The 72,089-nt window shown below is 46.0% G+C and overlaps 1 protein-coding gene across 1 annotated transcript; it reads right to left on the bottom strand.

Moving 5' to 3' along the window:
* Positions 1–11,557: 11,557 nt before the first annotated feature.
* Positions 11,558–69,356, bottom strand: LOC140409296 (5-hydroxytryptamine receptor 7-like). The gene is made up of 2 exons (XM_072497676.1): positions 68,638–69,356; positions 11,558–18,701 (listed from the first exon to the last, which is right to left on the bottom strand). The coding sequence occupies exons 1-2, from the start codon at positions 69,135–69,137 to the stop codon at positions 17,930–17,932; spliced, it is 1,272 nt and encodes a 423-aa protein (XP_072353777.1). The 5' UTR covers positions 69,138–69,356; the 3' UTR covers positions 11,558–17,929.
* Between the last annotated feature and the right edge of the window lie 2,733 nt (positions 69,357–72,089).

The following is a 72,089-nucleotide window of genomic DNA, read 5'->3' as shown; positions in this document are numbered from 1 at the left end:
TATTATCTCCAAGCCTTTTATTGATTGATTTGAACTGAATTTCAAAGACGATTGTTTAAGTGGACCACGATTGGCAAATTGGCTCATGCTGGTCGATCTGCTCTCTGATTTAGTTGCCTGGTTACAGTGATTATGGTATTCTATGATTCCTCTGATTGTTTGATGAAGACAGGCTTGTTATGTTGGATCCAAGCAGCCACCCCTTCCCCAACCGCACCACCCCTCCCCCCCGATTTCCCCCACCAACCCCCACCGCCGCTACGTTGTTCAAGATAGATCCTTCCAAAGGAAATCTAACATTGATTATTAAAGGAATATTCGACTACTCCAATTCTGGACTCTTGAACCCTGCTGGTTTTAATTGCTCCTTCATTGTTGGCTGTGCCTTCGGCCTACTGGAACGTAAGTTTGAGAATTCCTTCCCTAAATCCCTTCATCTCTCCACCTCTCTCTCTCTCCCTTTAAAACATACTTCTTTGAATCGGTTTTTAGTCATTCTCCTCAGAGAAAGTCTCCTGGAGCAGGTGATCTGCACCCTAGTGCCTTAAAGGAAGTGGCTGCAGAGATAGTGAATGCATTGATTGGAAACTTGCAAAATTCCCTAGATTCCAGACAGGTCTGGGCAGCACGGTAGCACAAGTGGATAGCACTGTGGCTTCACAGCGCCAGGGTCCCAGGTTCGATTCCCCGCTGGGTCACTGTCTGTGAGGAGTCTATACCTTCTCCCCGTGTCTGCGTGGGTTTCTCCGGGTGCTCCGGTTTCCTCCCACAGTCCAAAGATATGCAGGTTAGGTGGGTTGGCCATGCTAAATTGCCCTTAGTGTCCAAATCGGTTAGGAGGGGTTATTGGGTTACGGGGATTGGGTGGAAGTGAGGGCTTAAGTGGGTCGATGCAGATTCAATGGGCTGAATGGCGTCCTTCTGCACTGTATGTTCTATGTTCTATGTCTCAATGGATTGGAATGCCACAAGTGTATGTATGTTCAAGAAAGGAGAGAGAGAGAGACAGAAAGCAGGAAACTATAGGCCAGTTAGCCTACCATTCGTCATTGCGAAAACAGTAGAATCCAAGTAGTAGCAGGACATTTCAAATATCACAATAAAATCAGACAGTTTCATTATGGTTTTGTAAAAGGGAAATTACATTTGACAAATTTCTTAAGAGTTCTTTGAGGATGTACAAGCAGGGTGGATAAAGGGGAACCAGAAAATGGACAGTGTAAGTGCCCTTCCTGATGTATCTCTTATTTACCCTTTCTTTATGTTTGCCATTATAATTTTTGCTTCACGCATGCTTAACGGACATATATCTTTAAGTCAAGTAGCTGAGAGAATGAGGCATTCAAGAAGTTGCAAAATCGGATATGATGCTGCGAGCTTTGGACAACAAAACTCAGACTCTGAGACAATGAATTGGCCAAAAGGCCATATTTTGCCTGGTAACAGTTAGTGATTGGACCTTGCCTGAGTGGGATCATTCCAGGACCTAAGGAAAGCAGAGTTGAGACCTGGACACACATGGACAAGGACCTGCTTCTTCTTCTGTCTCCCTCTCTCTCTCTCTCTCTGTCTCTCTCTCTCTTTCACACACTCACTCTCACTTTCTCTTTCCAAAAAGGCTTTGAATTGCTGTATTTCTGAACCTACAGAGAACCTGAATGAATCTCCAGTGAAACCATTATAGGCCTCTGACACCTCGGCCGGGATTCTCCTTTCCGGGGATTCAGTCCCCACGCCGGTGGGAAAACCGGCGCCAATGGCTCCGGCGTCAATGGGCCCCCAAGGTGAGGAATCCTCACCTGTCTTGGGGGCTAGGTAGATGCCAGAGGGATTGGTGCCGCTCCAGCCGGTGCCGAAGGAACTGCGCAAGTTCACGCATGCGCCAAAGGGCTGGCGTGATCTCGCGCATGCGCAGAACCGCCGGCATGTTTTGGCGTATGCGCGGGGGGGTTCTCTTCTCCGCGGCAGCCATGCGGAGCCCTACAGGGGCCAGCGTGGAAGGAAGGAGTGCTCCCACGGCACAGGCCAGACCGCAGATCGGTGGGCCCCGATCACAGGCCAGGCCACCGTGGGGGGCGCCCGCGGTTGGATCCCCCCACACCCCGCCCCCGAGGGCCGCCCCAGCCGACTTACCTGCCAGGTCCCGCCGGTCATTCGCCCTTGTCTGCCCGATAATTACAGTAACCAGGTTTGTAAGTTTAAACACAATTACTTTTAATTCAGAACAAAACTACAATGAAAATGCAGCAAATACAACTGGTAAAATATTATCTAATTCCTGATTGCCCATTTAACTTGCTCCCATCATCTACACACACACAAGGCAGACAAAGACAGAGGGGAGTAGAGGAGTGAAAATAATAAGTAACCCACACCGGTGGGACTGGCCAAAAATGGACAGCCGCTCGGCCCATTGGGGCCCAGAAAATTGCCGGGCAGCCGCTGCCAACGGTCCCCGACCGACATGGCGTGAACCCCACCCCGCCCGAAAAACGGCGCCGGAGAATACGGCAGCCGGGGTTGGGGCGGCGAGGTGGGATTCGCGCTGCCCCCCAGGGATTCTTTGACCCGGCGGGGGGGTTGGTTAGAGAATCCCGCCAATTGATCTGAAAGCTTACTTTGAAAGAAGGTCTACTGAAGGACTCCATAAGACCATAAGACATAGGAGCGGAAGTAAGGCCATTCGGCCCATCGAGTCCACTCCACCATTCAATCATGGCTGATTTCAATTCCATTTACCCGCGCTCTCTCCATAGCCCTTAATTCCTCGACAAATCAAGAATTTATCAACTTCTGTCTTAAAGACACTCAACGTCCCGGCCTCCACCGCCCTCTGTGGCAATGAATTCCACAGACCCACCACTCTCTGGCTGAAGAAATTTCTCCTCATCTCTGTTCTAAAGTGACTCCCTTTTATTCTAAGGCTGTGCCCCCGGGTCCTAGTCTCCCCTGCCAATGGAAACAACTTCCCTACATCCACCCTATCTAAGCCATTCATTATCTTGTAAGTTTCTATTAGATCTCCCCTCAACCTCCTAAACTCCAATGAATATGATCCCAGGATCCTCAGACGTTCATCGTATGTTAGGCCTATCATTCCTGGGATCATCCGTGTGAATCTCCGCTGGACCCGCTCCAGTGCCATTATGTCCTTCCTGAGGTGTGGGGCCCAAAATTGCTCACAGTATTCTAAATGGGGCCTAACTAATGCTTTATAAAGCTCCAGAAGTACATCCATGCTTTTATATTCCAAGCCTCTTGAGATAAATGACAACATTGCATTTGCTTTCTTAATTATGGACTCAACCTGCAAGTTTATCGTTAGAGAATCCTGGACTAGGACTCCCAAGTCCCTTTGCACTTCAGCATTATGAATTTTGTCACCGTTTAGAAAATAGTCCATGCCTCTATTCCTTTTTCCAAAGTGCAAGACCTCGCACTTGCCCACGTTGAATTTCATCAGCCATTTCTTGGACCACTCTCCTAAACTGTCTAAATCTTTCTGCAGCCTCCCCACCTCCTCCATACTACCTGCCCCTCCACCTATCTTTGTATCATCGGCAAACTTAGCCAGAATGCCCCCAGTCCCGTCATCTAGATCGTTAATATATAAGGAGAACAGCTGTGGCCCCAACACTGAACCCTGCGGGACACCACTCGTCACCGGTTGCCATTCCGAAAAAGAACCTTTTATCCCAACTCTCTGCCTTCTGCCTGACAGCCAATTGTCAATCCATGTTAGTACCTTGCCTCGAATACCATGGGCCCTTATTTTACTCAGCAGTCTCCCGTGAGGCACCTTATCAAAGGCCTTTTGGTAGTCAAGATAGATAACATCCATTGGCTCTCCTTGGTCTAACCTATTTGTTATCTCTTCAAAGAACTCTAACAGGTTTGTCAGGCACTACCTCCCGTTACTAAATCCATGCTGACTTGTCCTAATCCGACCCTGTACTTCCAAGAATTTAGAAATCTCATCCTTAACAATGGGTTCTAGAATCTTGCCAACAACCAAGGTTAGGCTAATTGGCCTATAATTTTCCATCTTTTTCCTTGTTCCCTTCTTGAACAGGGGGGTTACAACAGCGATTTTCCAATCCTCTGGGACTTTCCCTGACTCCAGTGACTTTTGAAAGATCATAACTAACGCCTCCACTATTTCTTCAGCTATCTCCTTTAGAACTCTAGGATGTAGCCCATCTGGGCCCAGAGATTTATCAATTTTTAGACCTTTTAGTTTCTCTAGCATTTTCTCCTTTGTGATGGCTACCATATTCAACTCTGCCCTCTGACTCTCCGGAATTGTTGGGATATTACTCTTTTCCTTTTACTTATTATTTTCACTCCTCTCCTCCCCTCTGTCTTTGTCTGCCTTGTGTGTGTGTAAATGATGGGAGCAAGTTAAATGGGCAATTAGGAATTAGATAATATTTTACCAGTTGTATTTGCTGCATTTTCATTGTAGTTTTGTTCTGAATAAAAAGTAATTGTGTTTAAACTTACAAACCTGGTTACTGTAATTATCAAGGGCGAATGACGTCAGCCATTTCTTCGAAAAGTCAAGCTCGTTGAATTCTTAGGTGATTGAGAATAGAAGGACCAGCGAAAGTGAGGAAGGTAGAGATAATGGAATTGATTGCTCGCGGGTAAATTTGACAGAGGTGCTAGAAACACAGGAGAGCCCACAAAGTGGTCTAGGATTCTGGTGGGGAAATTGAGCTGGAGAGCATTTGGTTGCAGTTTGAGCACGTGAGGAAATGAAAAAGAAGAGGAAAAAAAATGGAGATGCAGCCAAAAGGGAAAGAAATGGAGATTGAAATGAGGAGGTTGGAATGCAAGAGAGAGGAAAAAGAAAGATCCCAAGAAAAAGAATTTGTGAAATTTTTAAGAGATGGTTTTTTGGAGTGGCTTGTGGTAGAGTCCACTAGGAAACAATCAATTCCGGATTTGGTGATGTGTACTGAGGCCGACTTGATTAAGAAACTTAAGATGAAGGAACCCTAAGGAGCAGTGACCACAACATGATAGAATTTACACTGCAGTTTGAGAGGGAGAAGCTGCAATCAGATGTAACGATTTTACAATTGAATAAAGGTAACTACAAAGACATGAGGGAGGAGCCGGCCAGAGTTCATTGGAAGGGGAGCCTAGTTGGGAAGACAGGGGAACAGCAATGGCAGGGTTTTTTTGGGGTTATTTGGGAGATACAACAGAAATTCACCTCAAGGAGGAGAAAACATGCTAAGGGGAGGACGAGGCGTCCATGTCTGATGAGGGACATCAAGGACAGCATAAACAGAAATAAGAAGCATACACGGTGGGGATGATCAGTGAGAAGCCAGAGGATTGGGAAGTCTTTAAAAGCGAGCAGAGGACAACTAAAAAAGCAATAGGGGGAGATGAAATATGAGTGCAAGCTAGCTAGTAATATAGAGAAGATAGGAAGAGGTTTTCAATATATAAAAGAGGCAAGAATAGACATTGGACCACTGGAAAATGAGGCTGGACAAATAAGAAGCAAAGAAATAGCAGAGGAACTGAATAGTTACTTTGCATCTGTCTTCACGGGGGCAGAGGTGAGTGTAGTGGCCATCAGAAAGTTCTGGGAAACTGAAAGGTCTGAAGGTGGATACGTCACCTGGACCGGATGGATGTCACCCCCGGTTTCTAATGGAGATAGCTGAGGAGATTGTGGAGGCATTGGTGGTGATATTACAGGAATCACTGGAGGCAAGGAGGGTCCCGGGGACTGGAAAATGGTTGATGTAACACCCTTGTATAAGAAGGGAGGGTGGCAGAAGACGTAAATTATAGGCCGGTTAGCCTGACTTTGGTCTTTGGTAAGATTTTAGAATCCATTATTAAAGATGAGATTGTGGACTACTTGGAAGTGCATGATAAAATAGGAATGAGTAAGCACGGCTTCGTCAAAGGGAGGTCATGCCTGACAAATCTGTTAGAGTTCTTTGAGGAGGTAACAAGGAAGTTAGACAAAGGAGAAGCAGTCGACGTGATTTATTTAGATTTTCAGAAGGCCTTTGACAAGGTGCTGCATGGGAGACTGTTAAATAAGTTAAGAGCCCATGGTGTTCAGGGTAAGATCCTGGCATGGATAGAGGATTGGCTGACTGGCAGAAGGCAGAGAGTGGGATAAAGGGGTCTTTTTCAGGATTGCAGCCAGTGATTAGTGGTGTGCCTCAGGTGTCTGTATTGGGACCACAACTTTTCACAATAGACATTAATGATCTGGAAGAAGGAACTGAAAGCACTGTTGTTAAGTTTGCAGATGATGCAAAGGTGTACAGAGGGACAGGTAGTATTGAGGAAGCAGCGGGGCTGCTGAAGGACTTAGACAGACTAGGAGAGTGGGAAAAGAAGTGGCAGTTGGAATACAATGTGGAAAGTGTGAGGTTATGCACTTTGGTAGGAAGAAGAGAGGCATAGACTATTTTCTAAATGGGAAAAGGCTTCGCAAATCAGAAGCACAAAGGGACTCAGGAGTCCTATTTTAAGGTTTTCTTAAAGTTGACCAGCAGTTCAGTTGTCAATTAAGAAGGCAAATGCAATGTGAGCATTCATGTCGAGAGGGCTAGAATACAAGAGCATGGATGTATTTCTGATGCTGTATAAGGCCCCATTTGGAGTATTGTGAGCAGTTTAGGGCCCCTTATCTAAGGAAGGATGTGCTGGCCTTGGAAAGGGTCCAGAGGAGGTTGACAAGAATGCTCCCTGGAATGAAGAGCTTGTTGTATGGGGAACGACTGAGGACTCTGGGTCTGTACTCGTTGGAGTTTAGAAGGATAAGGAGGGATCTTATTGAAACTTACAGGATACTGAGCGGGCCTGGATAGTGTGGACTTGGAGAGGATGTTTCTTCTCATAGGAAAAACTAAAACCCAAGGTCACAGCCTCAGTCTAAAGGGACGATCCTTTAAAACAGAGATGAGGAGGGATTTCTTCAGCCAGCGGGTGGTGAAACTGTGGAACTCTTTGCCGCAGAAGGTTGTGGAAGCCAAATCACTGAGTGTCTTTAAGACAGAGATAGATTGGTTCTTGATGAATAAGGGGATCAGGGGTTATGGGGAGACGGCAGGAAAATGGAGATGAGAAACATATCAGCCCTGTTTGAATGATGGAGCATTCATTGGAATCGATTGTGTTCCACATGGCGCCAGTGCTAGCCCCTCCAAGATCACTGAATTCGGCGCCAGTTTTTCTGTTGTGAAAGTCCACGAATTCGGCGCTGGCGTCAGCACCTAAGTCTCAGAAATGGCGAATCCCGCCCATTGTCTTTAAATTTACAAACCAGGTGACTGAAATTATTGGGCAGCCAGGGGCCAAAGACTTTGGGTATGTATCTCAGAATAATTGAATAATTGAATTAAATTGTGAATCTGTTAAAAGTGGGGGGGGGGGGGCGCTGGAATTGACCTTGCCCTAGCCCAGGGTGTCGTAACAAGTGCATTAGCATTTTCAGTAGGCGTTTGATAAGGTGCCACACAAAACATCACCGTACGAGACAAGAGCTCATGGTGTTGGGGTGACATATTAGCATGGATGGAGGATTGGATAACTACCAGGAAACAGAGTCAGGATAAATGGCTCATTTTCAGGTAGGCAAACTGTCCAAAGGACCCGTATCCCTCAATTCCCCTGGCATCCAGGCAAGTGGAAAGTAATCTATCCATCTCAGCATTCAATATGTTCACTGACCAACCACCACAATCATATAAACCTTTTCATTTCGGCACTGATTTTCTGACAGAAGACCAGAGACTTTTGCAGGTTTAAGCATGAGATGTAATTTATTTCAGCTACAGAAGATGCTGTCACAGGCAACCTTTAGTCAACAGTACATAGAGTGCAACATACCCGGGGCTGTTTAGCACAGGGGCTGTTTAGGGGCTGTTTAGCACAGGGCTAAATTGCTGGCTTTGAAAGCAGACCAAGGCAGGCCAGCAGCATGGTTCAATTCCCGTAACAGCCTCCCTGAACAGGCACCGGAATGTGGCGACTAGGGGCTTCTCACAATAACTTCATTTGAAGCCTACTTGTGACAATAAGCAATTTTCATTTCATTTCATTTTTCATTTCATTTCATTTCACATACCCTGTAGTCACAAGTGTTGACCAGCCACCTATTTTGACCAACCATTCAAACAATGTCTTTCTTTATTTTTTTGTTAGAAATAGAGGCCAGGAAACTAAGACTGGATGCCTGGCATATAAAACCTTAAACATATTTTGAAATTCCTCTCTCTCTGTTGTGTCAAAAGAAATGTTATGCCATTTAATATCCCCACTAAGACAGTATGGAGAGGAGTTTTCAAGTAAATATTTTCTCCTGTAGAATAAATTGTTGTTGTTCTGTCATGTGAGAGTACCTTTAAGAAATGGGTGTTTATTACTGCAGTGATGTCAGAGAGTGGATGGAGCTGCGCTTTCTGTCAGCTTTTTGCTTTCGCTTTAGGCTTTTTGCTGCAGGGTGGGTTTGGTTTCATTTTAGTTTTGGAGAAGCTGCAATCACAGCAGGATGTGTGTGAATCTCTGCAAGCTTATGAGTGTCCATTTGCTGATTTCAACGTGGTAACTGTTCTCAGTAGTGAAGTTAAGCCTGATGTCTTTCTGTAAAAAGGTGTTTTTAAGTCTTATGAATGTTAAAAGGAAAGTTTAAAGGATTACTTAGTGTTGTATTCTTTGGGGGTTGTATTTGAATTTATGGTTGCTAAGATGTTCACTGTATGTTTTAAAATGGTTAACTTGAGTTCATGGAATAAACATTGTTTTGCTTTTAAAAAACGTTTCCATTTCTGCTGCACCATGCCTGTAGAATGGGCCATGTGCTCCCCATACCACAATCTATTAAAAGTTGTGGGTCAGGTGAACTCCATGATGCACTTTGGGGTTCTCTAAACCCAGGCCCATAACAGTTTGAAATTTGGTATCCCCGTGTTTGCCTTGGTGAGTCGAAAAGCTTCAACCACATGTCTATTTCTCCAGCAATGTTCAAATAAATAGGCGAAGTATTCAGGAATTAATCTCCCAGGACGTAATCTCAAGGCCTATGGATTTCCAGGATGATTTGGAAAGCACGCTATCTATCCCACATTGTTACATAGATAGCACAGACTTACATCCAGCCTTCCCTACATGGTGAGTCCTCCAACGCAGTGTTATTGCCTTTGAGAATCATAGAATCATAGAATTTAGCCCATCAAGTCTGCACCGGCCCTTGGAAAGAGCACTATACTTAAAACACCGCTGGGTTACTGGGTTATGAGACTCCACCCTAGACTCATAACCCAGAAACCCCACCTAACCTTTTGGATATTAAGGGGCAATTTAGCGTGGCCAATCCGCCTAACCTACACATCTTTGGACTGTGGGAGGAAACCGGAGCACCCAGAGGAAACCCACGCAGACAGGTTAGAAAGCGCAAACTCCACACAGTCACCCAAGGTTGGAATTGAACTCGGGACCCTGTAGCTGTGAGGCAGCAGTGCTAACCACTGTGCCACCATGCCGCCCGAGAAGGTGGCAAGCCAAGACTAGGGAAACAGCAAGCACCTTCAACCCTTCCCCAACCCACTGGCTGCACAAAGAGTGCATACTTACATCTCCCAGTAGCTGTATGTACGGACATTATAGCAATCATAATAATCTTTATTGGCACAAGTAGGCTTACATTAACACTGCAATGAAGTTGTCAAACATGTAGTAGCAAAAATCACCATGACACTCTGACCAGAACTGAAAAGGCCTGAGGATTTCAGCAGAATGAAAAGGGAAATGCTTCGCTGGGGATTGTCTCTTTTTAAAACATTATTTCATGTGATGTTGGCATCGTTGGCTCGGCCAGCACTTACTTCCCATCTCTAATTGTCCTTGAGGAGGTGGTGGCAGCCGTTTTCTTGAACAGTTACAGTCTATCTGGTGTAGGTACACCCAGAGTGCTGTTAGGGAGGACGTTCCAGGATTTTGATTCAGCGACAGCGAAGGAACGGCAATACATTTCAGAATCAGGGTGGGCGACTGGCTTGGAGGGGAACTTGCCTGCTGCCCTTGTCCTTCTCAGTAGTAGAGGTCATGGGTTTGGAAGGTGCTGTCAAAGGAGCCTTGGTTAGTCGCTACAGTGCATCTTGTAAATGGCACACTCTGTGTGTCGGTGTTGGAAGGGGTGAATGTGGGTGGGGTGCCATGGCTGGTTTAGCACAGTGGGTGAAACAGCTGGCTTTTCATGCAGAACAAGGCAGCAGCGCGGGTTCAATTCCCGTACCGGCCTCCCCGAACAGGTGCCAAAATGTGGCAACTAGGGGCTTTTCACAGTAACTTAATTGAAGCCTACTTGTGACAATAAGCGATTATTATACTATTATATTATAATCAAGCATGCTGATTTGTCTGGGTGATGCCGAGCTTCTTGAGTGTTGTTGGAGCTACAATCATCCAGGCAAGTGGAGAGTAATCCAATACACTCTTGAATTGTGCCTTGTAGATTGCGGACAGGCTTTGGGTTTCAAGAGCTCAGTTAGCTCTCCGCAAAATTCCCAGCCTCTGACCTGTTGCAGCCACAGTATTTATATGGCTAGTCCAGTTCAGTTTCTGATCGATGGTGACCCCCAGAATGTTGAGAGTGGGGGATTCAGTGATGGCAATATTGTTGAATCTGGCTACATTATTGAAGCAAACTACCAACCAGTTAAAATTCCACCAGCAAGGATTTCAACCTTTAGCTCTTTCTGTCTCTCACCTGCCTGGTTTAGGTGAGGACCCTCAATAGTGGGCGTGGAGTTCAACGCCACATGTCACTGGCACATTTCATTCAAATGGAGCTGGGAGAAAGTTGGTGGTGATGGATGGTGCCTGGAGTTAAAAGTGATGTCCTTTGGTTCAGCTGATTGAACTACACCATCCTGCCAGCCAACCAGTTTTTAGTTGATGGTGGCAAAACTGAACAAAAATTCTAATGGGTAGATCATGTGTCAGGAGAAGAGTGCAGGTACATAATTTCCCCAGGAACTATTTCAAAGATTTCCAGAGCAAAGCCCGCTATGGAGCACCACTTGTTTCCCTGTGTGTTCAGCTCCTGCTTACATAAGCTTGGATGCAAGTTTTTTGAGAAAGGGGAGGTCATCTCGAGTCGTGTGGCCACCTCTGGACATCACACTTTGGGAAGGATGTCAAGAATTTGCAGAGGTGGGCAGCATGGGTTAGCAGTGCTGCCTCACGGCGCCAAGATCCCAGGTTCGATCCCGGCTCTGGGTCACTGTCCGTGTGGAGTTTGCACATTCTCTCCGTGTTTGCGTGGGTTTCGCCCCCACAACCCAACAGATGTGCAGGCTAGGTGGATTGGCCACTCTAAATTGCCCCTTAATTGGAAAACATTAATTGGGTACTCTAAAAAATTTTATTTTTTTTTAAAGAATTTGCTGAGGAGATTTATCAGAATGATGAGGAGTTTTGGTTATCTTAAGTGAGTAAAGAAGTTGGGATTTTCTAAAGATGAGTGGAAAAGGTTTCAGGGGACATTGAAGGGGGCATTCTAAATAATGGCGGGGCGGGGCGGGGGAGGAGGGCCGGGATGGGTGGGGTGGGGTGGCGGTGGTTTGATAGAGAAACTGTTTCCACTGGCAGGATGGTCAGTAACCCAAGGAGTCAGATTTAAGGTAATTGGTGAAAAATCCGAGGGGGAAAACGTTTTAACTCGATGAGTTGTCCTGGTCTCAAATGTGAAAGCTGGTGGAAGCAGATTCGATAATAACTTTAGGAAGGGAACTGGATTTCTACTTTCAAATGAAAAATTTGAAGGGCGATGAAGAAAGGACTGGGGCTAATTGGATAGATCTTTCAGAGAACCTGCACCGGTACAGATAGCCTCCTGCGTGGCTCCATAATATGGGAAATAAATTGAAAGGAACTGCAGCTGGGTTAAAGGAGAACAAGGGGCTATTTTTAAATGGTGTGTTACAGTGCTCTTTCAACTAGAAGTTAACTGGCCTTTATGTTATTGACAAAGCTAATTCTGTAATCAACCTAATGAGCTTGTGTAATTATGTTAGTAATTGTTCATTCGGTTTACCATCCGCTACACCACTGTGGTAAATCTGTTTAAAGCTGTGGTTTACATGGACGCAGCAGAATGCAAGTTAAATCCCCAGAGCGAAGAAGCGTTATTAGAAAGTTAGTCACCTATCTCTTGCCTTGATCAGGCTTCCAACAGCATCAAAGAGTGTCTAAAGGATGGTGAGCAGCAGCCGAGAGGAAGGGGCTCCGTCACTGCAGTTTCTGCTTCGCAGCAATACCAAATGACAGCTTAACTCCAGAGCAAGGGTCCATTCCAACCTCATAACAAAATAGTGTTACTTCCCTTACCTTGGCTCACACTGCTTTAGGTTGCTATAATGTCAGTGCTCTGAGGGGGTTGATTGGGGGGTGGAGGCTGGGGGGGGGGGATAGGATAGGCAATTTGATGTACCTGGCAAGGATAACAGGGTCATTTGAGACTCCTAGGGGTTGTCGTCCTTGCCCTTTCAAGAGTCGCCACAAGCCCAAGTCAGGATTCCATGTTTGGAGTTGTGAGCCATGGTCATGGCGGAACATGCAAATTTATATCGCCAATGCCAGAAGAGCTAAAACCTCAAGGGATAATAGGTTCTTGTAGGCAGTGGATTATTCATACATTCGAACATACAAATTTGGAAGAGAAGGCCCCTTCAGCTTGTTCCACCATTCAATAAATCATGGCTGATCTCATTTTTAACCTCAACTTCATATTCCTGCCCATCCCAATAACCTTTAACCTCCTTGCTTATACTTAAAAATATCCAAAGACTCTTAGCCACCTTTGGGGGATGAGAATTCCAAACTCTCAACCCTCTGAGAGAAACAATTCTCCTCACCTCCATCCTAAATAGGTCGACACCCAAACAATGGCCCCAGGTTCTAGATTCTCCCACAAGAGACAACATCCTTTGCACATCCACCCTGTTAATATCTCTCAGGATTTTATGTCTTTCAATCAAGTCACCTCTTACTCTTCTAAACTCCAGTAAATAGAGAAATAGAGCCTCGCCTGTCCAATCCTTCCTCGTAAGGCAATCCACCCATTCCTGATATTAATTTTTTTAATTATGTGAGTGAGGATATACATCCTGCCTGCAGCCAATCAACACTCATTTGAACGGAGAAAAGCAGTGGGCCTGTTAGAGTCGGCAGGAATGTGTTCCCTGGGCAGCACAGTGGGTTAGCCCTGCTGCCTCACGACGCTGAGGTCCCAGGTTTGATCCCGGCTCTGGGTCACTGTCCGTGTGGAGTTTGCACATTCTCCCCGTGTTTGCGTGGGTTTTGCCCGCACACATTCAAAAGATGTGCAGGATAGGTGGATTGGCCGTGCTAAATTGCCCCTTAATTGGAAAAAATGAATTGGGTACTCTAAATTTAAAAAAGAAAAAAAAGGAATGTGTTCCCTGCCGCCTCTCAGGATGGTTGGGGTCGAGTCGCTGTCATTCTACAAATTCACCCCCTGCAGCACTGACAGGAGGGAGTTGTGGGGCCTAGGCCTTAAGAAGGTTAGATTGGCTTTGGGAGCAGTACATTTACTGGAATGAAAGCTGGACTTTAAGGATTAAATTACAAGGGCAGATTTCACAAACAATGGTATCAGCCCTTAAAATTTAGTAAATGCTGGGGTGAATTGATTGAAGCTTCCATAGTTTTAAGGGAATTGACAGGGTACATAGACAGAAACTATTCCTGCAAGTTGGAGAATCTCTGACTAAATATTAGACCTTTCAGAGTCAAGTGAGAAAAGACTTCTACACTTAAGAGTGATTGAAGTTTACACCTCTCTTCCACAAATGGCAATAAATGCTCAATCCATTAATTTTAAACCTGTGTTTGATTTATTTCTGTTAAGCATAGATGATAAGGGATATGGGGTAAAGGTGGGCATTTCGAGTTCAGTCATAGATCAGTCATGATCTCAAGAGGCTAATTGACTTCTTCCTGTAACAAAGTTTCTAAATGCTGTGTATATGGAAGCGCTAACTATCCTTTCACTAAACCTAAAAGTTGCCAAAGATGTCAAGACCCTGAGAGTCCAATGTTGCCAATAGGTAGGCAGAATCTAAGGAGTACTGTTAACCGAAGATGATACTGGTGCTGAGGTTAGGAGCTGCAATATGATCACCACGTGAGGAGAGTGGAAGAGGAAAAATCCTACACGAGACTTACGGAGTGGGAATGATCATCTTCCCTGTGGTTCTCACGGAGTACAAACTCCCCCTCTGAGGGGCGGGGCAACTCCATGTAGCATTGTGTAAAAGGCCGGGCCAGTAAGGCACCGACCAGAAAGAGACCCGGTCCGAGCTACCGGGAAGTGTATATACCGTAATTGTAAATAACTCAAAGTTCTTCATTTTACCCGGTAAGGACTCCCCGTGTCCTCACTAAAGAACAGATTTTAAGTTGCCCAAAACAAAAAGAATTAACCCACAACGTCGGCCATCGAACCATTGCGGGTATTTTACTGAGAGCTCCTAACAAAACGGGTATTTTAGGTGGCAAACACACTATTTGTACAGGGAAAGCAAAGGCCTGTTGATTCTATAGTATCCTCACATAATCCTGCTTAGTGGAAGAACAGAATGCCTCTACAGGTATCCAAGTCGTTTGGTTACATCCTCATGCAAGATAATGGTTGTGGGTTTGAAAGGTGCTGCCTGAGGCGCCTTGGTGAGTTCCTGCAATGCATCTTGTAGATGGGACACATTGCTACCATTGTTTAATGGTGGAGGGTTTGAATTTTTGTGGAAGAGGTATTAATCAAACAGGCTGCTTTGCCTTGGATTGTGTTGAGCTTCTTGAGTGTTGTTAGAGCTGCACTCATCCAGGCAAGTGAAGAGTATTCCATTACACTCCTGAATTATGGACAGGCTTTGGGGAGTCAGGAGGGGAGTTATTTGCCATAGGATTCCTAGCCTTTGACCTTCCCTGTTAGTCACATTATTTATATGGTTAGTTCAGTTCAGTTTCTGATCAATGGTAACCCCCCAGAATGTTGATTGTGAGGGATTCAGCATTGGTAATGCTATTGAATGTCAAGGGGCGATGGTTAGACCCTCTCTTGTAGGAGATGGTCATTGCCTGACACTTGTGTGGCACTTGTGTCCTGCACTATTGTTTTTGGAAACCCCTTCACACAAAGGTTAAACTGACTGGCCTGTAGTTGCTGAGCTTGTCCTTCACACGTTTTTGAACAAATGAGTAACAGTTCAATGGTAATCCCCAGAATGTTGATAGTAGGGTATTGAGCGATGGTATTGTCTATGAATGTTAAGAAGAGATGGTCATTGTCTGGCACTTGAGTGGCGTAAAGGTTACTTGCTACTTGTCAGCCCAAGCCTGGATATTATCCAGGTTTTGCTGCATTTAGTCATGGACTGCTTCATTATATGAGCATTCGCGTATGATACTGAACATCATGCAGTCATCAGCAAACATCCCCACCTCTATGATGGAAGGAAGGTCATTGGTCATTGTTTTGCCAAGGACCCTTAGGTATGACTCCAACCAGTGGACGGTTTTCCCCTTGATTCTCACTGACTCCAGTTTTGCTAGGCCTCCTTGATACCATATTCGGTCAAATGCTGTCTTGATCTCAAAGGCAGCCACTCTCACTCTCACCTCTGGCATTCAGCTCTTTTGTCCATGTTTGAACCAAGGCTGTAATGGGGAGAGGAGCTGAGTGACCCTTGCATAACCCAAACTGAGCATCAGGTTATTGCTGAGTTAGTGCCACTTGGTAGCACTGTTGATGACTCCTTCCATCACTTTGCTGGTGATCGAGAGTAGACTTATGGGGCAGTAATTGGTTGGGTTGGAATTGTCCTGCTTCTTGTGTACAGGACATACCTAGGCAATTTTCCACATTGCTGGATAGATGCCAGTGTTGTAGCTGTCCTGGAACAGCTTGGCTAGGGGCGAGCAAGCTCTGGAGCACAACTGAGAGACAATCTTGGGGATATCAAAAACTCAGGTTAAACCCACTGAACAGTAAGGTATGCTATTCAACACTTTAATTTTGTTTTTAAATCGGGAATTAACAGTACGTCTTTGAAACAGTGGATTATAACACCTGGCCTGCCTTCAAGGGAGCTCCGACACCAAGACCAGCTGCTCACTATATGTTTCACAGTCCCCCAGCTCTGCTGTTTCCTTTTGAGATATGTCAAGCATATGGCAGCAGCTTCTGGGTGGGATTCTCCGCCCCGCCGCAGCGGTTTTCTGGTGCAGCGCGGCCCCGCCGGCATTCTCCGTCCCGCCAGCCGGCCAATGGAGTTTCCCATTGTGGGCAGCACGACGCTGTCGGGAAATCCCCGGACGTGGGTGCACTGCCGGCGTAACGGAGGATCCCGACAGCGGAAAATCCAGCCCCTTGCCCTTGCTTCAAGGTCTCAATTCAGAGGCTGCAGCACTTCCAGCGCAGGTGTGGGAGCGCCCCACTGTCAGAGCCATCTTTCAGCTGAGTCATTAAACCAAAGACCCACCTGCCCTCTCAGGTTGACCTAAAAGACTCCACAGCCTCTATTTCTAACAAAAAGAGAGGAATTATCCCAAGTGCCCTGTCCAATATTCTTCCTTCGTTAACATTACTATAATAAAAACAAATCCGATCTTTATCTTATTGCTGTTTGCACTGCAATTTGGCTGCCACATTTCCTACATTACAACAATAACTATGCTTCACAACGTACTTCATTATTTATAAAGCGCTTCGGGACATCCTGAGTTTGTGGAAGGTGCGATATAAATGCATACCTTCCCTTTCTGGTGCAGTATATATTAGTTTCTAAACCTGTGCTCATGCAGATGCAATGTTTGCTAATGCTTTATAATGTATTAACAGTGGGCCAAAGCTTTAGCTAGGATCTGCCAGCACAGTCATAGAATTTACAGTGCAGAAGGAGGCCATTCAGCCCATCGAGTCTGCACCGGCTCTTTGAAAGAGCACCCGACCCAAGGCCACACCTCCACCCTATCCCCATAGCCCAGTAACCCCACCCAACACTAAGGGCAATGTGTGTGCTCCTGTGTTATCCCATGTTTCTGTGTCCCAACAGTAAAAAAGCACAGCAAAATATCACTTGTCTTGACATACTGGGAATCATTTTTTTCTGACCGGGAATAGCAAAAACAAAGGTTGGTTTTAACTTCAGTTTGTTCAATAGTAAATATTCAACGACACCCTAGTCCAAGGCTCTATCACCTTTGAATTCAATGAATTTGTCCATAAGGCTACTCTCTGTCTTCTGTGGTTTTGATCGCTTTTCATAAATAAATTTACGTCTTTTTTAAATACAAGGCATCCTGGTTTAGTATTTTAGCACATTACAAAGTCCACCAAAAAAAAAACAACCAGCTTCATGATACAGTTGGCTATCCATATTCTTATCCTCATTTCAGTTGCCTTCCAACTCATTCTTCATGGTTCAGTCTCGCATTCTTTGACAAGTTAATTCACTCGATAATTTGTCAGCGCTTCAAAACCATCCCTTTTTTTGCATTGACGTTCTTCCTCCAAATCAATTGGCGGATCGCTGACTGTGAACTCAGCGTTTTCCTTCTGGATTGCTATCAATCCTTCTCCTTGGAGTTCTGTTTATCCTTCTCTGGATGCGATGGCATTTTCCCCGCCGACCAGCTCCATTCACTTGGCCAGCCTTTGAAGTAAAACTATTGCACCAGCTTTCACAATGCCTGGCAGTGTTTGCATCCCTGACGAAAAGATTGGCAGTTTCTTTTCACAAATGTTTGCGCCTTTACGGGATCAAGTATTCTGCAGTCTCCTGGTGGGCAAGTTGAAGGTATAGTTTTCAGATCGATCTCCCTCTGTCTCCTCAATTCACATGTACAATTTCTCTGTTTCAAGTTACAATATGCAGTCGTGCCGCTCGGTGGCCTTGAGTGCCTCGTGCATGCTGGCAGCTGAGAGCCTCCTGTTGATGTTTCTGTACTTGCATCGCAGCAGGTTCCAGAAAGTAGTCCTCAGATCCCGGTTGAAAAAGGCGTAGATGAGTGGGTTTATGAGAGAATTGGTGTAACCCAACCACAGCAACGTTCTCTCCAACCTCAGGGGCATGCAGCTGCATTCAATCCCGCAAATGAAGGGCCGGGCCGCAGACAGCAGGAAGAAGGGCAACCAGCAGAAGGTGAAGGCCCCAACAATGATCCCCAATGTCCGGGCTGCCTTCTGCTCCCTCTTGAAGATAGAAATGTTCTTGCGGTCGTGCTTGAGGAGCTTCGACAAGGTGGCGCATTCCTCTGCAGCCTTGGACCTCTTGGTGGCATGGTGAGCCCGAATGTCCTCCTCCATGTTGTAGACGCCATCCTGTTCGTATTGTCGGGGAATACTCAGGAACTTGTGTTTTTCCGCACTTATTTTTGCAGCTTTGTATATCCTGTGATACATTATCAGCATGACAGTCATGGGGATATAAAAAGCCACCCCAGTGGAGTAGACAGTGTAGCCAAAGTCTTGGCTGATGAGGCACATCCGATCCACCGTGACATTTTTGGCCCAACCGAATAATGGCGGGAGGGTTATGGATGCTGAAAGGAGCCAAACAGTGATCACCATTTTGGCCATTGATCTCCCATTTTGTCTCACTGGGTATGTCAAAGGACGTGTTATTCCCAAGTATCTGAAAGACACAATCAGAGAAATGTATTTATCAGCTTAAATTGCTCTTTTTAGATGATAATGTAAAACAGAAGCAGCTTCCCATTTCATATTCTCACTCTTAAGCTTTACGCTCATAGCTCTTGTATTGATGCCAATTTATTTTATTTATGAAATCTTGAAACAGTGTTATTAATAAAGCCGGCTCTGGGCCAGAAATCTCATTTAGCTGCTCGTCTACACATCATTCTATAATCAGTAATCTTTATTATTGACACAAGTAGGCTTGCATTACCATTGCAATGAAGTTGCTGTGAAAATCCCCCAGTCGCCACATTCCGGCACCTGTTCGGGTACACGGAGGGAGAATTCAGAATGTCCAAATTATCTAACAGCACGTTTTCCAGGACTAGTGGGAGGAAACCGGAGCACCCGGAGGAAACCCATGCAGACACTGGGAGAACGTGCAGACTCTGCACAGACAGTGACCCATCTGGGAATTGAACCTGGAACCGTGGCGCTGTGAGGCAACAGTGCTAACCACTGTGGTTCCCAAATTGTGGGTCACCACCCATGTTGGGGGTCACAGAAACAGCAAATGGGCTGGCGGCCAGCGGACGGAAGAGAAAATGAGCAGCAGAAATGTCCACACAAGGCACTTTGGGGGCAATCCCGGGCATGGGCAAGACCACAATTGGGAAGCTGGATGGACACTGGAAATCGGAGCTGGGGGAAGCTGAAGGTATTCTTGCTGAGCTGGGAGAGAGCATCACTGGTCCTCTTGGACCACAAGGAGTGCAAAAAAGAACCTCGAGAGCCAGCAGCTGCATCTCACCAGTTCGAGCCTACGCCTCGCTCACTGTTACATTTAAGTCGTCACACCAATAATGTGATCCAGCAATGGCTTTGGTACGTTAATTAGGCCCCCACCTGCCCTGTAGGGGAATTTCTGCATTTTAAAACTTAAAAGGGGGACAGAAATGGGGTCGGTTGCCCGGTATTCATTCTTTCTTCCCTCTCTCACCGTCGCCAATCCAACCCTCTCCCACCTGTCAATACGGGTGTAAATCGAGTTCCGAATGCCCATTGCTTTCATGAGCTACCAGAGGGATGGCTGCATCTTTGAAAGTATATGTTAGCAAGAATTAGTACCTTCATAATGGCAAGAATGGAGAGAGGTCAGAAATAAATCCACTGGAAAATAGGAAACATAACCACAAGCTTCCATTAAATTTTGCGTTAGAGTTCAGTTTTTATTGTTGCCGTCTGGGGTTGTGTTAATTTTCATGTCTTAAAATGCGTTTGTGTTGGAAAATACTTTGGGTAGGGTTGATATAACCACTTGATTTGCAACCCATCCATCAACTACATCAATCTTGGCCAAAGTTTGGATTGTCTGAATTGTTACCAACCAATTGGGATTGTCACCAACCTAGTCTGGTTGTCACCAACCTGGTCCGTATTGTTTTTAACCTGGTCCAATCATTAACCCAGTTTCAGCTGTCATTAAACTACGTAGATTATTACAATCCCCGTAGAGACTGATAACTTTCAAAAAGGCATTTGTCTTCCCAGCAAACAACTTAAAGGAAGCGCACAACGAGATTTCAAGTTTTAAGACTTTTACTGCAACAAACAATCCAAAAGAAACATTGTCAACTATTTAGCGGGCGACTTATACTCTAAAGTACAGGAAATATATCTCCAATTTAACCTTTTAACGTAATTGAAAACCCCATACTAAAATTATACTTCACTGTCTGATAGCCACAGAATTTTAGTTTTTGAAGGAAACCAGTCCAACGTCACCCTAACTTCCAACAGGTTACCTCTTCTTATTTCACTAAGTTGTAATGTTGTGTGACTGTCAAAAGATGCTTCTTTCAGTTTCTGAAGAAGTCTGTTATGACCCCCTGGGCCAGTGCGCAATCCCTCTCAGGCAGGATCCAATCACCACCTGTTACCGGGCAGAATATGGCCTTTTGGCCAATTCAGAGGCCACCAGCCAACCAATCGAACCGAGTCCCACCCCATATCTCTGGTACTGAGAAGTCTAAGTTCTGTTGTCCAAAGCTGGCAGAGTGTACTGTGTTGTAACTTTTAAATTTCTCATTCTCGCTGCTGCGTGACAGGAAAGACCCTTACAAGTCCCAAACTGACTAACAGCAATAAGGCCTATTCTGACAATCCTTTCCCCAGGAACCATCTCCCCGATTAGTTTGGCTGCCATATGATGTGTCTCTTTAATCAGAGCGCATGGAACATTCTGCGTTCTGCCCCTATATTGCGCAGAGAACATGCAACATGCTCTGTGCTGACCACACCCCACTCTCTTCCCTCTTTCTGTGAGACCCCTCTCTCTTTCTCTGTCTCTCTTTTTTCTGCCCAAAACCTGGAGACTGAAAGTCTGTCCCCAGTCAGTGCAGCTGCTGTTGCCATTGTTTGCAGATACAGAGATCTTTCCCCTTCTTCCCAGTAAGTCAACCTGGACCCCACTATTTCCCACATCAACCTTAAACCATCCAGGCTGGTTGTGGTGCAGAATTCAAAGCAGGTGACATGACTCCCCTTATTTCCTGCAGTATACCTGGAATTAAAGAAATAGTCGCAAAACATAACAATCTCATAATTTTTGCATCCAAAATAGGATTATCATTAAGCTTGCCAGGACTGTCCCTAACCTGATCTAGATTGTTACTAAAACAGTCTGAACTGTCACTTGTGTCCCATGGTTCTCACTTACCTTGTCTATATTGTCACTATTCGGGTCCAGATTGTAACTAACCTGGTTTAGATTGTCACTAACCTGGTTTAGATTGTCACCACCCTGGTCCAGACAATCACTAACTTGACTGTCAATAACCTTACAAAAGCAAAATAAATACATACTTGTCTTGTCCAGAATGCCCCTAACTGGTTTGGATGCACTAACCTGGACTGGTTGGTTGCCAAGTTGGTCTGACCTACATATATTAGGTGGATTTGCCATGCCAAATTGCCCTTTAGTGTCCAACGGTTAGGTGGGGTTACGAGAATAGGGCAAGGGAATGGGCCTAGGTAGGGTTCTCTTTCGGAGGGTCGGTGCAGACTCGATGGGCTGAATGGCCTCCTTCTGCTCTAGAGGGATTCTATGAAGAGGAGAAAAAAAGTCCCAGTTCCATATCTGTTGAAGTGCCTGGTATAAATAATTGTTTCTTTGGAGCAGGAGACCAGTTGCAGCCTTGTGAAATTTCAATGGCAGGGGGCTCGATTAATTTCCATTTAGATGCCCCAATCTTGGGTAAAGTTAACCGTCAACTGGATCCTTTGGGTCATCTGTACTGAGGTAACCGTTTCCAAACATAGGCACTGTCGATGTAAAAGCTCCAATGTCATTATATTGAAAGCGAGCAGAGGAATTAACGCCAGGATCCCGAACAACATTTATTCTTCAGTCAACATCACAAGAACATATTATCTGATCATTATCTCACTGCTGTTGGTGGGAAGTTGCACTGTGCAAAAGCGGCTGCTGTGTTTTCCACATTACAGCAGCGACTACACTTTAATAGGACTTCATTGGCCGTAAAGCAGTTGGAGACCCGTGGTGGTATTTGAAAATGTTATATAAATGCAAATCTTTATTTGTCACACAAACATACAAAACGATGAAGAGGAAAAGAGTAACTAAGCTTGATGCACTTTGCATTTCACACACCCATATGATAACTTAACACATTGTACTTAACTTCTTGTGCAACTAGATTCCTGCCTCAGAAACACATCCATTTTTTTCTCAGAGTGGATTAAAGTGTATCAAGTGATCAAGTCAGCAAACTGTTCTGGAGGTTCATTATTCTCTGGGAGAAGAAACATCATCTAATATCTAACCTAGTTTGGTGGGCTGACCTTGGTATCCCTAATCTAAGCATTTGAAGCAGTTAGTCAAGGTTAACACAGTCTATCACCATTATTTAATAAGTGTCAAATCACTCATATCTAAAGCATACAGATCCAGTGCTATTTGAGTCCTGAAGGTGACTTAAAATGAGGCGTACTCTTGCTGCCTCCTCTTGGAAAGATTCTGTTCTATAGAATGTGAAGCACAGAAACAGACCATTTGTTCCAACTGGTACAAGCTGGTGTTTTTATTCTACATGAGCCTCCTTCTTCTATTCTTCATCTCACCCCGTCAAAGTAGCAACATCTTGTGCAGTGAATTGTCATTATTGTGCAGTGCATTGCCTCAAAGGGTGCTGAAAGAAGATGCAATGGTAATCTTCAAAAAGAAATTGGAAAATACTCGAAGCAATTTGCAAAACTATAGGGTAACTTCTGTGTGCACAAACCTGTGCTGACTGGTCAAGTTCCTGGGCCCATCGTTACCGACCTTGGGCATGTTACTTCTTTAATATTTTAAAACAATATTAATTTCCATCCACTCTGAGGGAACAGTCCACCACTCTAACAAGCGATGAACAGCATAGGTAAGTGGCTCAAGAGCATAGATTCTGTTTCTTCGAAGTTTCGAGGGCAGGTTATCATTTGAGCTGGCAGCTCGATCGATTTTAAAATTTCTCATTCCACCGAAGATGCTATCCTAATCTATTTCAATAATAGCAATTTTAATGTCAACTTCACCATTTGATGCTGTCATTTGGCCACCACTTTCTCCAATCAAGACTGATGCAACATGTTTGTTTAGCAGCTCTCTGCCCTGGCGTTTTTCTAATCTGTCCTTGAGCATTTTTCAATGGCTCGGTCTTTGATGGCCCTGTCCCTTAATGTAGGTGACAAAGCTTTTCCCATTACTACCGTGTGTGTGCACTATCCTCTTTTCCATTAACCTTTCAGCTGATCTAATAACAGCCTTGGTTTTCTTTCACTATTCATGGCTTTTGTCTTTTGTTTTTGCTGGCTATTATCTGCTTTCACTCCACAGAGACACTCTCCTCTTAGTCTTATTTGTCTCTGTACGTGAACATCCAGCCACCTTGACTTATTTTTGCCACAAACCCTTCTATTGATTTTCACATTGTGCACTCTGTAAGTAAAAAATCGACAAAGAGCATTTCTAATATGTATGCCTGAGAATATAACAATGATTTTCTTACATAGAAACATAGGGCGTAATTCAATGGCCATGCTGAGTCCGAAAGGCAACTCGCCATGGCGCAGCTCGGCCAATCAAAGCCAGGAAATCCCGCACCCGGGATTTACCTGTCTTGCAACGCCTCGCGAGAGCCAATGTGATCTTGCGAGATGTTGTGATGTAAACCTGCCCATTGCGGGCAGGCTCATTTTTTGGCAAATTTGCACATTAGAACGAGACAGTTAGTCTCACTCTAATGTGGAGATTCCTGATGTACCTGAGGCTTTGAGATTCATCCCCTTCATCTCAGAGAGCTTGTGTGAGTGCTGCTCAGGAGAGGGACCAGACAGAACTGCACTTGTGGGGGTCTCCCAGGGGATCGGAGGCTGCCAGCTGCATGCCCTTTGGGTAGGGTGTTGCCCTGGCATTGCTGGTACCACCTGGGCAACCTGGCAGTGCCACCTGGATGTCAGCCTGGCACTGCCAGGATGCCAGTTTGGTGGTGCCAAGCTGGCATTTTCAGCATGTGTGTGATCAGCTGGGGGGGTGCCCTGTGTGTGTGGGGGAGGGAGCTTTTGCGAGGACTCAGGGTTGCTTTGGGGGCCTCAGAGATTGGGATGCCATTTAGAACATTACAGTGCAGTACAGGCCCTTCGGCCCTCGATGTTGCGCCGACCTGTGAAACCACTCTAAAGCCCATCAACACGATTCCCTTATCGTCCATATGTCTATCCAATGACCATTAGAATGCCCTTAGTGTTGGCGAGTCCACTACTGTTGCAGGCAGGGCATTCCACGCCCTTACTACTCTCTGAGTAAAGACCCTACCTCTGACATCTGTCTTATATCTATCTCCCCTCAATTTAAAGCTATGTCCCCTCATGCGAGACATCACCATCCGAGGAAAAAGGCTCTCACTGTCCACCCTATCCAATCCTCTGATCATCTTGTATGCCTCAATTAAGTCACCTCTTAACCTTCTTCTCTCTAATGAAAACAGCCTCAAGTCCCTCAGCCTTTCCTCATAAGATCTTCCCTCCATACCAGGCAACATTCTGGTAAATCTCCTCTGCACCCTTTCCAATGCTTCCACATCCTTCCTATAATGCGGCGACCAGAATCGCACGCAATATTTCAAATGCGGCCGCACCAGAGTTTTGTACAGCTGCAACATGACCTCATGGCTCCGAAACTCAATCCCTCTACCAATAAAAGCTAACACACCGTACACCTTCTTAACAACCCTCTCAACCTGAGTGGCAACTTTCAGGGATCTATGTACATGGACACCGAGATCTCTCTGCTCATCCACATTGCCAAGAATCTTACCATTAGCCCAGTACTCTGTCTTCCTGTTATTCCTTCCAAAATGAATCACCTCACACTTTTCTGCATTAAACTCCATTTGCCACCTCTCAGCCCAGCGCTGCAGCTTATCTATGTCCCTCTGTAACTTGTAACATCCTTCCGCACTGTCCACAACGCCACTGACTTTAGTGTCATCTGCAAATTTACTCACCCATCCTTCTACGCCCTCCTCCAGGTCATTTATAAAAATGACAAACAGCAGTGGCCCCAAAACAGATCCTTGTGGCACACCACTAGTAACTGGACTCCAGTCTGAACATTTCCTATCAACCACCACCCTTTGTCTTCTTCCAGCTAGCCAATTTCTGATCCAAACTGCTAAATCTCCCTGAATCCCATGCTTCCGTATTTTCTGCAGTAGCCTACCATGGGGAACCTTATCAAACACTTTACCGAAATCCATATGCATCACATCAACTGCTTTACCCTCATCCACCTGTTTGGTCACCTTCTCAAAGAACTCAATAAGGTTTGTGTGGCACGACCTTCCCTTCACAAAACCGTGTTGACTATCTCTAATCAAATTATTCCTTTCCAGATGATTATACACCCTATCTCTTAAAAACCTTTCAAAGATTTTGCCCACAACAGAAGTAAGGCTCACTGGTCTATAGTTACCAGGGTTGTCTCTACTCCCCTTCTTGAACAAGGGGACAACATTTGCTATCCTCCAGTCTTCTGGCACTATTCCTGTTGACAAAGATGACTTAAAGATCAAAGCCAAGGCTCAGCAATCTCCTCCCTAGCTTCCCAGAGAATCCTCGGATAAATCCCATCCCACCCAGGGGACTTATCTATTTTCACACTTTCCAGAATTGTTAACACCTCCTCCTTATGAACCTCAAGCCCTTCTAGTCTAGTAACCTGAATCTCAGTACTCTCCTCGACAACATTGTCTTTTTCCTGTGTGAATACTGATGAAAAATATTCATTTAGCACCTGTCCTATCTCCTCGGACTCCACGCACAACTTCCCACTACTGTCCTTGACTGGCCCTACTCTTACCCGAGTCATTTGTTTATTCCTGACATATCTATAGAAAGCTTTAGGGTTATCCTTGATCCTACCTGCCAAAGACCTCTCATGCCCCCTCCTGGCTCTTCTTAGCTCTCTCTTTAGGTCCTTCCTAGCTAACTTGTAACTCTCGAGCACCCTAACTGAACCTTCATGTCTCATCTTTACATAAGCATTTAAAAATGGTTTCCCGATCTCTTGCTACACTGGGGAGTTCCGGCGAGTGAAGCTCCCCTGTGTACAAAAAGGGGTTATGTGCAGCCTCGGCTGCGCCTTCCCCCCTGAGGCCCTTTATACAACGGGAGTCGCGTTCAATAGCCATGTATTTCTCGGCACTGCGAGCACCCGGAAACACGCGGTTAAACCCGCTCGCTAATTGTTCCCAATTAGTTGAATTGAGCTCATAGAAAATATGAGCAGGAGGAACTCACTATGCCCTTCGAGCCTGCTCCACCATTCATTATGATCATGGTTAATCATCCAACTCAATAGTCTGATCCCACCTTTCCCCATATCCTTTGATCACCTTTTCCCTAGGTGCTATATCTAACTGTTTCTTGAAAGCATACAATGTTTTGGCTTCCACAGGCCAACCACTCTCTGGGTGAAGAAATGTCTCCCTAGCTCTGTCCTAAGTGATTTACCCCATATCTTCAGACTGTGACCCCTGGTTCTGGACATCCCACCATCGGAAACATCCTTCTTGCATCTACCCTGTCAAGAGTCCTGTTAGAATTTTATAGGTTATCTACAAGATTATGAGTGGCATGGACAGAGTGGATAGTCAGAAGCTCTTTCCTAGGGTAGGAGAGTCAAGTACTCGGGGACATAGGTTTAAAGTGCGTGGGAAAAAGTTTAGAACAGATGTGCGAGGCAGGTGTTTTACACAGAGGGTGGTAAATATATGGAACGCGCTGCCTGGGGATGTGGTGGGAGCAGGTACGATAGCGGATTTAAGGGCCATTTAGACAAATATATGAATAGGGTAGGAATGGAAGGAAACAGACTCCGTAAGTGCAAACGGTTTTAGTTTAGGCTGGTACCATGGTTGGCGCAAGCTTGGAGGGCCGAAGGGCCTGTTCCTGTATTGTTCATTGTTCTTTGTTTTTTGTTTCTATGAGATACCTCCTCATTCTTCTAAACTCCAGCGAATGCAATCCTTACCGACTCAATCTCCCCTCAGACATCACTCCTGCCATCCCAGGAATCAGTCTGGTAAACCTTCACTGCACTCCCTCGAGAGCAAGAACATCCTTCCTCAGATAAGAAGATCAAAACTGCACACAATATTCCAGGTGTGGCCTCACCAAGGTCCTGTATAAATGCAGCAAAATATTCCTGCTCCTGTATTCAAATCCTCTCGCTATGAAGGCCAACGTACCATTTCCCTTCTTTACCACCTGCTGCACCTGCATGCTTACCTTCAGCGACTCGTGTACGAGGACACCCAAGTCTCATTGCACATTTCCCTCTCCTAATTTCTGGTCATTCAGATAATAGTCTGCCTTTCTGTCTTTGCTACCAAAATTTATCCAAAATATGCCACATCTGCCATTCATTTCCCACTCACTCAATTTGTCAAAATCACACTGAAGCATCTTTGCATCCTCGTCAAAGTTCACCCTCCCACCCAACGTGGTGTCATCTGCAAATCTGGAGACATTACACTTTGTTCCCTCATCTAAATCATTAATATATGTTATGAATAGCTGGAGTCCCAACTCCGATCCCTGCGGTATCCCACTAGTCACTCCCTGCCATTTGGAAAAAGACCCATTAATTCCTACTCTTTCTTTCCTGTCTGACAACCAGTTTTTTTTTCCATCTCAATACACTACCCCTAATTTTACATTTGCATCTCTTATGTGGAATTTTGTCCAAAAGCCTTCTCAAAATCCAAATAAACCATATCCACTAGCTCCCCCTCATCAACTCCACTAGTTACACCCTCGAAGAATTCCAGTAGATACGTCAAACATGGTTTATCCTCCATAAATCCATGCTGACTCTGTCCGAACCTGACATTGGTTTCAAAGTGCTCTGCTATAAAATCTTTGGAAATGGGTTCTAAAATTTTCCCCTCTACTTACGTCAAGCTACTTACGTCATGCAGGGGTGGTGTAGGAGGGAGGGTTTCAGGTACGTGGATAATTGGAGCACATTCTGGGGAAGGTGGGACCTGTACGGACAGGACGGTTTGCACATGAACCAGAGGGGCACCAATATTTGCTACGGCTCTTCGGGGGGGTTTAAACTAATTTGTCAGGGGGCTGGGAAAACAAGCTGTAGTCCAGAAGCCAGTGTCGAGGGTATTGAGGTACTGAGGAGGGTATCAAGGTCGCAGGAGTGTGCTGGCAGACAGAAAGGTGGGTTGAAGTGTGTCTACTTCAATGCAAGGAGCATCCGGAATAAGGTAGGTGAACTTGGAGCGTGGATTGGTACTTGGGACTACGATGTTGTGGCCATTACGGAGACATGGACAGGAATGGTTGTTGGAAGTTCCGGGGTATAGATGTTTCAGTAAGAGTAGGGAAGGTGGTAAAAGAGGTGGAGGAGTAGCATTGTTAATCAAGGATAGTTTAACGGCTGCAGAAAGGCAGTTTGAAGGGGATCTGCCTGCTGAGGTAATATGGGCCGAAGTTAGAAATAGGAAAGGAGCGGTCACATTGTTAGGAGTTTTCTAGAGGCCCCCAAATAGTAATAGAGATGTGGAGGAAGAAATTACAAAACAGATTATGGATAGGTGTGGAGGTCTCAGGGTAGTTGTCATGGGTGACTTTAACTTTCCAAATATTGATTGGAACCTCTATACGGTTTGTACAGGAGGGTTTCCTGACACAATATGTGGATAGGCCGACAAGAGGGGGTGGGCGGGGGGGGGGGGGGGGGGGGGCACATTGGATTTGGTACTGGGTAATGAACCGGGCCAAGTGTTAGATTTGTTGGTGGGAGAGCACTTTGGAGATAGTGACCACAATTCGGTGTCTTTCACTATTGCAATGGAGAGGGATAGGGCCATACGGCAGGGCAAGGTTTATAATTGGGGGAGGGGTAATTATGATGTGATTAGGCAATAATTAGGGAGCATAAGATGGGAACAGAAACTGTCAGGGAAAGGCATAAAAAATAAAAAGTGGAGCTTGTTCAAGGAACAAATACTGCATGTCCTTGATAGGCATGTCCCTGTCAGGCAGGGAGGAAATGGCCGTGTGAGGGAACCATGGTTCACAAAAGAGGTTGAATGCCTTGTCAAGAGGAAAAAGGAAGAGTATGTAAGGATGAGAAAACAAGGTTCAGTAGGGTCGCTTGAGGGTTCCAAGGTAGTAAGGAATGAGCTGAAAAAAGGGATTAGGAGAGCTAGGAGGGGGCATGAAAAGTCCTTGGCGGGTCGGATCAAGGAAAGCCCCAAGGCTTTTTACTCTTATGTGAGAAATAAAGGAATGACCAGGGTGAGGGTAGGGCCGGTGAAGGACAGCAGTGGGAACTTGTGCATGGAGTCAGAAGAAATAGGAGAGGCGCTAAATGAATACTTTTCTTCAGTGTTCACAAAGGAGAGGGGCCATGTTTTTGAGGATGAGAGTGTGATTCAGGCGGGTAGGCTGGAGGAAGTAGATGTTTTGAGGAAGGATGTATTAGCAATTTTGAAAAACCTGAGGGTCGACAAGTCCCCTGGGTCAGATGGGATATACCCAAGGATTCTTTGGGAGGCAGGGGATGAGATTGCAGAGCCTTTGGTTTTGATCTTTGGGTCCTCGCTGTCCACGGGGATAGTGCCAGAGGACTGGAGAGTGGTGAATGTTGTTCCTCTGTTCAAGAAAGGGAAAAGGAATGACCCTGGTAATTATAGGCCGGTTAGTCTTACTTTGGTGGTCGGGAAGATAATGGAAAAGGTCCTGAAGGATAGGATTAATGACCATTTGGAAAGATGCAGCTTAATCCGGGATAGTCAACGCGGATTCGTGAAGGTTAGGTCTTGCCTCACAAACTTGATTGAATTCTTTGAGGAGGTAACTAAGTGTGTAGATGAAGGTAGAGTAGTTGATGTCATATACATGGATTTTAGTAAGGCGTTTGATCAGGTTCCCCATGGTCGGCTCATGAAGACAGTAAGGAGGTGTGGGATAGAGGGACATTTGGCCAATTGGATAATTAACTGGCTATCACATAGAAGACAGAGGGTGGTGGTGGATGGAAAATTTTCAGACTGGAGACCAGTTACCAGTGGTGTACCACAGGGATCAGTGCCGGATCAGCTATCCTCCAATCAGTAGCAATAGTTTCAGGGTCCAGAGAATCTTGGAGGAGGACCACCAATGTATTCACTATTTCGAGAGCCACTTCCTTAATTATTCTGGGATATCCAGGAATTCCTCCTTTACGGTATTGTAACAAATTCGATTTGATCAATTGAAATGCAAAGTAAAATCGTCCATACTTACAGATGTTACTTTATCACATGCATCTCTAATTTCCTGTTGAATGCCATTCCCAATATCACCATTGCCGTTTGGGGGTCTATATACGACGTCCACTAACATTTTTTGCCCCTTGGTTTTTCTCAGGTCAACTCATACAGATTCCTCATTGTCAGAGCTAACGTTCTTCCTCACTATTGTGTTAACTTCCGCTTTAACCAGCAATGCTCCACCACATTTTCATTTTTGTCAGTCCTTCATAAATACTGGATACCCCGGATAATCAGTTCCCATCAGTAATCACCCTGAAGCCATCTCTCCGTAATCCCAATTATATCATACCCATTTACATCTATTTGCGCAATTAGTTCATCAGCTTTATTGCGAATGCTTCGTGCTTTAAGCCACAAAGCCTTTAAGTTTGTCTTTTTTAAATTACTTGTCCCGCCCCCAGTACTTTTCACTGTGGCCCTGTTTGAATCTAATAATAATAATTATTTTTTTAGTGTCACAAGTGGGCTTACAATAACACTGCAAGAAGTTACTGTGAAAAGCCCCTGGTGGCCACCCTCTGGTGCCTGTTCGGGTACACTGAAGGAGAATTCAGAATGTCTAAATCACCTAACAAGCACATTTTTCAGGACTTGTGGGAGGAAACCGGAGCACCCGGAGTAAACCTACGCAGACATGGGGAGAACGTGCAGGCTCCGCACAGACAGTGAACCAAATCAAACCTGGGTCCTGGCTCTGTGAAACAGTGCTAATCACTGTGCTACCGTGCTGCCCTTGGTGTCTCTGCCTATCACTTTTCTTATTCCCCTTTCTGTCTTTTATTTTTGTCCTTGTTTCCTCCTCCTCTGACTCCTTGCATAGGTTCCCATCCCCCCCAACTACCCCCAACTACTCTCACAAATACTTCCCCGAGGACATCAGTCCCGGTCCTGCCCTGAAGTAACCCATCCAGCTTGAACTGGTCTCACCGCAGCCAGAAACATTCCCAACCAGGAATCTGAACCTCTCTTCAGCCATGTATTCATCCGATTTATCTTGCTAGCTCTACTCTGACTAATGTGTGGCACTGGTAGCAAGCCTGAGATCACTACCTTTGAGATCTGACTTCTCAATTTTCTTCCTAATTCCCTATATTCTGCTTTTAGTACCTCACCCTTTTTTTTACCTATGTTGTTGGTACCGATGTGTACCACAACCATTGGCTGTTCACCACCACCACCACCCCCCCCTTGCAGAATGTCCTGTAAATGCTCTGAGACATCCGTGACCCTAGAACCAGGGAAGCAACATACCTTCCTGGAGTTTAATTTGCAGGCACAGAAATACCTGTCTATTCCCCATACAATCGAATCCCCTATAACTGTTGCATTCCCACACTTTTTACCCTTCTCCTCTGCAGCAGAACCAACCATGGTGTAACAGATTTGACTATTGTTACTTTCCCCTGAGAGGTAATTCCCCTAAACAGTATCCAAAATGGTATGTGTGTTTTGCAGGGGAATGGCCACAGGAGAATCCTGCACTACATGCCTAGCTCTCTTGCTCTTCCTGTGCGTTCACCCATTCCCTGCCTGCCTGTGAAATCTGAGCCTGTGGTGTGACCACCTCTTTAGACCTTCTATCCATGACATTCTCCACCTCACGGATGCTCCACAGTGTCCACAACAGCCACTCTGGCTCCAAAACCCGGGCTTCCAGGGGCTGTAGCTGAAGACACTTCCTGCACACATGCTGGTCCTGGGCGCTGGAAATGTTCACGACTTCCCACACGGAGCAAGAGGAGCAAACCATTGCTATGAGCTCTCCTGCTATGACTTACACTTTTAAATTAAAAATGTGGTTTGTTATTCATTTGTGGACATCTCTGGCTCAGCCAGCATTTATTGCCCATCCCTATCTGCCCTTGGGAAGGTGGTGGGTGAGCCACCTGCTTGAAACATTGCAGCCCATCAGTTTCCACAATAGCCCCAGCCAGCTTTTCGAAAGCATAGAACAAGCTAACAAGTGGACCTCTCCCGACTGTGGTGGTGCTGAACTGAGTCCGCAGCCGCCATACTGAGTTTCCGACGGGTGAGATGTGTCCCACAATGAGAGTCCCACGCCGTGAAGAACTCGGCCGGTTGGGGGTGGAGCATCGCGGGGAGAGCCGCAGGTAATGGCCTGAGGCCGTGGAGATGGCATGCGGCGCACTCCTAGAGTACGCTGCTTTTCGGGGGCGGAGCGTCGTGAAAGCAGCGCCGCCCCCGATTCTGTCATAATTGTGGATTCCCCGCCCCCGTTGCCGAACACGATTTCAGAGTCGGGGATCGGAGAATCCAACACGTGGTCTCAGTGGTCGGGAACCCGGCGTGGCTGGTCAGGGAGGGCTTCCACGAGGGCTGGAGCGACTAGTGCGGGATCGCCAGGGGGGGTGGGCTGTGGGGTCGCGGATGGCGGGTCGGGTCCACGCACGGCCGGCGCCATGTGGTACGGCACGACCAACCGCCGCATGCGTAGCCAGGGACCCTGCCATTCGACGGCCGTTTCCGCGCGGGAGCCGGGGGTTTTACCCAGCGCCGCTGCTAGCCCCTCACCGATCCCGGAATCGATGAGCGGCTGGCGCCGATCTTTTGAGCACCTCCCGCGAATTCTCCGTTTCAGCCGGCACTTAGCCGCTGAACCGGAGAGTCCAGCCCGTGTGTCTGGCTCACACGCTCACCCTCACCCCAATGTGAGAGTGGATGAGCGTGCGATTTGGTGTGTGGGGTGAGAGTGAATGAGAAGGTTGAAACAGGGAGTGAGCCACATACACACACGCATACCTGCACGCACACACGCACACACTAGGCTCAGAAATACAGGGGGAAACCAGCCTGTGGTTGGATCAGCAGCTTTACAGCATTTTTCAAATGTAAGTCAGTTTTAAGTCCAACAGGTTTGGCAGGCTGACTGCAGAGGGCTCAGGGGCTGGCATCTGGCCTGTAGTCCGTCAGCTGAACAAGCCTCCTCTCAGGCACTGCCCTGAGGGACTCCTGCAGTAATGTCCCGGGGTTGAGATGATTGGCCTGTAACAACAATAATCATCTTCTTTGGCGCTGGATTTGTCTCCAAGTTCAAAGACCCAAGCATGCAAGCTAACTGACTGAACAAACTGACCATATCTAAACTACCAACCCAAATTGTTGTAAATTGGCAACTTTTTAATTGTTACGTCAACTTGGTAGTGTTTCATGACAAAAGAAATGTAATTTTTCACAGGAATTGATGTTTGCCGAGATCATCCAATTGGATCATTTCGAAGGCGGGACAGGTGGCAAGAAGAAAGCTATGATTGGACGGTGAAACCGAAGTTTGTCAGATCTGTTGTGATTGGCTGGCGATCAGAGACTGGCTGAGCCAATCAGGTGCCACTTTCCTGCATTATTACTCACTGGCTGTGCCCAGCTGTTCAATTTCTTCGACTTTGGGTGGGATAGTGGAGGAAACTCAATCCCTTATCATCTGGAAGCAGAATTGTGGCAGCTTTCGTTTTTGAATGGAGGAGGTTTGTCTCTGGTGTGACGACACTGACAGCCCTCATTTCACTACTCCTGTCACTGCACTGGCAGACTTTGTTAGAGCTTGGATATGAAGCAAGAAGTCAGGTGATTCTCAATTAATTTGACATATTACAGTGAACTCCCTGTAAAGGTTTAGCACAGTATACCATTGGGATGTCTGATGGCTCATTGATTTGTTTTTTAAGGTGCCAGACCTGCTTATGTTCTCTCACTTTCAAAGCTATTTTCCTTTTGTTTATGTGCTTCACACGTGTCGCTGTGAGGCTTTGGCATTTACAGTCAGGATTTGTGGTTGAGGCAGTCTGTCAATGTCCACAATTAAGTTGGATAGGTAGATGAAGGAAAATGGGTTGAAGGAGCACATGAAAAGAATTGGCGAATGTAATGAGGACTCTTTGCCTCCATGCAGACTAAGCACCAGTCATGAGCAGCTAGACCAAATCAATCAATCGCAGAATTGTTACGCAGAATTGCAGCTTTGCTGCACCAGCTGTCCAAACGAGAATCATGACTAAGTACCATCCCCCCTGCCTTTCCCCTGCACATTTCTTCTATTCTAATATCTGTACTTCTGAGCCTGTGTAAGACCCCATTTGGAGTATTGTGAGCAGTTTTGGGCCCGGTATTCTCAGGAAGGATGTTCTGGCCTTAGAAAGGGCCCAGAGGAGGTTCACAAGAATGATCCCTGGAATGAAGAACTTGTCATATGAGGAGCGATTGAGGACAGTGGGCTCGTACTCGTTAGAGTTTAGAAGGATGGGGGGCAATCCTATTGAAACTTACAGGATACTGAGAGGCCTGGATATAGTGGACGTGGAGAGAATCTTTCCACTTGTAGGGAAAACTAGAACTTGAGGCCACAGCCTCAGACTGAAGGGACGATCCTTTAAAACAAAGATGAGGAGGAATTTCTTCAGCCAGTGGGTGATTATCTGTGGAATGCATTGCCGCAGAAGCCAAATCACTGAGTGTCTTTAGGACAGAGGTAGATAGGTCCTTGATTAACAAGGGGATCAGGGTTTGTGGGGAGAAGGCAGGAGAATGGGGTTGAGAAACATATCAACTATGATTGAATGGAGGAGCAGACTCGATGGGTCAAATGGCCTAATTCTGCTCTTTTTTTAAATCGTCCATGGGATGTGGGCTTTGGTGGCTGGGCCAGCATTTATTGTCCACCCCTGAGGGCATTTAAGAGTCAATCACATTGCTGTGGTCCTGGAGTCACGTGTAGGGCAGACCAGACCAGGTAAGGATGACAGATTTCCTTCCCGAAAGGACATTAGTGAACCAGATGGATTTTTAAGACAATCGACAATGGATTCATGGTCACCTTTAGACTTTTAATTCCAGATTTATCTTCTATTGAATTTAAATTTCACCATCTGCCATTGCAGGATTCAAATCCGGGTCCCCAGAACATGGCTCTGGGTGTCTGGATTACTAGTCCAGCGACCATACCATTACCCACTGCCTCCCCTGTGTCTTATGGTCTTATTCAAGAATGACCTGTTGTCATTGTTACTGATTTGATGGAGGCACTGCTGCCGGAGACAGAGGCTATATTGTCCTTATTGAGGTGGTCAACATTCACAGGATAATCAGGGGGGTTACATGAATAATCAACGTTGATCCATGGTGCGGCCTGGTGGCACAGTGGCTCGCTCTGCTGCCTCACAGCGCCAGGGACTCGGGTTCAATTCCGCCCTTGGGTGACTGTCTGTGTGGAGTTTACACATTCTCCTCGTGGGTTTCCTTTGGGTGCTCCGGTTTCTTCCCACACTCCAATGATGTGAAGGTTAAGTGGATTGGCCATGCTAAATATGGACCCGTGCACAGAGGTGTGCAGGTTGGGTGGAGGTACAGGGATAGGACGAGGGAGTGGGGTCTGGGTGGGGTGCTCTTTCAGGGGGTCGGCACAGATTTGCTGGGCCATACGGCCTCCATCTGCATTGTAGGGATTCTATGGTTCTATGAAGGCAAGCAGCCAGATCCATGTGACATCGTAGCTAAAATGGTTACATTATTTAGAAGCGGTTACGTTGCGTAGGCTTGCACTCCATTGAGTATGAAAGATTAAGGGGCGATCTAATTGAGGTGTTTAAAGAGGTTTGAAGGAGTTGATCGGGAAAATAGGTAGAAACTGTTTCCTCTGGTGGAGCGTATAAGACGGAATAACCTGTTATTATCATTTAATGTCTCCTGTTTTGCAGACCTTCTGTTTTCTTCTTTCACCACACCCCCACCCAAAAAACTCGGCATTGCCACCTATAAAAGCAGAAGCTTTTTTACCTAGGTGAGCAAGGTACCCATTCCTTCTGTTTTTAGTCCCCCCGGTTGGTAGTTATTGAGGAAAATGTCATCAAGGGAAAATTCACAGAAGGGTTCTAAAACAATACAGCAGCAATATGAATCAGATCACATCTAGATCAGCTATGATCTTACTGAATGGCGGAGCAGACTTGAAGGGCCAAATGGCCTTATCCAGCTGCTAATGTATGTGCCGAATGCTCCTATGACCTGACATGCTCTGTTTCTCTCATCACAGATGCGACCTGACCTGCAGGGTTGGATTTAGAAGTCCTCTGGAGAAGGATTTTAAGTGGTGGTGGGGGAAACATGGCGAGGGAAGGTGAGCATTTGAGTCCCCATTGCCCTCCCACCTCCATGGCATTTTGCCAGCCGCAGGGACGGTGAAGAATGAATCTCCTGCGCAGTGTCCTGCAGTTGCTGGCACTGGAGGCTGCCTGGTGAATGATGATGGCTTTCTCGCAGGACGGGGGAGAGGGGCAGGCCCTCTTATTTGCCAATCCGTGACCCACAGAATGCACCCTCCGCACCCCCATAGCAACAAAATGCCTGCCATCACCAATATCCCCATCCTCAAATCAGGTCTTGGAACCCCCAGACCCCACTTACCTTGTCGGGAATGTAGCTTATTTCAACAGCACCTTCTCTTCCAGATGCTGTTCCAGCAGTGGTCACTGCCCCTGGTGGCACTGCTAATCTACCAGTCCTCTGATTGGTTAGCAGCTCCTGTGGGCAGGCCGCCGTCCTTACATTAGTTTCCAGGTGGCCAAAAAACACAGCTGGATGTCCACAAACAATCAAGGCAGGATTGTTCCCGGCATTCAGCCCCATTGTGGAGTAACGCCCCCCCATCTAGCTGACAAAATCCCAACCATTGCCTATTTCTAGCAATTTCTGCTTTTATTTCAGCTTTCCAGTATTCGGAGTAAATGCTTTTGCACCTGAAGAAAATTAGAGCCAGCTTATTCAGGGAAGCACTGGGCCACACAGAGCAGAATGGAAATCTGAAACTCTCACACCCAAATAGCTGTTCGAGCTGGGGTTAACTCCATTGTCGGTGGTCACACTTACAATTGCTTTGCCCTAAATCTCAGCCATTCCCTCTCAAAACCTCTCTGCCTCTCTTAACTTCTCTGTCCCTTTAACTTCCCTCTTTAACCACGATTTTACCTTTGCTGATATCTCCTGCAGCTTGGCGATACAATGTTTTCACTGACAACGCTCTTGTTAAGTGCCTTGGGACATTTTAACACATTAAAGGAACGATAAAAATGCAAGTTGGTGTTAGCAGCCATTGTAATTTCTTGCCTCATTAATTTCATAAGGCTTCAAAGCAAGAGACTATTTCAATTGCACAACAGATTGAATAGCATTTTAAAAAGGAAAGGTCAGGTTAATTATTCAAATTGTATGTCTTCCTCAGACATCAATAGACATTAAAATTTGGAATATAGAGAAGGAGCTAGCTGCCGATACACTATTGTGCATTCCACACAAGATGTTTAGGTTGACTTCACAGGGTTTGATGACCTTCATTATAGATGAAGCCATTTGATTTGATGCCATAGCAAAATATATTGGGGAAGATTTTTGACTTTAGCACATGGCTGTCAGTCGTGTCCGAGGTAGAAAGCTGTGATCGGAAATCTGGGGCGTAAAAGGAACCCAACCGACCTAACCTTATGTTTAACACAATAGAATGTCTCCCACCTTTCCCACTGGACTTTTTTTGTCCCTGTGCTCCTGCCTAGGCAATGCCCAAAGCCTAGAGGATAAAGACATGAATGTATCCCTTTTCAGGTAAAACAATAATAAAGTTGCAACTCCCGATTACATTTGAGAGTGAGATTTAGTGCAGGAGCCTTCCTCATAATCTAAAATGATTTAGAGTGTGGTAACAGAATCTGAAATGTGGGAACAGAGATACCCGTGCACTATTCGGGACTGGGGGCTCTTTGGGGGAGCGAACCAGGACACGCAGGCCGGCTGAAGGGGGGTGGACCATTTTTGCGGTCCGGGTCCCTTGGCTGCATCCGCCATGAAGCACGCGCGGGGAGCTGGAGCTGGGAGCTCTACGCTGCCTGGCTGCCAGCCCCCCACCGGACTAGGGAATCGGTGGCCGTTTTGCGCCAGTTTTACTGCCGGAAAACACCACCGCTTTCACGCTGGCGTGGAATCTTAGTCTCCCAAACGGAGAATCCAACCCCACATGTGTCCCGTGCCGATCGGCGGCGGATCATCGCGTGATGGCTTGCCGATGATGTGCCAACACCATTGCAAAAGCGCCCGGTGCACGCCGCGATTACGCCATTTCTGAGGGGGGCGGAAAATGGCTGACTGGCGTCAAACCCGCGCCGGCCCAGAATTGAGCATCGGAGTCGATTCTCCGCTCCATCGCCGATTACAAAATCGATGTCGGCCAACGTAGAATCCCACCCACGGACTCTCATCCTTTCACACTCTAATAGTCATCTTTAATTATTAGTCTTTTTTAAGTTAGCAATTTGTTGCTTTGACTTCGGTTTTTTTGCTCCGCAAGTTATTTCTTTTCATATGTAGCTTCTCCTTTTTGAAATTCATGGTTGTGTCAAACCTTTTGTTTTATCAGCCCCTTGAGTGCAAAAGAAATTGAAATGTGGCCTTATCACGCAAAAAGGTTGCTCAAGCCTGCCCTAGACCCAACCATCTTCAGCTATTTCATCAATACCCTTCCCACAACAAAAGGGTCAGGGGTAGGGGTGTTCCCTGATGGTTGCACAACAGAGTTCAGTGCCACTCACAGCTTCTCAAACACTGAAGCAGTCTTTGCTGAGTATCTCAACACCTGGCTCTCCAGAGCCTGTCCAGCCAGCCCTGTTCTGGTCGCTTCATTTTAGAAAGGATGTGGAAGCTTTGGAAAAGGTGCAAAGGAGATTTACCAGGATGTTGCCTGGAATGGAGAGTAGGTCTTACGAGGAAAGGTTGAGGGTGCTAGGCCTTTCCTCATTAGAACGGAGAACGATGAAGGGAGACTTGATAGAGGTTTATTAAGATGATCAGGGGAATAGATAGAGTAGACAGTCAGAGACTTTTTCCCCGGGTAGAACAAACCATTACAAGGGATCATAAATTTAAGGTCAATGGTGGAAGATATAGGGGGGTTGTCAGATCTAGGTTCTTTACCCACAGAGTAGTGGAGGCATGGAATGCACTGCCTGCGGAAGTAGTTGAGTCGGAAACATTAGGGACCTTCAAGCGGCTACTGGATTGGTACATGGATTACGGTAGAATGATGGGGTGTAGTTTAATTTGTTCTTAATCTAGGACAAAAGTTCGGCACAACATCGTGGGCCGGAGGGCCTGTTCCGTGCTGTATTTTCTATGTTTCATGTACTAGACACAAGTTAGGAGTGTGGTGGAATACCCACTTGTTGCATGCAGCTCCAACAACACATAAGAAAACCAATCCATCCAAGATAAAGCAGCCCATTTGATTGGCACCATACCACCACTGATGGACAGTGACAACAGGGTGCACTGCAACAACTCACCAAGGCTCCTCCGATAGCACCTTCCGAACCTGTTGACAACACTTATAAAATGTCTCATGGGAGCCTTGAGGTGCAGTGGGTAGCATCTCTGCCTCTGAGCCAGAAACTCTGAGTTTGAGTCCCACTCTAGGACTTGATGGCCATGGAATATGTGTCCATACGATTGATTATCAACCTATAAATCTTGACAAGGTTCCTTTGGAAGGCATCCAGAGCAGGACTGACTCTTGTCAGCCACGTTTAATGTGAATGTTACCGCACAAATGTCTCTGGTGACAGGCTAGAGGCTTGTTCCAGGAAAAATTAACGTTTACAGCACAGAAGGATGCCATTCAGCCCATCTTGTCCATGCCAGTCAACAAAGATCTGACCACACTAATCACATATCCTCACACTTGGCCCATTGCCCTGGAAGTTATGGTAGCTCAAGTGAATGTTTAAATACTTCTTAAATGATGTGGAGATGCCAGCGTTGGACTGGGATGGGCACAGTAAGAAGTCTTACAACACCAGGTTAAAGTCCAACAGGTTTGTTTCGAATCACTAGCTTTCGGAGCTGCGCTTTAACATGGTGTTGTAAGACTCCTTACTGTACTTCTTAAATGTTATGTGTTCACGTTGCTGCCAAATAGGTTAGTTAGCAACATGCAATGCTGCGGCAAGAGATTCCTGGCCAGCCATGTGATGGAAAGAAAGCTGGAGCACCCTACCATCGTAGCTCCAGACTACAACATATAGAAGTGCTTGCTGACATAGCCACGCAGGCCCCATGTTAACGCACTACAAAAGGCAAAATTGATGCCCTGAAACCCATGAAATGAGTGTCACTGAGATTATAACCAGACATCAATTTCCCAAATGTCTGCCTCTCTTCCACTGCCACATTCCTGCCTGGGTGACCCTGAAAAGGGAGCACGTGATGTGTGCCGATATGCTTGAGGCCTTCTGTGCTCAATGGATGGCCACAGGTGCCGGTGTGCGTTATCTCCACCCAAAATATGATTTTCATTTGTTCAATTTCCTTTAAAATGCTGTTTTGGCTGCAGTGTCCCTTTAACGGTTTGTTAATTAATTAGTCTTAATTGACAGACTTAAAAAAATACAAAGGAAGCCAGCTGGGATACTGGGTCAGCCATTGAGAGGTAGTGATCTGCAATGCTGCATCCTGTGAATAAACCTACTATCACTTCTCCAATTCTATTATCCAGCCAAATAATGATCTCATTTGTATTTTAATTCTTGTTCCTGCTCAAAGCAGTCTGAGGGCAGGCATTTACTGCAAGGGGGGACCACCAAGTACCCCAGAAATGAAGTCTGCTATCCATAACTTGCTATCCCGCATCAATAAGACCCCAGCAGTTCAGAGAAATAACTCCGCCAATTAATCTTTGTGGATCACTAATTGGATCCACATGACAGAGAGAATTCCCACTTCATAGAATCATAGAATCTACAATGGAGAAGGAGGCCATTTTGCACCGGCCCTTGGAAAGAGCACCCTACTTAAGCCCACACCGCCACCCTAACCCCGTAACCCAGTAACCCCATTTCAGCAAAAGCAGGCCCTATTTAGAACATAGAACATACAGTGCAGAAGGAGGCCATTTGGCCCATCGGGTCTGCACCGACCCACTTAAGCCCTCACTTCCACTATATCCCGATAACCCAATAACCCCTCCTAACCTTTTTGGTCACGAAGGGCAATTTACCATGGCCAATCCACCTAATCTGCATGTCTTTGGACTGTGGGAGGAAACCGGAGCACCCGGAGGAAACCCACGCAGACACGGGGAGAACGTGCAGACTGCGCACAGACAGTGACCCAGCATGGAATCGAACCTGGGACCCTGGCGCTGTGAAGCCACAGTGCTATCCACTTGTGCTACCGTGCTGCCGCAATCTGATTGCACAAATGTATAAGGGGGGGGAGGGAACAATGGCACTCTTTTGAAGAAAAGTAGGGGAGTTATCCACAGTTGTGGCCAATGTTTATCCATCAAGCAACATCATAAGAAACAGATTATCTGGTCATTATAATTTTGTTTCTAATGTGCGTTTGCAATGCACAAATTAGCTGCTGTGTCTTGTACATTATAAAAGTGGTTACTGAGATGATATACACAGTAATGTGTATAATTATCTATTAATGTATATAGTTATCTATAGGACCTCCAACTAGCAGGTGGCAATATCGATCCACCAGGTGACTCCAGAGATCGGGCAGTTGGTAGTAAGTCGTGCTAGAGGACAGTCACATTAGAAGTAACTCCAGGAGAATTCACTTATTAGTTACCCTTTGTACTATAGTTCATTAGTTATCTTTCCACGTGTTCATTTGTTAATAAATTACCTTACGAATCAAAGAACTAGATGTCCGTGTGCATCTTTACCATGGCCACAACAGAGAACATAACAGTTACACTTCAACAAGTCCTTCCTTCTCTGTAAAGCACGTTGAAACTCCTGGTAATAGTGAAAAGCACGATATAAATGCAAGTCTTTCTATTTTCTTCTCCACAGGTCTTGCCTGACCCAGTAAGTATCTCCAGTTTTGATGGCAGGGTTAACTTCCCTGCTCATCCTCGATATTGCACCACGGGATACTTCATCTGCACTTAAGAGGGCAGAAAGGGTTTTTGTTTAACAGCTTATATGAACAACGGTACCTCTGACAGCATAGCACTCCCTCGGTATCATACTGCATTGTTAGCCTTGATTTTTCTGTGCTCAAATCTTAGAATGTGACTTGAACCCACAACGTTCTGATGCAAAAGGCAGGAATGCTGGCAGCTGAGCCACAGATGGGCTAAGTAGCTCGGAGCGCAAGTCACCAACTTCCAAGAGGTGCTTGGAACCAGGGGCTGGTTTAGCATAGGGCTAAATCACTGGCTTTGAAAGCAGACCAAGGCAGGCCAGCAGCACGGTTCAATTCCCGTACCAGCCTCCGCGAACGGGCGCCGGAATGTGGTGACTAGGGGCTTTTCACAGTAACTTCATTTGAAGCCTACTTGTAACAATAAGCAATTTTCATTTCATTTCATTTCAAAACAGGGGGCACGGACCAAAAACAATTAGACAAGTGTAATCCCCAAGGGCTAGATCTTGTCATACATAATGTCCACCAATGACTTTGCACAAACTTTGCTGAGTAGTTGGCTGATTTTAATTAGATTGCATTTAAAAATATAGCCGCATGAGTGAATGCAGTGGCATGTTCTAATCCAGCAAGTCTCTCAGACACAAAACGCTACAGGGGCCACTCAGGATTGTGTTCTAGGCACTCTCTGCTACTTCTTGAATAGCCTTAATAAGAACATTAGAAACCAGAGCTCAATAAGATCATGGCTGATCTGAATGTGGTCTAAATTCCACTTTTCAGCCTGTCTCCCATAACCCTTGACTCCCTCGTTGATCAAAATTTGGTTTAATTAACCTCATGCTTCCTGGGGAAATGATTTCTAAACACTAACAAGCCTTTGAAAGAAGAAATTCCTCATCACCTCCATCTTCAATGGGAGTCCCTTTTTTTTAAACTGTGCAACCTGGTTCTAAATTCCCCCACAATTCCCAGCATCTATCTGCCAAGCCCCTCAGAATTTTACAGATTTACTCCAAGCTCCAATGCATATAGACCAGATCTGCTCAACCTTTCCACACAAGGCAAACTCCTGATCCCAGGTGTCAGTTTAGTGAATCATCTGTTTTCTTAAATTCATTCTTCGGGTGTGGGCGTTGCTGGCTGGGCCAGCATTTATTGCCCATCGCTATTGGCCACTGCTCGGCCATTTCAGAGTAAACCACATTGCTGTGGGTCTGGAGTCACATATAGGGTAAGGACAACAGATTTCCTTCCCTGAAGGACATTAGTGAACCAGGTGGGTTTTTACAATGGTGTCATGGTCATCATTAGACTACTAATTCCAGATTTTTCTTGAATTCAAATTGCACCATCTGTCATGGTTGGATTCAAATTCATGTTTTTAGAGCATTACCCTGGGTCTCTGGATTACTAATCCAGTAACAATGCATTAACACCACTGCCTCCCCCACAAAGGTGGTGGTGAACTGCCTTCTCAAACCACTGCAGGCCATGTAGTGTCGGTATGCCCACAATGCTGTGAGGGAGGGAGTGCCAGGATTTTGACCCGGCGGCAGTGAAGGAACAACAATGTATTTCCAAGTCAGGGTGGTGAGTGACTTGGAGGGGAACTTCCAGATGGTGGTGGCTGCTGCCCTTATCCTTCTGGATGATAGTGATCGTTAGTTTGGAAGGTGCTGTCTAGGCATCCTTTGTGAGTTCCTACAGTGTATCTTGTAGGTGGTACACACGACTGCTACCACTGTTCATCGGTGATGGAGGGAGTGAATGTTTGTGGAGGGGTTCCAATCAAGCAGACTGCTTTGTCCTGGATGATGTTAAGTTTCCTGAGTGTTGTTGGAGCTGTACTCATCCAGGCAAATTGAGAGTATTCCAACACACTCCTGACTTGTGATTTGTAAATGGTGGACTGGCTTTGAGGAGTCAAGAGTTATGCATCACAGCATTCCTAGCTTCTGACCTGCACTTGTAGCCATAGTATTTATATGGCTTGTCCAGATCAGTTTCTGGTCAATGGTAACCCCCAGGATGTTGATAGTTGTGGATTCAGCGATGGTAATGCCATTGAATGTCTTGGGGCGATAGTTAGTTTCTCTCTTGTTGGAGATGGTCATTGCATGGCACTTGTGTAGCACAAATGTTACTTGTCAGCCCAAGCCTGGATATTGTCCAGGTCGTGCTGCATTTGGACATGAACTGTTTCAGTATCTGAACAGTTGCAAATGGTACTAAACATTGTGTCATCATCAGCGAAAAACTGCATACCTGACCTTTGGATGAAAGGTCATTGATGAAACAGCTGTAGATGGTTGGGTCTAGGACACAACCCTGAAGAATTCTTGCAGTAATGCCCTAGAACTGAGGTGATTGACCTCCAACTACCACAACCATCTTCCTTTGTTCCAGGTATGACTTCAACCAATGGAGAGTTTACCCCGATTCCCATTGACCTCAGTTTTTCTCAAGCACCTTGATGCCACATTCGGTCAAATGCACCTTGATGTCAAGAGCAATCTCTCTGACTTATCTGAATTGGTTCCAATGCAATTCTCCATAAGGAGACCAGAACTGTGGACAGATCTCTCGGTGTGGTCTCACCAATGCACTACACAGGCTCAGCAAGACTTCCCTACTTTGATAATCCACGAGGAAGTGTTAGAATCATAGAATTCTATGATTTTAAAACTTCCCTACTTTAATATTCCATCTCCCTTGCAATAAAAGCTAACATTCAACTTGCCTTCTGAATTACTTATTGTACTCGCATGCTAACTTTTTGTGATTCATTTGCCATGGCACCCAGATCCCTCTGTAGCAAAACATTCTGCAGTCTCTTTCTCCTTAAATAATAATCTGCTTTTCTATTCTTCCTGCCAAAGTGGACAAAGCCACATTTTGCCACATTATATGCGATCCGCCAATGTTTTTGCCCATTCACTTAACCCATCTATATCCCTTTGCAGACTGTTTTGTGTTAACCAGCCAATCTTCTAACCATGTTAATATAAAACCCCAACATCATAAGCTTTTATCTTAAGGTAGTCCTTAATGTGGCATCCTTTTGAATGCCTTTTGAAAATCCAAATACAATAACACACTTCTCCTTTGCGTCGTGAGATTAGAAGTGGGGTGTTTGCTGATGATTGCATGATGCATGCCTCCAATGGCAACTCCTCAGAACTACAACAGGGGTTGTCCACATGTCACGAGACCGAGACACATATTGAGGTGTGGGATTGTAAGTGGCAAGTTCCATTTCTGCCACAGAGTTTCCAGTCGAGGATCATCTCCAAAAGGAAAGAGACTAACTACCTCCCATTGAGAATCAGCAACGTTATTATCACTGAATCCCCCATCACCAACATCCTGGGGGTTACCATTGATCAGAGATTAACTAACCCCCCAAAAATGCTGTGGTTACGATGGCAGATGAGACTGGCAATGCTGCAATAAATTATTCACCTCTTGACTCCCCAAAGTGTGTCCAACATCTACAAGGCACAAGTCGGGAGTGCGCTGGAATATGATCCACTTGCTTGGATGAATGCAGCTCCAACAACACTGAAGAAAGTCAACATCATCTCGAACAAAGCTGTCCGCTTGATTGGCAACCAATCTGCCAACCAATTTAGAGCTCTTAGGTGTCATTCATACACAGTCCAGGCCTCACTGCAGTACAGAAGTGTATTGACAAGAACTGTTATACATTAGGACCATTAGACCATAAGACATAGGAGCAGAATTCAGCCACCGAGTCTGCTCCACCATTCAATCATGGCTGATATGTTTCTCATTCCCATTCTGCTGCCTTCTCCCATAGCCCCTGATCCCCTTATCAATCAAGAACCTATCTATCTCTGCCTTAAAGACACTCAGGGATTTGGCCACCACAGCCTTCTGTGGCAAAGAGTTCCACAGATTCACCACCCTCTGGCTGACGAAATCCCTCCTCATCTCTGTTTTAAAGAATTGTCCCTTTAGTCTAAGATTGTGTCCTCTGGTTCTAGTTCTTCCTACAAGTGGAAACATCCTCACCACATGCTCTCTATCCAGGCCTCGCAGTATCCTGTAAGTTTCAATAAGATCCCTCCTTATCCTTCGAAACTCCATTGAGTACAGACCCAGAGTCCTCAACCGTTCCTTATACGACAAGCTCTTCATTCCAGGGAGCATTCTTGTGAACCTCCTCTGGACCCTTTCCAAGGCCAGCACATCCTTCCTTAGATATGGGGCCCAGAATTGCTCACAATACTCCAAATGGGGTCTGACCAGAGCCTTATACAGCCTCAGGAGTACATCCCTGCTCTTGTATTCTAGCCCTCTCGACATGAATGCTAACATTGCATTAACCTTCCTAACTGCCGACTGAACCTGCATGTTAACATTAAGAGAATCGTGAACAAGGACTCCCAAGTCCCTTTGTACTTCTGATTTCCTAAGCATATCCCCATTTAGAACTTTTGTTGACATGCGGAGATCTTTGCTGTCAGACACTCATTGTCATAGTGTGTAGAAGGTTCAACCGGCACAGCAGATCCAGTGTCTTATCAATGGAGGCCTTTTGAGAGAAGTGACTGCCAAGCTATCGGAAGTGCTCATCACATTTCAGAGTCTCTCCTCCAATATTTATTGCAAGTGGAACATTTGGCTGACCAGGGGCGAAATTCTCCGGAAACGGCGCGATGTCCGCCGACTGGCGCCCAAAACGGCGCAAATCAGTCGGGCATCGCACCGCCCCAAAGGTGCGGAATGCTCCGCATCTTGGGGGGCTGAGCCCCAACCTTAAGGGGCTAGGCCGGCGGCGAACGAATTTCCACCCCGCCAGCTGGCGGAAAAGGCCTTTGGTGCCCCGCCAGCTGGCGCGGAAATGACATCTCCGGGCGGCGCATGCGCGGGAGCGTCAGCGGCCACTGACGGCATTCCCGCGCATGCGCAGTGGAGGGAGTCTCTTCCGCCTCCGCCATGGTGGAGATCGTGCAAAGGCGGAAGGGAAAGAGTGCCCCCACGGCACAGGCCCGCCCGCGGATCGGTGGGCCCCGATCGCGGGCCAGGCCACCGTGGGGGCACCCCCCGGGGCCAGATCGCCCCGCGCCCCCCCAGGACCTGGGAGCCCACCCGCGTCACCTTGTCCCGCTGGTAAGGTAGGTGGTTTAATCTATACCGGCGGGACAGGCATTTTAGCGGCGGGACTTCGGCCCATCCGGGCCGGAGAATCGCGGGAGGGGGCCCGCCAACCGGTGCGCCGCGATTCCCGCCCCCGCCGAATATCCGGTGGTGGAGAATTCGGCAACCGGCGGGGGCGGGATTCACGCCCGCCCCCGGCGATTCTCCGACCCGGCGGGGGGGTCGGAGAATCTCGCCCCAGGTGCGGATCGATATATGAATTTTGTGTTGCCAGCATTCAAGGACAGACAGAATTGTAGGTATGGAGGGAGGCTCGAGTATCTGGTGCAGAGTGAGGAACAACACTGCAGCTGTTCACGTACTGTCTGTGGTACTCAGTTTAGTTTTGGCACAGAGGCGACTGAGGTTAAAACGATTTCCAGCTGGATGATATTTGATACTCACAGCAGGGAGCTGGAATACCAGCAGGGCTGCAGGTTTGGTTGTTTTTTTTCACGTTCAATCACATGTTGCGGCTTCTCTCCTCGATGGCGTTTGACCCATGGGTTCTACCACAGGGCGCTGGGAGAGTAGCCGAGAGGGTATCTCCTACCTCTGTGGATTTATGGTCGAGGAATTGTTTAAAAGATTATATCCAACTTTGGCAGATGTCATTGTCAACCTTCATTATGGGTTAAAATCCTGGAACTCCTTCCATAACAACACTTCACCACATGGACTGAAGTAATTGAAGAAGACAATTCACCAGCACCTTCTGAAGGGCAATTAGGGATGGGTAATGCAGCGATGCCCAGTTGAACAAATACAAGGTAAGAAATTAAGGAGATCCTTTTTGCAGCTATGAAAGGGCACATTGCAAGCAGAGATTGATTCAAAACTGGAGGGGTAAATTATCAATTAAATAAATCAATGGCTGAATTACTTTATGCGGTTCTTTAAATGTGAACGTATCACAGTAAGGAATATGCTGCCATCTAGTGCATCGAATGCTGACTAGACTGAAGGAATCAGAAAGCAAATTGACACGCTCCTGATTGTGAAGGGAGCAATGTGGTGGAGACCTGACACAATGGGTGACACTATGCTGGTGGTGGGGACCCTTTTGTCTCTGGAATCGGGAGTTCAGCCCAGCCAGATTGATTGGCCGTCATTCTCCTCCTTCTGCTCGGTTCAAAGAAAAAGTCATTAATTCTGAACTAATTGACACTGAAACAGCAGCCCCACAAGGGTAAATTAATATTTTCATAGTGGAAATGTCAAATCGGTACATTAAGGATTATCCTTCTGATGCTGTGATTAGAAGCATTACTGTGACTTAGAAGGAGCTTTTGCATTGAATGTAACTGGGGTGTATACCCACTTGGGATGAACTGATGCTGGTATGTTGTTCAAAAAAAGTGTTCAGATAATCCACAATTGCATCCCTAACCTTGATGAGAATGAACAGCGACATCATTTCTGTTATTATCTGGGGGGGGTGAAAAAACAACAAGTGGACAGATTCTTAACTTAACAGCACAAAGTCTGACAGTGAAGCACTGAATGAAACCGGTCTCTGCTGATGGTTCAATTATTCGAGGCACAGACACATAATGAACTGAGGGACAAAGAACTTCAGCTGAAGGGCAGCGCTATTATGGAAGAACTTTAGAAGACAGTGGTAAAGTTCTATATTGGGTATCACTGTCCCTGGTGTAACTGGGAGGGAGGGAAGGAGGGGGGGTCAACACGTCAGCCAAGGTTCCCTGTTACTGTGGATGCTGCCGATCTGATATTTTTGTTCCTGTTTCATTTCATTTTCTGCCCCCACTTCCTGTTGCTGTTTATCCATTCCTTTTAGAAAGTACATAGAAACATATATTGGAAATATGTGCAGGAGGAAGCCATTTGGCCCTTTGAGCCTGCTCCGTCATTCATTCTGTGACCATCAGATTCAATACCTGTTGAATGTTAGATAAAGAGACAGACATATTCAGCAAGACCATAAGAAATTGGACCAGGCGCAAATCGTACAACCTCTCAAGTTTAATCCGCTATTCCTGGTAGGGAGATAGAAGAGAGGTAATATAACGTAAGGGATAGAATTCTAAATGGGGTGCTGGAGCAGAGGGAGCTGGAGCAAACGCCTTTCATAAAACAAATAATCAAAAATAAACAAGAGTGGCAGCTCCTGGTGTAACAAGAAATCAAAACTTTAAACAAAACTTACAAAATCAAATTGAAATGTCATTCCCAGGGATGTTGGTTAATGGCAGCCCCCGCAGCACCCATCGGTCATGGAAGGCCTCAAGCCTATCCGCAGACACTGCATGCTCCGTCTCCAAGGCAACCCAGCTGTGAACATAGCCACGGTGGAGTGGAAGACAGTCAGGTCAGATGACACCCTCAACCGTTCACTACCTGGACCTGTTGATGGCTACCTTGGCCAGACCCAGGAGGCCCTCCGCCCTCCTCACCCTCATCTGCAATGGGTGACTGAAGATTAGGAGCATGGGGCTAAAGTGTAACCAAATATTGAGGAGATGCCCCTTCAAATAACGAAAAAGGGGCTTCCACCCATGGCCGTCTACATCGGCGTGAAAAACGGAATCCCCTTGGCCGCAGAAGAGGCATGCAATCTGGGAGTCTGTGAAGCACGTCAGCCTACGATTATATGGCACTGCTGCATGCAACACCCTCCACACCAGGTCCCCAATGGAGAACTGTAAGACTCCCACATAGAGAACGCGCCACTGGGATCGGTCCTCCACTGCCAGCCGGTGGAACAGAATGCCATGACGTGTCCTGATGGTGGAAGAAGGGAGGAAGGTGGAAGGTGTGCAGCAGCAGGCCACACAGGAAATCTCTCCGCACCGAGTGGAAAGGTGCAGAGGGAATTTCCACGGGAGTGCTCAAATTGCGGAGTTGTGGCTCCGGAGAGATGCATCGGGACACAGGACCAATGTGGAGTTGGATTTGAATTCCACCAGTTGCAATGGTGGGATTTGAACCTTTGTCTCAGAATATTAACCTGGGCCTGTGGATTACTAGCCCAGTGACACCACTATCTCCTTGCGACCTAGGGGGTATATGTGCACAAACCATTGGGCAGGTAAATAAAGCACACATGTTTCTGGGCTTTATAAATCAAAGATCATAGATTCCCTACAGTGCAGAAGGAGGCCATTTGGCCCATCGAGTCTGCACCAACCCTCAGAAAGAGCACCCTACCCAGGACCATTTCCCCGTCCAGCCCGCCCTATCCCCTTTACCGAAGCTGTACATATTTGGGCAGTAAGGGGCAATTTAGCATGGCCAATCCACATAACCTCACATCTTTGGGCTGTGGGAGGAAACCGGAGCACCCGGAGGAAACCCATGCACACACAGGGAGACAGTGCAAACTTCACACAGACATTCACCCGAGGCCAGAATTGAACCCGGGTCCCTGGTGCTGTGAGATGGCAGTGCTAACCATTGTGCCACCGTGCCGCCCTTCACGGAGCCATGAAGTACGAAAGCAAGGAGGTTATGTTAAATCTGTATAAAATACTGGTTCAGCCTCATTTGGAGTATTGTGTCCAATTGCGTACCTTCTACAAGATGCACTGCAGCATCTCAGTAAGGTTCCTTCAGCAGCACCTTCCAAACCTGTAACCTCTACCGCCTTAAAGGACAAGGGAAGCAGATGCATGCGAACACCCCCACCTGCAAGTTCCCCTCCAAGTCACTCACCATCCCGACTTGGAAATATATCCCTGCTTCTTCACTGTCACTGGGTCGAAATCCTGGAGCTCCCTCCCTAACAGCACAATGGGTATACTTACAACACATGCACTGCACCGGTTCAAGAAAGCGGCTCACCACCTTCCAAGGGTAATTAGGGACGGGCAGTAAATGCTGGCCTAGCCATGGATGGCTACATCCCAGGAAAGAATGAAAAATAAATAAATTCTGGGCAACCCCCTGTAGAAAGGACATGAAGGCTTTAGAGAGAGCGCTGAAAAGATTCACGAGAGTGGCTCCTAGGCTGAGGAAAGGTGGGAAAGGTTGGAGAAGCTGAGCCTGCACTCTTTGGAGAGAAAACTGATAGGAGTTTTGGTAGAGGTATTCAAATCCTTGAGGGGGCTGGGCAGAGTAGATCAAGAGGAAGTGTTCCCATTGGTAGAAGGATTGAGAACCAGGGCATACAGATTTAAGGTGAATGGCAAAAGAAAATATGGTGACAGATGCAAAAAAAATGTTTTAAGCAGCGAGGAGTCAGGATTTGGAATGTATTCCAGAGTGTAGGATGGAGGCCCATCAATTCAATGCAATTCAAAAGAGAAGAAATAATGATCTGAAGGAAAACATTTGAAGACTAAAGGGGACTGGCAGGGGAAGTGGGACTAGATTGCACAGTGCCGACTCAGACACAGTGGCCAAATGGCCTCCTTTCGTGCTGTAATTATCCCATGATTTAGTGAGATAATGGCCGATCTTCAACCTCAACTCCATTTTCTTGCCCTATCCCCTATCCTCTTGATCAACTGAGCATCCGCAGGCATCTGGAGTAGAGAATTCCAAGGATTGGCGTCAACTCTCTCAGTGAAGATATTTCTCCACATCTCAGTCATACATAGTCAACCTCTCATCCCGAGACCATCTCCCAGTTCTCCTTTCCTGCTTTTCCAATCAAACAGCCTACCCAGACTCATGAGAATGATCAATCAGCAAAGCACCGTAGAATAGCCAGTGCCTGCAGAAACAGGTATCAATAAAGGAAGAAACTGGCAGGAAATTTGTAAAGAATGGGGTGTTCACTTTTGCATTCTAATCTGAAGCTCCATAATTTCACAATCTTCATTCATCATATTTAGCACCAATTTTAACATATTGCACATGGGCAGTATGGTAGCACAGCAGGTAGCACTGTTGCTTCACCGCTCCAGGGTCCGAGGTTCGATTCCAGGCTTGGTCACTGTCTGTGTGGAGTCTGCATGTTCTCCCCGTGTCTGCGTGGGCTTCCTCCGGGTGCTCCAGTTTCTTCCCACAAGTCCTGAAAGACGTGCTGTTAGGTAATTTGGACATTCTGAATTCTCTCTCTGCGTACCTAAACAGGCGCCCGATTGTGGCGACTAGGGGCTTTTCACAATAATAATAAAGATTATTATTGTATATTATATATATTGTTTGCATTTTATTCAAACCGATTAAGACGTGTGACCAGCACTGAGTAACAACACCACTTCACTGAGTTTCGGAAGCAGCAAATCACCAGAGCACAATTTCATCATTCCTAACATCTCATGAAGCGCTGAACTAAATTCCAGCCTTCCTATTAACTCTCAGCAATTTTATCTCCCGCTTTTGCCAAACAGTCGAGGGAGCACATGATTCACTTGAGCTAATTTATTGATGGTGTGAGTCAACGTAAGTTAAAAATAAGAAACAAATCATCACCGCGGAGCTAAAACAAATCATTTCCACGTCGGATTGTTTCTGAGCGATTCCAATTGATGAGGGGGCAGAAGTGTACCAAAGGAAGGGACAAGAATCAGAGCGGAGTAGGGAAAAAGGGCAACAGGTTGCATCTAAAATGCTAAGACAATGGATATGGTAGCTATATGAAAACAAGATACTGCGGATGCTGGAAATTAAAAGAGAAATGTTGGATAAACTCAGCATCTGTGGAGAGAGAGAGACCCAAGTTAACATTTTGAGTCCATTTGACCCTTCCACGGAACTGAAAAGAAATAGAAAAGTAATTAATTATACAGTTGGAGAGGGGCGTGGGGCAAATGGAAGTTCAGGAATCATTCAGAGCTAAGGGGAAATTGACAAAGATGTCATGGACATAACACAAAGGGAGTGTTATTGATAATCTTTATTTGTGTCACAAGTAGGCTTACATTAACACTGCAATGAAGTTACTGTGAAAAGCCTCCAGTCGCCACATTACGGCGCCTGTTTGTGTACACAGAGGGAGAATTCAGAATGTCCAATTCACCTAACAAGCACATCTTTGAGGACTTTTGGGAGGAAACTGGAGCATCCGGAGGAAACCCACACAGACATGGGGGGGAACGTGCAGACTCCACACAGACGGTGACCCTAGCCGGCAATCGAACCTGGAGCCCTGGCACTGTGAAGCAACAGTGCTAACCACTGTGCTACCATGTGGGGACTGAAGAGGTGCACTACTAGTGGTATAAATGATATGACAACTACTTGTCTACTATTGTTGCTTGTGGGAGATTTCCTTCCCTGGTTTGTTTTCTCAATATTTGTTTGCAATTGATAAATAGGTGGCAGATTTAAGCATCTCCCATCACGTGACCGCAAAACCCCTAATCAGACCCTGGAGCACATCATGGAAATGTGCCCCGAGTGAGAATTTGTAGCCTGAAAGTTTTTTACGCCAGTTACACCAAAAACCTTTGCCCTGACTCTTCTCTCTAGATATTAAAATGTGATTTTTTGTTGTTGTTTATTTTGCTATTCTCATTTGAATGAAAAAGACTGAGTAACTTTATATCCTGTTCAATGGTAAAAACATGTATTTATATGGCACCCACAATGTAGCAAAACTACAGGGATGGGTAATTAGGTAACTTGTCATTGAATCACTTAAGCAGATATTAGGAACCGTGACAACCAGAAGAATCCGTCAAAAACTAACCAAGAATTTTAAGGAGCATCTTAAAAATAATCAACTACAATTCTTAATAATTAACGTTTCTTTCTTCCTTTCTACTTTTCTTAGTTTGCTGGTTCTTTGTGGCAAGGAGAGTGGTGGGGCAGAGCGGCTGACGGGGAGAGGAGAGGAGATTCACCCCACAGCTTCCAGTACCCACCCCGTGTCTCGGAGAATTGGAGAGCTGTGAACTGACTGACTCTGCTGCCATTTACTTGCACTTACCCTTCACGGTCACCAATCATCTCAAAGCAGCTTTCAGTGAATGCGGTACTTAAACATAGGCATAGCGAACTCCCACAAAAGCAATGTGACAATGATCTCCTAATCTGTTCGTGTGATGCAGATTGAGGGATAAATATTGGTCAGGACACCCAGGGAGAACTCCCCTGCTGGTCTTTGAAAGGCTGCAGGGTGACCGCTTACATCCACTTAAGATGTGGAGATGCCGGCGTTGGACTGGGTTGAGCACAGTGATGCACGATCAATGACCACTAAAGCTAGTTTGTAGTCCAACTGAAGTTCTTGAAGGTACAGAATGAAGGCTGCTGGGGAGGCACGGGCTCTTATACCCCACCTATCAGGGTAGAGCTACCATACAGCTTGACCAATAGGAAACATACAATATCTACCAATGGTGTTCCAGCATTACCAGGTACCATAATACCTCTACACAGACTACCACACACAGTAAGAAGTCTTACAACACCAGGTTAAAGTCCAACAGGTTTGTTTTGAATCGCTAGCTTTCGGAGCACAGCTCCTTCCTCAGCTGAATGAGGAAGGAGCTGTGCTCCGAAAGCTAGTGATTTGAAACAAACCTGTTGGACTTTAACCTGGTGATGTAAGACTTCTTAATGTATCCATTTATGAGGGCAGGCAGGGTCTCAGAGTAACGTCTCCTCCGAGAGGCAGTACCTCTGACAGTGCCTTGCCACACTGGAGTGTCAGCTGGATGGTTGTGCTCAATTCCCAGAGTGGAATTGATTCAAGAACCCCCCCCCACCCCCACCTCAGAAGGGGAAGCATTATCATCTGAGCCACACAGCGGGCAGTGGCATAGCGGGCACACCCACCAAATCCTGTCCTGTCTTAACGCAATACTTGAGTAGCTAAGCTCTCCTCTAGCTGTCTCCAGGTATTGGTCATGTGTGAGCAAGGTCAACCAGACACAAACCTGGGTATTCTAGCTTGCGTAATTCAGTTACACATAAACTTTTATCAACCGTGTTTGCGAGTAAGAAGTCAGAGCGGGCTGATGTTGTCCTTGAAGAAACTGGCTGACAGGAGGGCAGAAAGGTGAGAGAGCTCAGCTAAAGAACACAATTCAAAATATGATGAAAATTTATATTCCTGGCCCAACGAGGGACACAGGCCCCAGATTCCCACTACCGTCTGTGTGAAAATAAAACTGCTCCTTCATTTTACTCCTAGAGTCTAACTCTGTGTATTTAATAATTATGTCCCTTTATTCTGGCTATTAACAGTTAAAGGAAATTGGTTAAAAGCTAACATCGAAACCCAGACAAATAACTATGAACCTAGTTGATTCCTGTCAGATATGGGCAACACCACCACACGGACAATTCACCAAAAGATGCAATCATCAATACTTTTCTTCATTTTGTTTTCTCGGGATGTGGAAAACACTGGTAAGGCAGCATCGCCAAAATACCTGGAGGCCACTAAAAATCAACCACAGTGTCACATTCGGACTAGTTCTTGAAGGGCCAAAAGGCTTCCTAGCTCTGAATGACAAAGTAAACCAATTGGGTTTTCAGCATCACAATTCACAGGGGCGGGCGGCACTGTGGAGGGCAATAAATTCTGACCCATATCCTTTGAATGAATGAATAACATCCACTGCCCTACCTGCATCAATCATCTTAGTGACCTCCTCGAAAAACTCGATATATCAAGTTAGTGAGACACGACCTCCCCTTCACAAAACCGTGCTGCCTCTCACTAATACGTCCACTTACTTCCAAATGGGAGTAGATCCTGTCTCGAAGAATTCTCTCCAGTAATTTCCCTACCACTGAAGTAAGGCTCACCGGCCTGGAGTTCCCAGGATTATCCTTGCTACCCTTCTTAAACAGAGGAACAACATTGGCTATTCTCCAGTCCCACCGGGACATCCCCTGAAGACAGTGAGGATCCAAAGATTTCTGTCAAGGCCTCAGCAATTTCCTCTCCAGCCTCCTTCAGTATTCTGGGGTAGATCCCATCAGGCCCTGGGGACTTATCTACCTTAATATTTTTTAAGACACCCAACACCTCGTCTTTTTGGATCTCAATGTGACCCAGGCTATCTACACACCCTTCTCCAGACTCAACATCTACCAATTTCTTCTCTTTGGTGAATACTGATGCAAAGTATTCATTTAGTACCTCGCCCATTTCCTCTGGCTCCACACATAGATTCCCTTGCCTATCCTTCAGTGGGCCAACCCTTTCCCTGGCTACCCTCTTGCTTTTGATGTACGTGTAAAAAGCCTTGGGATTTTCCTTAACCCTATTTGCCAATGACGTTTCGTGACCCCTTCTAGCCCTCCTGACTCCTTGCTTAAGTTCCTTCCTACTTTCCTTATATTCCACGCAGGCTTCGTCTGTTCCCAGCCTTTTAGCCCTGACAAATGCCTCCTTTTTCTTTTTGACGAGGCCTACAATATCTCTCGTTATCCAAGGTTCCCGAAAATTGCCGTATTTATCCTTCTTCCTCACAGGAACATGCCGGTCCTGAATTCCTTTCAACTGACACTTGAAAGCCTCCCACATGTCAGATGTTGACTTGCCCTCAAACATCCGCCCCCAATCTATGTTCTTCAGTTCCCGCCTAATATTGTTATAATTAGCCTTTCCCCAATTTAGCACATTCATCCTCGGACCACTCTTATCCTTGTCCACCAGTACTTTAAAACTTACTGAATTGTGGTCACTGTTACCGAAATGCTCCCCTACTGAAACATCTACCACCTGGCCGGGCTCATTCCCCAATACCAGGTCTAGTACCGCCCCTTCCCTAGTTTGACTGTCTACATATTGTTTTAAGAAGCCCTCCTGGATGCTCCTTACAAACTCCGCCCCGTCTAAGCCCCTGGCACTAAGTGAGTCCCAGTCAATATTGAGGAAGTTGAAGTCTCCCATCACCACAACCCTGTTGTTTTTACTCCTTTCCAAAATCTGTCTACTTATCTGCTCCTCTATCTCCCGCTGGCTGTTGGGAGGCCTGTAGTAAACCCCCAACATTGTGACTGCACCCTTCTTATTCCTGATCTCTACCCATATAGCCTCACTGCCCTCTGAGGTGTCCTCCCGCAGTACAGCTGTGATATTCTCCCGAACCAGTAGCGCAACTCCGCCTCCCCTTTTACATCCCCCTCTATCCCGCCTGAAACATCTAAATCCTGGAACGTTTAGCTGCCAATCCTGTCCTTCCCTCAACCAGGTCTCTGTAATGGCAACAACATCATAGTTACAAGTACTAATCCAAGCTCTAAGTTCATCTGCCTTACCCGTAATACTTCTTGCATTAAAACATATGCACTTCAGGCCACCAGACCCGCTGTGTTCAGCAACTTCTCCCTGTCTGCTCTGCCTCAGAGCCCCACTGTCCCTATTCCCTAGTTCTCCCTCAATGCTCTCACCTTCTGACCTATTGCTCCCGTGCCCACCCCCCTGCCATACTAGTTTAAACCCTCCTGTGTGACACTAGCAAACCTCGTGGCCAGGATATTTATGCCTCTCTGGTTTAGATGCAACCCGTCCTTATATAGGTCACACCTGCCCCGGAAGAGCTCCCAGTGGTCTAGATAACGGAAACCCTCCCTCCTACACCAGCTGTTTAGCCACGTGTTTAGCTGCTCTATCTTCCTATTTCTAGCCTCACTGGCACGTGGCACAGGGAGTAATCCCGAGATTACAACCCTTGAGGTCCTGTCTTTTAACTTTCTGCCTAGCTCCCTGAACTCCTGCTGCAGGACCTCATGCCCCTTCCTGCCTATGTCGTTAGTACCAATATGTACAACGACCTCTGCCTGTTTGCCCTCCCCCTTCAGGATGCCCTCTACCCGTTCGGAGACATCCTGGACCCTGGCACCAGGGAGGCAACATACCATCCTGGAGTCTCTTTCACGTCCACAGAAGCGCCAGTGAGCCTAACGTCATTAGTAGGACATTGCCAGAGTCCATTATCAAGGATTTCATGGCACAGCATTTGGAAAGCAGTGATATAATAGGACAGAGTCAGCATGGATTTATGAAAGAGAAATCATGCTTGACAAATCTACCCGAATTCATTACAGATGTAACTAGTAGAGTTGACCAGGGAGACCCGGTGGATGTGGTTTATTTAAACTTTCAGAAGGCTTTTGCCAAGGTCTCAAATAGCAGATTAATATATAAAGTTAAAGCGCATGGGATTGCGGGTATTGAGATGGATAGAAAGCTGGTTAGCAGACAGGAAGCAAAAGTTTGGAAAAAATGGGTCTTTTTCCGATTGACAGGCAGTGACTAGTGTGATAAGACCCCGAATGTTCACATTGTAAAGTAATGATTTGGACGAGGGAACTAAATATATTATCTCCAGACTTGGAGATGATACAAAGTTGGATGAGACTGTGAACTGTGAGGAGGATGCAGAGATGCTTCAGTGGGATTTGGAAAGGCTGAGTGAATGGGCATATGCATGGCAGTTGCAGTGTAATGTGGATAAATGTGAGGTTATCCACTTCAGTAGCAAAAATAGGAAGGCAAAATGGGTGTAAATTGAGGATGTGGATACGCAGCGAGGCCTTAGTGTCCTCATGCATCAGTCACTGAAAGTAAGCGTGCAGGTACAGCAGGCGGTAAAGAAGGTAAATGGTATTTTGGCCTTCATAACGAGAGGATTTGAGTATAGGAATAGAGATGTTTTAATGCAATTGTATCGGGTATTGGTGAGACGACACCTAGAGTATTGTGTGCAGTTTTGGTCTCCTTACCTGAGGAAGGATGTTCTTGCTATGGAGGAAGTGCAGCAAAGGTTTACCAGTTTGATTCCTGGGATGGCGGGACTGTCATATGAGGAGAGACTAAGTCGGTTAGCATTATATTAATTGGAGTTTAGAAGAGTGAGAGGGGATCCAATAAAATTCCAACAGGATTAGACAGGGTAGATTCAGAAAGAATGTTCCTGATGGTGGGGCATCTCCAGAAGTAGGGGTCACAGTTTGAGGATAAGGGGTAAACAATTTAGGACTAAGGTGAGGAGAATTTTCACCCAGGGAGTGGTGAATCTGTGAATTTCACTACCACAAAAAGCAGTTGCAGCAAAAACGTTGTGTAATTTTAAGAAAGAATTAGACATAGCTCTTGGGGCTGAAGAGATCAAGGGATATGGGGGGGAAGGCGGGATTAGGCTATTGAGTTGTATGATTAGCCATGATCATAATGAATGGCGCATCAGGCTCAAACAGCCGAATGGCCTCCTCCTGCTTCTATTTTCTACGTATGTGTCTGTGTAGTTCCTTCCGGAAAGGGACATTAGTGAACCAAATGGATTGTTTGCAACAATTGACAATGCTTCCATGGTCATCGTTAATTCCTGATTTTAATTGAATTCAAATTTCACTATTGAGATGGATTGTGAAAAATGAAAATTGCTTATTGTCACGAGTCGGCTTCAATGAAGTTACTGTGAAAAGCCCCTAGTCGCCACATTCCGGTGCCTGTTCGGTGAGGCTGGTATGGGAATTGAACCGTGCTGCTGGCCTGCTTGGTCTGCTTTAAAAGCCAGCGATTTAGCCCAGTGTGCTAAACCAGCCCAGGATTGTGCTGTGGTGGGATTTGAACCCAGGCCCCCAGATCTTCCCTGGGTCTCTGGATTACTAGCCCAGTGAGATTACGCCTCTACCTCCCAGAAGCATTGGACTCTCACAGCTACAAAAATTTAAAGATTGCTTTCTTCCTAAAGAAAAAGATTTAAACAATTGATGGAAATTAATTATCTAAGATCACCACAATGCTTTGTAATCAATTGATTTGAAACCATATATCAATTGTAAAGCATTCCCTTTGAAGAGACACTGTTGCTCGCAAGATTTACCAGGATACTATCCAAAAATGTGCAGTTTAGGTGGATTGGCCATGTTAAATTGCCCCTTAGTGTCCAAAAATGATGTTTAAATTAGGTTAAGGGGTTATTGGGCTGGGGCGGGGAACTGAGCTTGGGTGGAGTACTCTTTCAGGGAGTCGGTGCAGACTTGATGGGCCGAATGGACTGCGTCTGCATTGTAGGGATTCTGTGACTTCGATCAGGGATGAGTGATTTCAGTTATGTGGAGAGCTGAGAGAAGCTCAGGGGCTGGATTCTCCCAAAATGGGACTATGTCCCCACGCCGGCATAAAAACGCTGGCGTTTCACTCTCAAGATTCCTTGGAAAAAGATGAGCCAATTCACTGACCTGTAGGGGGCTAGCAGGGACCCAGAGGAGTTCACGCAGCTTTAGCTGCGAATACGGTCCCCCGCACTTCCGGTTTTAAGTTTGCGCATGCGCATGGCGGCAGCCCCGATCGGCAGCACGCCCGAAGATTCGACCGCCCCGATCTGTCCCCCAGCCGCCTGTAAGGCCACCCCCCCCCCGGTGTCTGATCCCGCGTCGCCCCACCAGGGCGGCCATGGACTGAGTCCGCAGCCGCCACGCAAGCTTCCCGAAAACCGATAGGTGGTTAGAACCACACCGTCGGGAACTCGGCCTGTCAGGAATGGAGGATCGCTGGTCGGGCCTCTGGCAATGGCCCCCCCCCCCCACAGCTGTGTGGAGTTCTCCGCGAACACACCGATTCTCGGGTCCCGGAAAATCGCCGGACCAGCGCCGGGCCCGATTTCGGCATGAAATTGGATTCTCCACCCCCACTCCAAATGCGATTTTGGCGGGGTGCTGCGGAGAATCCAGCCCCAGATTCTTCTCCTTCGAGCGGAGGAGGTTAAGGAGAGATGTTCAAAATCAGGCGACGTTTGCAACCAGGACAGAAAGTGCTGAAACTACCCAGCAACAGCCGTGGAGACAGAAAGAGAGTTAACGTTTAAAGTCGTATCTTACTCCTCTTCAAAAGGTGCCAGAACTGCTGCTCCGTTCCGGCATTTTCCAGTTTGATTTCAGATTTCCAACAGTGCAGTGTTTTGTTTTCAGTTCAGGGTGTTAGAATTGCTTTCACTTGCAGAAGGGTCAGTACCGATAGGGCCAAGACTTAAGATAATTGGCAAAGGAGCTGGTGGAGCGACAAGAATCTTATTTACGTGAGGAGTGTTATTATTTGGAATTGTGCTGTCTGAAAGGGTGGCAGACGCAGATTCATTAATAACTTTCAAAAGAGAATTAAATATGTCCCTGAAAATAAAAAGATTTGCTGGACTGTGTGGAAAAAGCAGAGCAGTGGGGCTAATTGGATAGCTCTTTCAAAAAGCCAATGTATATGGTCGTCCTTTGTGCTGCATAATCCTATGATTCTATGATAAGAATTATAATGTAAACCTTTCTTTTGAGTCATGTGAACACTTAGTATCATCAGTCACATCAAAAATTGTCCCTGTAAACACCCGTCAAAATGTATCAGTCGTGAATGCATAATCTGCTATTGAGCTGAGCTGTACAAACCAGGAGTGCAGAAACAGCAATTGCTTCTTCCAACAAGTTAGACTGTTCCTGCCCCATTCAGTTAGATGATGGATGACCTATACTTTGCTCCATTTATCCACCTCTGTTTCATATCCCTTGATTTCCTTACGTCGCACAAATCTATCCGTCTGAGTATTGGAAATTTAAATTGCCCCAGTATCTACAACTTTTTGGGGAAAGCATTCCACTGCCCTAGGGTGGCTACTCCAGTGAAACAGAGAGAGTGCTGCATTGTCAGTGCTGCTGGTTTTCAGGTGAGATACCCCATGTCCCCCTCTGGCAGATTTGAATGGTCTCATGGCACTGTTTTGAGAATATCCCCAGTGCCCTGGCCAAATATTGTCCCTCAAGCAATGCCACACAAACAGATCATCTGGCCATTATCGCATTGCTGCTTGTGAGAGCTTTATCCACACAGAATGGGAAGCCCCATTCTCTGTATTTCAATAGCGACTACACTTCAAACAAAGTAATTCATTGACTATAATGTACTTTGAGACATCCACTGACCTGAAGTCCTTTTCATCATCTTTTGAATAAGCATCTCTTGCTTTGACTCCTGAACAGTTGAGTTTTCATTCACGAATGATGCTGTCCGGTTATATATATATGTGCATGGTGAGTCAGAATGTACATTTTTTTTTAACATTAGAAGGGGCAATGTTATCTGACACACAAATACTATCAGGGCCGCTGTAAAAGGTGCTGTCAGAGGTGCTGGCACGTAGGTGGAATGTTTCACTGGGGACCGTTTACACTTTCAGGTGGATGGAAAGGATTCCCAAGGTGGGTGGCATGGTGGCATAGGGGCTGTTTAGCGCAGGGCTAAATCGCTGGCTTTGAAAGCAGACCAAGGCAGGCCAGCAGCACGGTTCAATTCCTGTAACAGCCTCCCCGAACAGGCGCCGGAATGTGGCGACTAGGGGCTTTTCACAGTAACTTCATTTGAAGCCTACTTGTGACAATAAGCGATTTTCATTTCATTTCATTTCACAGTGGTTAGCACTGCTGCCTCACAGTGCCAGGGACCTGGGTTCAATTCTGGCCTCCATCTGTGTGGAGTTTGCACGTTCTCCCCGTGTCTGCGTGGGATTCCTCCAGGTGCTCCGGTTTCCCCCCCACAGTCCAAAGATGTGTCGCTTAGGTGGATTGGCCATGATAAATTGCCCCATTGTGTCCAAGGATGTGCAAGTTAGGTTCTGGGTTATGGGCATTGGGCGCGGTGGACGGGGGAGTGTAAATGGGTAGAATGCTTATTCAAAGGGTCGGTGCAGACTCGATGGGCCAAATGGCCTCCTTCTGCACACTAGGGATTCTCTGATGACACTGCTCCAAAGAGGAATAGGAAAGTTATCCCTCCATCAACATTGAAAACAGATTCATTATCGCAATGTGGAGGCTTGCTGTGCCCAAATTGACTGCTGTGTGTCCTACATTACAACAGAAATTAAATTTAATTTAATTACTTTAGCAATGCTTCATTGGCCGTACAGTGCTTTGGGATACACGGAGGTTGTGAAGGCACTTTCACAGGACATTCCAAAATGCTTTACAACCAATCAAATACTTTTAAACTGTGGTCACTGTTGTTAATGTAGAAAAGTTTGGGCGCCAGTTTTCTAATGATCATCGGATAATCTGTTCTCATGATGTTGGTCACGAGAGAAATATTTGCCAGGGCAGTAAAGAAACAGCACCTGAGAGAGCTGAGGGGACCCTAGTTTAATATCTCATCCAGTGCAGCATCTTGAACAGTGCAGCAACCCCTCAGCACTGCGAGAAGACTATCAGTCGCGATTATGTGCTCAGGTGTCGGGGGTGGGCCTTGACCCCCACAACCTTCTGACTCAGAAGTGAGAGTTTTACCAACTGAGTCATAACTGACACCTCAAAAAAATAGCAGATTTGAAACCATAAGTGTGACATTTAAAGGAACTGAATGTTTTTTTGTTTATTATACGGTGTTTACTGCCATAGCAACAGAGTGCAGCAGGCAGCCGCCACGAGACACTTGACAAGTTTGGGCCTGATGGTTCCTGGGTCCACTGAAACATCACACCAGGGAGCAAGGGGCAAAACCCTGAATTCACAGGGTCCAGTCCATAATCCGACAATCACTAGAGTCAGCACAAAGAGAGGCCTTTCAGCCCATCGTGCCTAGGCCAGCCATCAAACACATATCTATTCTAATCACATTTTCTAGCACTTGGTCCATCGAATCTGCACCTAGCCTCCGAAAGAGCACCCTACCTAGGCCCACTCCCCCCCCCACCCTATCCCTGTAACCTCACCTAACCTGCACATCTTTGCACAATACGGGACAATTTAGCATGACCAATCCACCTAACCTATCCATATTTAGACTGTGGGAGAAAACCGGAGCACCAAGAGGAAACCCATGCAGAACAGGGAGAATGTACAAACTCCACATAGACAAGGCTGGAATTGAACCCGGGTGCCTGGTGCTGTGAGGCATCAGTGCTAAACTCTCTCATATATAGCCTCATACATATACACACACAAATATATATAACATATATAACACACACACACATATATATAATCTCCTCAGATGTGTGTTATGTATATACATATATGCTTGCATATACCCATATATAATCACAGATATATTCATAGCTATATGTACCCTCATATATGATCTCATATATACACTGAGATATATTCTCATACACACTCATATATCTTCATATATCTGTAAAGTCTAATCTATGATCTCATATATACCATCATACATACTCTCATATATGTAAACGATCATACAAGATGGTTTAGCTCAGTGGGGTAGACAGCTGGTTTGTAAAGCAGACCAAGGCCAGCAGCGCAGGTTCAATTCCCATACCGGCTCACCCGAACAGGCGCCGGAATGTGGCGACTAGGGGCTTTTCACAGTAACTTCATACTTGTGACAATAAAAGATTATGATTATATGTAATATCATATATACCTCATATAGACTCTTTTTTAAAAAAAATATTTTTATTCTCCTTTTTCACATTTTCTCCCAAATTTACACCCACCAACAATAAACAATAATCAGCAACAAATACATCAATTCCCATAACAATAACAGTGATCCCATCTCTCCCACCAAACCCCAAACATTAGCCCGCATGTTTACATAAACAAATGACAAAAAGGAATCAGAGATCACCCATAGCCACCCTTAGTACACACAGCACCCCTCCCCTCAACCCTCCCACCCATCCCCCCCAACTAATGTTCAGATACACTATCATATATGCTTTCCGATATACCCTCATATATAGTCTCAGATGTACTCCCATAAATACTCTCAGATATGCCCTCATATAGACCCTCGGATGTTTTCTCTTATATACTATTGTATGCTCTAATATAGTCTCATATCTCCTCTCAGATGTTCTCTCATTTATACTCTAGGATATACTCTCAGATATACTCTCAGAGAGCAGCACGGTGGCACAGTGGTTAGCACAGCGCCAAGGTCCCAGGTTCGATCCCGGCTCTGGGTCACTGTCCATGTAGAGTTTGCGCATTCACCCCGTGTTTGCATGGGTTTCGCCCCCACAGCCCAAAAGATGTGCAGGGTAGGTGGATTAGCCACACTAAATTATCCCTTCATTGGAAACAATGAATTGGGTACTCTAAATTTATTTTTTAAAAGATATACTCTCAGATGTACTCTCATAAATACTCTCAAACATACTCTCAGATAAATTCTCATATATACTCTCAGGTTTACTCTCATATGTAGCCTCATATATACTCTCAGATATACTCTCAGATAGGGGCGGCACGGTGACACAGTGGTTCGAACAGCTGCTTCACGGCGCTGAGGATCCGAGTTCGATCCTGACCCTGGTCACTGTCCGTGTGGAGTTTGCTTATTCTCCGCATGTCTAAGTGGGTTTCACCCCCACAAACACAAAGATGTGCAGATTGACCATGCTAAAATTGCCCCTTTATGGGTAAAAAATGATTGGGTGCTCCAGATTTATTTAAAAAATATATATACATACTCAGTTATACTCTCAGATATAACCTCATGTATATTCTCTGATATACTTTCAGATATACTCTCATATACACTCTCAGATAAACTCTCATATGTACTGTCATATGTACTCTCAGATATACACTCATATGTACTCTCAGATATACTTTCACGTAAACTCTCAGATACACTCTCATATATATTCTCAGATGTACTCACATACATACTTTCAGATGTACTCATACATATTCTCAGATATACTCTCATATATGCTAGGAGATATATACTCCCAGATGTACTCTCATATATACTCCCAGATGTCCTCTCATATATACTCTCAGATGTACTCTCAGATGTACTCTCAGATATACTCTCATATATACTAGGAGATATATATTCCCAGATGTACTCTCATTTAAACTCCTAGATGTCCTCTCATATATACTCTCAGATATACTCTCAGATGTACCCGATATAAACTTTCAGATGTACTTATACATACTCAGATATACTCTCATATATACTCTGTGATATACCCTCATATATACTCTCAGATGTACTCTCATATATACTCTCAAATATACTCTCATATATACACTCAGATATACTCTCATATTTACTCACATATATACTCCCAGATATACTCTCAGATGCACTCTCATATATACTCTCAGATATAGTCTCAGAAGTACTCTCATATGTATTATCATATGTTCTCTCAGATATATATTCATAAATACTCTCAGATATGTTCTCAGGTATACTCTCATGTATACTCTCAGATATACTTGCAGATGTACTCATATATACTCTCAGATGTACCCTCATATATACTCTCAGATGTACCCTCATATATACTTTCAGATGTATTCATATTTACTGTCAGACATACTCTCATATACACTATGAGATATACCCTCAGATGTACTCCCAGATGGACTCTCACATATACTCTCAGATATACTCTCAGATATTACCTCATATATACTCTCTGATACACTCTCAGATATACTCTCTTATATACTCTCAGATATACACTCAGATATACTCTTAGATATACTCTCAGATGTACTCTCATATATACTCATACATACTCTCAGATATACCCTCTTAAATACTCTCTGATTTACTATCGGATATCCACTCATATGTACTCTCAGATATACACTCAGATATACTCTCAGATACAATCTCAGATGTACTCTCATATAAACTCTCAGATATACTCTCCAATGTACTCTAATACGTACTCTCAGATATACTCTCAGGTATACTCTAATATATACACTCAGATGTATTCTCATATATACTGTCATATATGTTCACAGATATACTCTCAGATGTACTCTCATGAATACATTCAGATGTACTCATACATACTCCAGATATACTCTCATATATACTCCCATATATACTCTCATAAATACTCTCATATATACTCTCAGATATACTCTCATATTTACTCACATATATACTCCCAGATATACTCTCAGATGCACTCTCGTATATAATCTCAGATATAATCTCAGGGCAGCACGGTAGCATGGTGGTTAGCACAATTGCTTCACAGCTCTATGGTCCCAGGTTCGATTCCCGGCTTGGGTCACTGTCTGTGCGGAGTCTGCACATCCTCCCCGTGTGTGCGTGGGTTTACTTTGGGTGCTCCGGTTTCCTCCCACAGTCCAAAGATGTGCGGGTTAGGTGGATTGGCCATGTTAAATTGCCCTTAGTGTTCAAAATTGCCCTTAGTGTTGGGTGGGGTTTACTGGGTTATGGGGATAGGGTGGAGGTGTGGACCTTGGGTAGGGTGCTCTTTCCAAGAGCCGGTGCAGACTCGATGGGCCGAATGGCCTCCTTCTGCACTGTAAATTCTATGTAAATCTGCGATATTCCTTCAGATGTATTCTCATATATATGTTCAGGTATACTCTCAGATCTACTCTTATTTATACTCTGAGATCTAATCTCATGTATACTCTCAGATATACTCTCATAATGATAGCCGGAGTGGAGCGTACCAGAATGTGTGAGCAGGAGCCGTTTCGGATTGGGTTCGGTGCCGGTTACTGTGAGAGATGTCAGTGGCCGCCCGGACACCAAGAACAAGCTGGTGGAGAGATTCAGTCTGTGGAGAGAGAGTGGGTGGGTGGGGGCGGGGGGCATACCTCTGGCAGTGCGCATTCCTCCCGTCTCCTCCCTTTCACCTCGCCCCATATTTAACATAATCGGTTAAACCAAAGCCTTGACCACATCTGTGGTCAGTGCCCTTAAATCTTCCTATTGCAGCCAGGAGGGGGGGGGGGGGTTGACGGGTGGAGGGGCGGGGGTTTATTTGGCTCAGTTAAAGGTGTTAAATAAATAAATGAAAGTTGGTTTTGGTCAGCAGAGGCAGTGCTCACTCGTGGTGTACCTGCGTGTGTGTTTGTGAATGTATTATTGTATTTGTATGTGTGTGAATGTATTATTGTATTTGTGTGTGTGTGAATATTATTGTATATGTGTGTGTGAATATTATTGTATATGTGTGTTTGTGAATGTATTATTGTATATGTGTGTGTGAATATTATTGTATATATGTGTTTGTGAATGTATTATTGTATATATGTGTATGTGTGTGAATGCATTATTGTACATGTGTGTGTGTTATCTGTGTGTGAGAGTTAGCAACTCACCTGTCCACGCTGATCACACATAAGGTCATTATTGAGGCTGTGCAGCACATTACATCCATGGCGATGAACACATTGCAGAAAACTTTCCCAAAGAGCCACTCTCCCCCGACCAGGTCGGTGATAATGACAAAGGGCATGACAGCCAAAGCCACCGACAGGTCGGCGGCAGCCAGGGACACCACCAGGTAGTTGGAGGGCTGCCGGAGCTTCTTGACGATGCAGATCGAGATGATGACCAACGAGTTGCCGGCGATGGTCCACAGGGTGATGATGGACAGCACGATGCCGATGATAACTTTCTCCACGTCGCCGTACAGCAGGATCTCCTCGCCGCAGTCGGTGGAGTTGCTGAGGTTGGCGCTGAGGCGCTGAGCCGCCTCCTCCTGCTCCAGGATCGGGTAGAGGAGGCTGGGGAAGGGGGACAGGTGCAGCTCCGGCCAGCGGCGCAGGCTCTGGGCGTTGTCCAGGGAGCGCTGAGGGAGCTCGGCGTGGAGGGCCATCCTGAGTCTCTCTGCACCATGGAAGCAGCAGCAGCGATGCCCCGCTGGTCCATTCAGTTCTGTATCCCGAGGGCTGAGCTCCAGTTCACCTCAGCTTTCCCGCTCGCTGGCCACACTCTGTGTGTGTGTGTCCTAGTGCAGAGAGACACCCACACACCCACTCAGAGATCCGGGGCACTCCCACAGCCACGACATGTCCCCTCCAACCTCAGAAAATCCCTTCTGCACAACAGGGGTCCGAAATCAAACAATACAACTCACTGAGGAGAGAGGGGGTGGAATTAACTTCAAAACCTTCATCTCATTCCATTTTTAAAGGTTAATAGCGAAGCACCTCTCTGCAAAACTCCAGAAGCCGCTTGGACACACACAGACACATATGTGGATGTGACAGATAGCAGCCGCTCCCTGAGGCTGTTCGATCAGAATTGCAGCCCACTCACACACTCTCTCTCACACACACAGGAGCATCCTGCCAAATATCCCCCCACCGCCCCCCTCAACCGAAAAGTTGCTTCAACTCAAATCCAATGATCAAATCCACCCCCCCCCCTTTATTTCTTCCACTTGTAATTGGTGTGGTGAGGGTGGAGGGAGTGTGTGGGGGGGGGGGGGGGGTGACAATGTACTTCATGGACCCACAAGGGATGAAGGAATGTGGTGGGGGATTGTCAAATTCGACGCGCGAATGCCGAACTTGTCCCTTCTCTCTCACTCCTGTGAGCTGACAGCGCGGGAAAGGCTGAGGGAGAGAGGGAGGGGAGAAGGTAGGGGGGGGGGGGGGGGGGGGTGGTGAGGGGAGCCCAGCCCAGCCTCTCTCTCTCTATACAGAGTGCCAGGGGCCGACAAGCTGCTACTGTCCTCACAGATTTATCATTCACCCGGGAGCGCGGCAACAGCAAAGGAAAACATTCAGCTCCCAGGTCGTGGTCAACCCAGACTCAGATTTCATTCGCAAGATTTCTGCAATTTGAAATGTTCAACTATCCAATGACACCTCCGTTGCAAAATTTGGACCTTTCGAAATATGTTGGTGCAGGGAGAGGGAAAAAAATGATTTTTTTTTTAATTCCCCCGTCTATTTTTAAATAAACGAGTGGTGTCTTTTCATCCCAGCAATCCTCTCCGACCTGAATGTCAGTAATGATCGGCTCTGCTTTTCCGGTGGAGTGATTCAACATCCAATAAAGTGCCATTCACCCTGACTGCTTTCTCAATGATTGGTGGCTCGCCTTGAGTTCCTTCGGTAATAATGTCTGGCTGCACCTCAGTCCGCCCCCTCCCAAAGCTTCAACTGCTTCTGCTCGCTGGCAAAATGATTTGCGATGCTTCAACCCCGCTCAATTTAGGAGAGAGCTCATGTGAGGTTCCCGCATCTGTGACTGAGAGCGACAGTCAGTCAGCATAGTCGGACTGGTGGTGATTTAACCTGAGGGTCACCACACCGCAGGTGAGAGGCAAGGTTGGGGTGAGGACAGGAATTGAACAGGGCAGAAGAATGAGGGGGGATCTCACAGAGACTTATAAAATGTTAACGGGACTAGACAGGGTAGATGCAGGGAAGATGTTACCAATGATGGGTGCGTCCAGAACCAGGGGTCACAGTCTGAGGATTCAGGGTAAACCATTTCGGACAGAGATATAGAGACACTTCATAGAATCATCATAGAAGTTTACAGCATGGAAACAGGCCCTTCGGCCCAACCAGTCCATGCCGCCCAGTTTTTACCATTAAGCTAGCCCCAGTTGCCCGCACTTGGCCCATAACCCTCTATACCCATCTTACCCATGTAACTATCTAAATGTTTTTTAAAAGACACAATTGTACCCGCCTCTACTACTACCTCTGGCAGCCCATTCCAGACACTCACTACCCTCTGAGTGAAGAAATTGCCCCTCTGGGCCCTTCTGAATCTCTCACCTTAAACCTTAAACCTATGTCCTCTAGTTTTAGACGCCCCTACCTTTGGGAAAAGATGTTGACTATCTACCTTATCTATGCCCCTCATTATTTTATAGACCTCTATAAGCTCACCCCTAAGCCTCCTACGCTCCAAGGAAAAAAGTCCCAGTCTATCCAGCCTCTCCTTATAACTCAAGCCATCAAGTCCCGGCAACATCCTAGTAAATCTTTTCTGCACTCTTTCCAGTTTAATAATATCCTTTCTATAATAGGGTGACCAGAACTGCACACAGTATTCCAAGTGTGGCCGTACCAATGTCTTGTACAACTTCAACAAGACGTCCCAACTCCTGTATTCAATGTTCTGACCAATGAAACCAAGCATGCCGAATGCCTTCTTCACCACCCTGTCCACCTGCGACTCCACCTTCAAGGAGCTATGAACCTGTACTCCTAGATCTCTTTGTTCTATAACTCTCCCCAACGCCATACCATTAACTGAGTAGGTCCTGGCCTGATTCGATCTGCCAAAATGCATCACCTCACATTTATCTAAATTAAACTCCATCTGCCATTCGTCGGCCCACTGGCCTAATTGATCAAGATCCCGTTGCAATCCTAGATAACCTTCTTCACTATCCACTGTGCCACCAATCTTGGTGTCATCTGCAAACTTACTAACCATGCCTCCTAAATTCTCATCCAAATCATTAATATAAATCACAAATAACAGTGGACCCAGCACCGATCCCTGAGGCACACCACTGGTCACAGGCCTCCAGTTTGAAAAACAACCCTCTACAACCACCCTCTGCCTTCTGTCGTCCAACCAATTTTGAATCCAATTGGCAACCTCACCCTGGATCCCGTGAGCTTTAACTTTCTGCAACAACCTACCATGCGGTACCTTGTCAAAGGCTTTGCTAAAGTCCATGTAGACAACGTCTACTGCACTGCCCTCATCTACCTTCTTGGTCACCCCCTCAAAAAACTCAATCAAATTTGTGAGACATGATTTTCCACGCACAAAGCCATGCTGACTGCCCCGA

The sequence above is a fragment of the Scyliorhinus torazame genome, chromosome 3 (assembly GCF_047496885.1).
Source record: "Scyliorhinus torazame isolate Kashiwa2021f chromosome 3, sScyTor2.1, whole genome shotgun sequence".
Taxonomy (NCBI): domain Eukaryota; kingdom Metazoa; phylum Chordata; class Chondrichthyes; order Carcharhiniformes; family Scyliorhinidae; genus Scyliorhinus; species Scyliorhinus torazame.
Note: the sequence above shows the minus strand (reverse complement) of the source record. Positions and strands in the feature narration are given on the sequence as shown.

Excerpts from the sequence above, each read along its gene's own strand:
- LOC140409296 (XM_072497676.1), bottom strand. The coding sequence starts at position 69,137 with ATGGCCCTCCACGCCGAGCTCCCTCAGCGCTCCCTGGACAACGCCCAG. Across the intron at positions 18,702-68,637 it reads TGTGTGATCAGCGTGGACAG|ATACTTGGGAATAACACGTC; the intron begins GTGAGTTGCTAA and ends TGTGTCTTTCAG.